The 72,089-nt window shown below is 36.8% G+C and overlaps 1 long non-coding RNA gene across 1 annotated transcript; it reads right to left on the bottom strand.

Moving 5' to 3' along the window:
- Positions 1-31,269: 31,269 nt before the first annotated feature.
- Positions 31,270-67,690, bottom strand: LOC143631495 (uncharacterized). The gene is made up of 3 exons (XR_013153367.1): positions 67,589-67,690; positions 32,422-32,480; positions 31,270-31,476 (listed from the first exon to the last, which is right to left on the bottom strand). It is a non-coding gene; the product is annotated as an uncharacterized LOC143631495 (long non-coding RNA).
- Between the last annotated feature and the right edge of the window lie 4,399 nt (positions 67,691-72,089).

Here is a 72,089-nt window from a genome sequence, read left to right as displayed (position 1 = left end):
TCGGAATTTAATGATCAGGTATACTCTTATAAAAGTTAAATATTAACAGATTTAATTAATTTTATTCTCAAAGTTTTATAATATGACTTAATTATATAAAATACTTAAATAAATATTTATAATACTTTTGGATGGATTACATAAAGAGATTTGTTTTAAATAATTATTTCAAACTTAAAAATACTTTTAATACATATTTTTATTATTAATAAAGACTTATGTTAAATAAATGTTGTAAATAATAAATAATAATTAATAAATAGTATATAATAATATTTATATACAACATGATTTTTCTATAAAAACTTAAACTATATTTTTAATACGTGAATTAACAATAAGTTTTAATTATTTATATTAATTTAAGATTCTTTTAAAAATATTAAAACATTTAATAATCTATTACATATACATACGTATGTATATAGTTTTAACCAAAGTTCAAAAACGTGACTAGTTATAATGTCGGTTTTTAACAAAATACTACTTAATTATTATATTTGTAATATTAAGAATATAGTTTAAAAGGCTAATGGATTATTAAAATGTTTTAAATGATTAATAAAAATAAACAGCTAAAAATCTGGGCTGGTGGTGGCTCGAACCCGCCGCCCCAAGCCGCGTCAGAACTAACATGCACACCCCTAGCCAACTGGGCTAGGGGTTTATATGGTAACAACATGAGTTCGTTATAATAAGATCAGCCAGTTAGTGAACAAGAAAAAGAAGATAAACCCTAAACAACTCAATCGATGAATCCGTTAATTGTGGATTCGATCAATGTTAGGGTTATTGACGAGTGAGACCTGACGAACACAACCGTATATAAAATTACCTCAAACGAAGTTCAGACGTGGATGATATAGACCAGAACAGGGCCGACGCTAGATGTTTATGAACGAACCATTATACAATGATGAAAACTCAATTAAATAGGAGGTTAATGTCGGCTAGGTTTTGGTGAAGAGATCTGCTAATTAATTGCATTATTACGATGTGTTTCTTGTCCAACAAGTTTATTGGTGTGCCGATTTTGTTATTAAGGAAAAGAGATCAAGCATGATTAGATTGACATAATAGGGTTGTCGGTAAGGCCGATCTTGGCGTGCATAAACCATCCATTGATCCGATTTCCATTTTGAATGCGAGAATTGAGGTTTAGGACTTTCAAATTGAAATCGGGTATATTCTAAGGGTATGAATTGGAGCCGGATCTGGGTTTGGGTCACGGGTATACGTTTGATGAAATGGGTTAAAACAATATATGCAGAAAGCACCCTGGAGTTAGAGAATGGGTACAAAGGAGGATAAACTTTATGTTTTGGGTTAAACATGTAAAAATATAAAAGATATAATTATAAATAATTAAATATTAATAAAATAATCAATTTAATTCGATAAACGCAATATATATTTATAAAATAACCCGAACATCGAACCGAATCGGGTAAAAGTATAAGTTCGAAAACCCGAGTTGTTACATAAATAAAGAAAACTTGTATTTCTAATTAAAAAAAAGTTATAAAATGTGAATTATAAATTTCTTGACTACTCTTCTCTTTAATCTTCTGATACAACTATTAATCATCCAGAGTCATCTCGTGGGTAAGCTAAATGAGACCACGGCTTTAGGCAGTGGTAGATCTTGAACATATAATGGGTCGAAGAATTTTGAATAATAATTGAATGAGCCGGTCCTAATACATATAAACTTTTTTTAAAATTTTTTTTCAAAAATATTACAGTACTAAACTAAAAAACTGGCTGGGCTGGGCCACAGCCAACCTTGGCCCAAACTAAGATCCGCCTATGACTTTAGGCCTTCAGTTTTATAGGGTCTCAGTCTTAAATATGGGTTATATATAATGGGGTTTTGAAAGTAGTTTTTTTTATAGAATTAATAACTCATTGATAAGTCACAAGCAAAAGAGGACGGTCTCATATACATTATCACTGCATATGATATTCCAAAATTTTGGATACTCTCTAGTGCTATATGCATAAAGAAAAGAAAAATAAGTACTTATGAAAGTAAAGTTTTTTTTAGAATTAGCAAGTTAAGGAATATTGTCTCATACATGTTATCAATTCATATCATTCATATGCCATTATTTTTGTATATTCTATGGTACTATATGCATAAGGAAAAGAAAAAAGGCCTTTTGAAAGTAAAGTTTTTTTTTTAGAATTAGTAACTTATTGCTATATCTATATTTCATAATTTTTAGATACTCTGGTGCTATATGCATGAAGAAAAAAAAAAGAAAAAAAAAACCCTTAACATTTTAATTAGTTTTAGGTCTTTAAAAACGTTAAGTCGGCCTTGCAACCATTGCCAATATTTGTCATCATTTTTCACTTAGAATCACCATTTTTGTCCACTATATTTGACGAGTAATCATCACCTTTATCCGCCATCTTCAATCACCCTCGTCTTCCAACCATTCATAACCATCATCATCTTCTCGATTCTCGAACCCTCAATCCCTTACAAGGTGCATCCACCACAAATAGTCCACCACAAACACATCCATCACAAATATTGGTGGATATAGAACAAAAATTCAAAGAGAACCCAATTTTTTTCTATATCATGAAATATCTTGTTATATGAAATAACGGATCTTAAAGTTTTGATATATACGAAACATAACATTGCACTTCGTCAAGAAAGTTAAAAGGGTATTCAGGACACCTCCTGGCCTCCACATAGGCCAACCCAACGACCACAAATCAAAGTAGTACTCAACCCTTACCAACGCCATGTAGTCCACCATCCTACAATAGTCTACAGCAAACAATTGTTATCATGCATGCTTATTGTTCAAAGCACAAAATAAAACCACAAAACCTATATCCATCAAACCCACAAGGGCTAATAGTATAATTTCAAAAAACGACTAATCACATAATTTACACAAAACCACAAACAAACACTATAAAAATCTTTGAAAGTTTTTAGAAGTCTAATAAAACGATTAAAACATGAGTAGACCGACGTATAGAGTTGTATCGTATGTCGATTATTGATGTATCAATGATAATTAATGTATTGGACTGCTTAGAAACATGATATCAATTTCGTCAAGATCTTTGAATTCTTCAATAAAGTGCATTAAAAAAGCAATTCTAGCTATCAAAACTATGAGTGACATAATTTAGCTATTATATTGTTTGCCACTTAAATCCACTAAGACCTCCACGACATCTCCATATTTGATCACTGCTTAGTGTCTTATCATCACTTAGATTAATATTATATGAAGAAGCATGTTAAATTTTATATTGAAGATATGTTTATGCTAATTGGCACGACAAACTTTTTTTTTTCAAAACCAACCGTTGAATTAATTATTTTAAAAAAACAACCAAAAATAAAAAATAATATATACTAAATAGCTCCATCGATGAAACCATTATACTGTAGGCCCCACCCCTAAGCATGAGTGCATAATAACATATCATAAAAGATCATCATCATTTCGTGAAGATTGTATGTTATTTCTTTATTAATGTTTTGTGATATTTAAAGTATTATAAAATGATTATGAGATTTCAACGGTGGGCAAGTGTCGTCTATATTTATTGATCGTGTATATTTATCTTATTGCAATAATTAATATCATTATTGTTACTAATAAGAGCAAATAGTGTAACATTATTTAAGTTTTAAACCGGTAAATAACCCAACATGTTGCATCGAGATAGGTCGAATCTGTTTATATACACGTCACGTTATCTAAACCCTAAAAAATCAATCAATCAATCATACCCAGTAAAGTCCCACCGACAGCAAAGCTATAAGTGGGGTCTGGGGAGGGTGGGATGTAGGCACACCGTACTTCTATCCAAAGAAATAAAGAGGTGGCTTCCAGAGAGACCCTCGGCTCTAAGTACATGTGTATGAAGCAAAATAAAGGAAATCAAAGTTTAACAGTTATATAAAAACTACTACTAATAATAATAATATTAATAATAAGATCACAGTTTAACAACTATATAAAAACTAATAATAATTATAATAATAATAATATATGTAAGGGAAATACCATTATGGTATGTGACCTAAATAAGTTAAGTCTAAGCCCTAAGGTATTCAATTCTCCCTAAAAATCCTTAACTTTAATTCTACTTCTCCACGAATTCCTATCCTCAACCATGTCCTCGGAGAGGTTTAGGTCTATCAAATCATACCTAATCCTCTCATCCCAAGTCAATTTCGGTCGTCCTCTACCCCTCCTCCCCTCTATAGTAATGTTTTCTACGGATCTAACGGGATTCGTCGTCTGTCTTCTCTTCACATGTCCAAACCATCTCAATCTCCACTCTCTTATCTTGTCTGCTATGTTCGCCACCCCTAATCTCTCTCGAAACACAGCGTTTCTTATTCGGTCTAGCCTTGTGTGCCCACACATCCAACGTAGCATTCTCATTTCTGCTACCTCCATCTTCCGCACTTGTGCATTCTTGATGGCCCAACAATCGGTTCCATATAGCATTGCAGGTCTAACTGCCACCCTATAAAATTTTCCCTTTAGTTTAGTCGGGAAACTCTTGTCGCACAATATACCTGTGGCTGCTTTCCATCTACACCATCCTACCTGAACTCGATGAGTCACATCACTGTCTAATTCCCCATCGCTCTGTACAAATGATCCTAAATACTTGAACTTCGTTACCTGCGGGACCACCTGTCCTTCAATGGTGATCTGTGCGTCGTCATTGTCGTTTATCCCACCAAAATCACAGTGGAGGCACTCCGTCTTAGATCGGCTAATCTTTAAACCTTTTGTCTCTAAGGTTGTTCGCCACTTCTCAAGCCTCATGTTTAGATCTTGTTTTTCTCAGCAAGTAACACAATATTGTCTGCGAACATCATGCACCACGGGAGAGTCCCCTTAATCGACTTTGACAACTCATCCAAGACTACTGGAAAAAGAAACGGGCTCAACGCTGACCCCTGGTGAAGACCTACCTCTACAGGAAAGAAATCAGTATCCCCCACTGGCGCACGGACACTTGTTTCACTCCTGGTATACATATCCATAATTATCTCTATGTATTTCCTGGGTACTCTTCTACCCTCCAAGCACTCCCAGAGCACCTGTCATGGCACACTGTCGTAGGCCTTTTCTAGGTCAATAAACACCATATGTAGATCACGCTTCTTCTCCCTATACTTTTCCATTAATCTTCTTATAAGGTGTATTGCCTCTGTGGTGGAACGCCCCGGCATGAAGCCAAATTGGTTGACCGTAACCTGAGTTTCTCGTCTAAGTCTAACCTCAATCACTCTTTCCCATAGCTTCATAGTATGACTTAATAGTTTGATTCCTCGGTAGTTACCACAACATTGGGCGTCTCCTTTGTTCTTATAGATAGGAACTACAACGCTGCTCCTCCACTGGTCTGGCATCTTACCTGATTTGAGAATACTATTGAACAGAGTAGTTAACCACATGACTCCTTCCTCCCCCAGACACTTCCACACCTCGATGGGTATGTTGTCTGGGCCAACCGCCTTAGACCTTCCCATCCTCCTAAGTGCAGCCTTCACCTCTTCTCGTGTGATCCGTCGGCAGTAGCATTTATTCGGTTGTTGTCGTAGAAAGTTTGTGTTGTCATGTTCTTCTTGGTAAGCTCTCCCATTGTTAAAAAGATTGTGAAAGTGGGTTTGCCATCTTAGCTTGATGTCATGCTCCTTGACCAGTACATGCCCATCTGTATCCTTTATGAACTTCACAGGTCCTAGATCTTGCCTTCTACGCTCCTTGGCTTTGGAAATCTTAAACAAAGCATGTTCCCCCTCTTTTGTTTCTAGACGTTCATACATCCGTTTAAAAGCCGCATTCTTTGCTTCCGCCACTGCCTTCTTCGCCTCTATCTTGGCCGTTTTGTAGTTGTCCCTCAATTCCACTCGCTCCTCCTCATTCGTGCACCTTATTAGCTCCCTAAAACATCCTTGTTTGTCCCTTATATTGTCTTGCACTGCGTCATTCCACCACCAAGACTCCTTATGCCCACTTGTCTTTCCTGTTGTGACCCCGAGGGTCTCCTTTGCTACTTGAATGATCTTTGTCTCCATAGCTTCCCATATATGAGTTGAGTCCCCATTTAGTCGAGCCCGCGTATGCAGTATGAGATTATCCTTAAACAGTAGGAGATTTTCGTCCTTCAAATTTCCCCATCGAATTCTAGGTGTACCTTTCTTCTCTCGAACAGTCAGCTTATTTCTGATGGCTATCTCTGTCACTAGTAGTCGATGTTGAGTCACAACTGCCTCCCCAGGTATGACTTTGCAGTCCTTCCACCAACGTCGGTCTCCTTGCCTCATCAAAAGGTAGTCAATTTGCGTGTCGCGTCCGCCACTGCTAAAAGTGATTAAATGAGAATCTTGTTTCCTAAAATAAGAATTTATAATACCTAGGTCATGTGCCACCGCAAACTCTAGAAGATCTGTTCCGGTCTCATTCCTATCACCAAAACTGAAACCCCCATGTACGGCTTGAAAACCATCGTTAGCCTTATCAATGTGTCCATTAAAATCACCTCCTATGCAAATCCTCTCCCCTCTAGGTATGCCCCCTACCATTGCGTCTAGGCAATCCCAAAATTCTCTCTTTTCCTGATACCCTAGGCCTACATGAGGCGCGTAGGCGCAGACTACTGCCACTACTTCCTCTCCTAGTACTAATCTCAACACCATAATCCTGTCATTATGTCTTATCACCTCCACCACACTAGTGTGTAGTTCCTTAGCCAATAGAAACCCCACTCCATTCCTAGCTCCATCAGACCCCGAGTACCACAACTTATACCCATTACACTCAGCCCCTCTATGTCCTTTCCATTTAGTCTTCTGGAGGCATGCTATCTGAACCCTACGTCTTTTAAGCACATCTACCAATTCTAGCAACTTACCATTTAATGTTCCTACATTCCAAGAAGCCAAACGCAATATACGCTCCCTATCTTTACCCTTTCCTACACCCCTCATTTCAGGACATGGTCTCAAGTAATAGTCATGGTTCCTACGCTCTATGGTTGCAACTAATCACACAAACACAAGCAATAGAACACCAAATCAATAATAATAATAATAATAATAATAATAATAATAATAATAATAATAATAGTAACAAAAACTAATAATAATAATAGTGTGTAGCAATAACAATAATAGTCAAGAGATCTTAAAATGAAAATAAACTCCAAAGATCCGGGTCACGTATGTTCTAATGATAATACAGTAGTGATAACTATAATAATAATAATTATAATAGTGAGAAAGGAACGAGTATACAGTGAAGATGATGAAGCCAGATACAGCTCAACGGCAGCCAGGTTACAAGAAGCTCACTCTTTTGCTTTGGGACCCCCAACGGCAGCCAAGTGAAGAACAGATCTGTTGACAAACAAGTAGATCTGTTGCTGGGATCACGGGAGGCACGGAAATGGCGGACAGCAACAGAGGGTAAGCTTAAGCTGCTGGTTCGATTGTTTTTTTATTTATTTATTTATTTTTTTAACCAAGCATCAAAACAAATAAAATATTTAAAACGACGTTTATTTGGCTGGTAAAATCATAATGTTGGTAAAACCTGAGCGTTGTCGGTGTTGCGGAGGTGAGTTGTTAAAACCTGGACACTGGGAAACATGAGCATTGTCTGTACCAGGTGTTGTGGCGGTGACTCGAAGCGAATTATGTCTGTTATGGTTACATTTGTTACATCGCAGTATAAACAATGTTGGTAAAATCTAAGCATTAAAGCCCAAAAAATAAATTCATCAAATTAACATATAAAAAAATATTTAAAATGACGTTTATTCAGTCGGTAAAACTCAAGCGTTGTTGGTCACGGTTGTTACGGCAGTGAATCGACGTAGATTTTCGGTTTCCTTATGTTCTTTATGGTATCGAAACCTAAACAAAAATGTTGGTAAATTCGGTCGTGGTAAATTCCGAGCGTTGCGGTGATGAGTAGACACAAATAACCGTTTAATCATCAAACTTAAAATGAAAAAGAAAAAAACGGAAAGACAAAATGCATAAAGTGCCATTTTCGTCCTTGTGGTTTGGCAATTAATGCGAATTTAGTCCAAAGAGTTTATTTTTTGCATCTGGACCATCCACGTTTCCTAGTTATTATTGCCAATTACATCCAAATCACTAACCCCGTTAAATTTAATCGTTAAGTTAAGGGTAGACATGTCTTTTCACTCTTTCTTTATTGTAATATTTATTTAAGTGAACTGCGGGTTTTGTCCATATAATTTGTCCAAATATGCGGTTTTAGTCAAGTAGTTTCAAATTTTCAATTTTCTTTCATATGGTTTCATTTCACTTGCAATTAAGCACGAATTCACTAATCTCGTTAAGTCTGGTCGTTAAACCCATCAGTGTGCCCTTCACGTGAGAGACAGTTTTGTCCCTTCCTTTTTTCCCTTTTTCCCCAAATACAACCAACCCCTCACATGAGGGAACTTGCGAATTAGGACCGAGGTTTATTTGGGAAGAAAAACGATAAAAATAGTCGTCACGTGAGGGGCACACAGATGGGTTAACGATCAGACTTAATGGGGTTAATAAAGTTGGGTTTTATTGCAAGTGAAATAAAACTACAAGGACGGAAATTGCAAACTTGAAACTATTGGACTAAAACCGCATATTTGGACAAACCATAGGGACGAAAATCGCAGTTCACTGAACTTAAGTATTATAATAAAAAAGAGTGAAAAGACATGTTTATCTTTGACTTAACGATTAAATTTAACTGGGTAAGTGGTTTTGATGTAATTGGCAAGAATTGGGAAACGTGGATGGTTCATATGAAAAAAAATAATTTTTTTATACTAAATTCGCATTAGTTGCCAAACCATAAGGACAAAAATGACACTTTAATCGTAAAAGAAAAAAGATAGAAATATTTATAATACTTGGCCTAATCTGTAACATTCGTTACTTTTCAAACCCGAAAATCCGACCCATTTTAAATTTTCGGTTTTTTGTTTATATATATAAATATATTAATTAGTTTTCGTTTCGTTCTTCTCATGTGACATTCGTCGTTTTTATACGTTTGTATTCGTTAAATAGACATGTTTATTGGTTCAACGTATTATTGTCATTTGTTTACCATGAATATAACATTTCAGATGGTTTATGTTATTATCCGTTCATTACTAGTCTTTTTGTTCAAATAACGAATCTCCAATATTAAATTTCAATATTTAAACGAGTCGCAAACTAACCGGGTATAATATAAAAATAATCCATAACATTTTATTACATTTATATGATATCTAAAAGTATAAGGTTCAAATGGTAAATATAGTGTTATTATGTTTTAAATATAAAATGAAAGTTGAGGGGATATAAGTGAAAATATGAAATTAATTTATAATATAAAAAAATATATATATAACCCACCCAGCCCTCCCGTCGCCATCCCTCTCTCGCGTTTTTCCGGTACACCGGAACCGGCGACCCAACTACTCCGGCGAAGCACCAAATCACAACTAAAATCCGTTTTGACCCAAATTAATTTGTTTAACGTACTTCTCCACTAACTACGAACCTAAATCAAGACTAATAACTCATATTAACAACCCAATTATGTCCAATTAAACCCCGTAACCGCCGTAATATTTTAAAGCGCAATAACACTCATTAAGCATCCTACGCTCTAATTATTAGTAAAAATACGACATAAGACAATACCTAAACTCGTCCACAACACTAACCTATACTAATATACGCACCATGATCACGTCTTGTTCATCAAATTATTATTCCGGCAACTTCACCGTTCACAGTCATTTTTGCACCAATCGAGGTAAATAATATATATGGATTTGAAGCATTTCAAGCCAATTAATAAAACCCCTAACACAGCTCGGGCAAACATGGATTCAATTTGAAGAATTGGATCTAGGGTTTGTATGAGGAAGATGATGAACTTGGCTTATAATTTATAAAATTTCTGTTATGAAGGATAAACTAACAAATCATCTGGTCTTGTGGTTAGCTGTTGTTAATGTGGTTAGGACCACCCCGGTTCGAACCCGGGTGATGCCATTTTTGGTTTTTTTAATTTTCTTTTTAAACATTTCTAAATATATATTCAACCGAATTAAATCATTAAAAATTATTATAAATCAAATTATATTATTTTAAGTTAAATAAAATTAGTTATAAGTTATATTTATCACTTTACATCTAAAAACCCGACTTTCGTTCCATTAAGTTTTCGTTAGAAACCCAATTAATTTATATTAAAAACTATTTTTTCGTTAAACTTTATAACACGCTAACATAGTTATCTTCAAACTAAAATATACCGTTAAAATCAAAATTTCCATAAACGTTATAATATTCAATTTTGATATTACATTAGATTAATAATTTATTAATAATTCATTAATGTATAAAATAATATATTATAATATCCAACTCCTTAACAAATGTACATTCAACACTCCTAAATCCTGACAACGCGATTTATCTACTCTTTTATAAGTCGTTAGTTAATATTGTTTTTGTACTTTTAATTCTAGTTCGTGACGTTCAATTGCTTTGGTTTCATTACGCGCTTTCAGTTTTATTTCAAGTTTGTCTTCAACTTCAAGGTGAGTTTCCCACACCCATTTTTTACTTTTTTTACTATTTTGGGGGTAGCATATATATCCTATCAAAATTCAATTTCGTTTATTTATTATTTACAAACTACAATTCGCATCATGGACTTGTGTGTTTACTTGTTACTTGCTCAAATATTACGTGCATAGATTTCTTCGATAAATATGATCATACGCCCCCCTTTACACTCAGGACCATTGTTTCTAGTGGAAAAGGGACTCCGATCTGAGTACGTTGGTGCATAATCCCAACTGGAAAAGACCTTCATTTATTCTTTACACTCGTGGACCATTGTTTCTAGTGTAAAGAACCCTTATGTGTTTTTCACAAGTTTTCATGGAATGTATGGTTTTTATGTAGTATTTAAACTGTGTGAACTCACAAACTATTCAATTAGTTGACTTTATTTTATATATATGCTACAGGTACTTTCATTAGAGGATGAAATGAAGAGGATACTAGAAGTTAGGTTATCTAGATAATAAACAAGAAGTTTGTTTTGTTCCTTTTCCCTTGTGTTTGTTCATTTGAAATAACTTGTGTACTTGATGCTTTGGAATGAATTAATGATAATATTGTCACTTAATAGTGTCACATGTGTTTTGGGCAATCTGTACGTCACACTCAGGCGTTTCCGTTTTAGCCGGGGTGTTACACAATCACATGCCACCAAATGGACCAATCATGGTCTAGCGTCGCCAAACTCCTCTTTTACTATATATAGTGTTTTATCCGGCGCGTTGCATCGGGAGAAGTTGGTAAAACCTGGGTGGTGACAAACCAAACATTGTTGGTCCTGGACTTTGAGGAGGTAAGTCGAGGTGAATCGGTTGGTTTAGGTTACGTGCGTTATGATACCGAAACTAAAAACCAAAAATATAAAAATTGAGGTGGATCAATGAGGTAACGTCGGTTGGTAAAACTCGGGCTTAAGGAAGAATCCGTAACAACCAATAATATAAACAAATGAAAAGTGAAGAAAATAAAAGAAGTAACTTTCATCCCACATTAGTGGAGGAAAGAAAATGGAATGCTTCCACCTTGATATAAATAAGAGAGCGAGTTCTTGTCCCACATCGTTAGATTATAAAACTAGTAAGCTCTTTATAAGAAGCCTAGTTTATATGATAATGTTCTTATAAGACAAATCACACCCAACAGTCCTAGCGGAGGGTCCGAAGCACCCGACGCGCACGCGCATGGACTCGGGCGAAGTGAAATGGGCGCAATATGACGCTCTTTGCATGCTCGCACCGCCGCTTGAGAGCCGCTTTAGTGTTTTTGAAAACTTATTCCTTCGCGCTACACGAAGTCTTTTATCCAAAAACTCTTTTGTCTTTTGCACTACTGAAGCAATCCTTCGCGCTACGCGATGTGGTAGTCACTCAACAATGACACGTTGTCTGCCACGTGGCGTGCCACATGGCATTGCTAAGGCTGACTTGATAACCATTTAGTTGCTTCGCCCTACGCAAATCGGTTGATGGTGTTTGTTCGCGCAACGCGAACTGACCCAGTTTCAACTATAAATAGGTTGGGATCTTGGTTTCATTTGCTCGTGCCACATTTGCTCTCTTTCTAAGATTTTCTTATATTTAGAAGTTGGTATAATACCCCGAGTAGTCGTAACGATACCCTCTCGGATCGATAGAAACTTTTATACACGAATCCGAAAGCTCTACCTGTACAAGGTAAGATATTGTGCCGTGTAAAGTGTCTAATCTCGTTATTGTCTTTATAATTATTGGTTTTATACTAATTTAAATATGCTACATTGTGTTTAACCTAGGTGTTTAATACCAGGAAGCGCTCGTTTATTATAAACTTACAAGGTGAGACATTCGCGTATTTGTACAACTCACATTTACGTGAGACAATTGGTTTTCAAATATTGTGATGTTGATCTTTAAACCTATTAAACTTATGAAGGATAATATAAGTTTTTTCAAAGCATTTTCGAAATATTTTAATCTACATTATAGTGATTAAGTCTCTGTAGAGTTACGAGATGGTTAATACTGTTATTGTGGGGTTTTGTATACAAGGTTTGCATACTGGGCTATTACACGTTATTTATTGGACATGTGTTAGCCAATAAGTAATATGAACACAGTCATAGATACGGTCGAGTGACAAGTACCTTTCGGTAATTTGTAAGAATGCAGATATGAAAACGTCTTAATTCTGTAACCGTAAAATGTGTCATTTACATGTGAATTGATGTGCGTGATATATATATGTTTTTATTAAATACTTTTCACACTTTGTCGGGTTTTAAAAATGGGTATTCACTTAAACTTAATAAAACACACACAAATGGCAAGTGTACCAATCATGTAAGTAATATAGTCGCGGTAAGAACCGAGTATCAATCCGTGGACACGTAAACTTCAATATTAAATCCTTGCATTTTATAATAACCGTAAGAAATATCTTAAAAGTTTTAGTTTTTAAAAGTAATTTTTAAAGTGACTTATAACAATAATATAAAGCCAGCAAAAATATGATAATGGAAAGATTCAAGATTTAAAAGCTATCACCTTAACTTTAGAATCCACTTGACTTTTTATGATGGTAAACTCAAATATATGGCAAATTCACTATTTTAATTTGTTTATAGAAAAGAGTAGTTACTAGTTATAGATAACTATTCCTTTGATTTTTTGGAAAACTAGTATGAATTATACAAACTAATCACCTCAAATCATAATTGTAAGTGAACCTTTATGTTGAATTTAAGGAGATAGGTTATCATTCAATTACGAAACTCAAATCTAACAACCGTTCGGAAAGATTACATGAAAAGCACCTAATCCACCTATGGTTGATTAAAGTAGAAAAAGTTCAAGTATTCCTTTAATTTATGAATTTTCAACCCAAATGTAATATCAAAATAGTTGTGTTAACAAAATACTTATAATATTACTTAACAAGAATATCAATTCATAACAAATGTTCAATCTTTTCAAATCTAAACATGAGGATATGTGTTTAACCAATTTTCATGTTAATATGCAAGAATTATTTTAACTATTTCTAGATTAAAAGTTATAAAGTTGCAAGAACAACATTTATAAATAAATGATAAAATCAAGAGTCTTTCAACATAACAAAACATATCATTTATAATTCTTGTATATTAATTTCAATTGTTTAAACACAATATTTCATTAAAGGATAACCAAGAATTAATCATTATTTCAACATAAAATTACCATATATTATTTCAAACCATAAAAAATTATCAAGTTTCGTCATAAGTTAAGGTGATATGAAGAGTTTAGCTCATGATAATAATGAAATATACATCAAAATAAAAGAACAAAGCATTCATAATTAACTTTAAGATAATCTAACCCAAGAACCAAGCTAGATGATTATGTGAATGCTAGAACTCCTTCTTGATGTTGTATGGATCTTCAAGAGCTTCTTCTTGCCTTTAATCTTATGGAATTATGGTGATAAGGGAGTGTTTTTGTGTATGTAATTCGGTGTGTGAAGAAGAGAACACAAAAGTCCAATTTATAGGCAAACTGCTGCAGGAGGCACAAGGTATGCCAAATTCGGCACAGCCCATGCTGGTCCCCAAATCTCTGACAGAATATCCTTGTACTTGAAGCATGTGCACACATTTGACCATCGGGTGTGCCAATTCAAGCATGGGCTGTGTGAACCCTAGTTGGCAGACAATAGTACTTTTTGCTTCCATCATGTTAGGCATCGGGTTGTGCCAATGTGGGCACATGGCTATGCTTGACCTTGCTAGATGACAAATTGTACTTTTCTATTTGTTAAGGTAGACATCAGGTTGTGCCTGAATGTGCGCATGATTGTGCCTGACTATGCATTGGGCTGTGTCTTTCTGGGCATGGGGCATGCTTTGCACTGGAAGTTCATTTCATCACCATTTCTTCTAGAAAATTGCTCGTTTCTCTTTTATTAGCTCGTTTATCCCTGGAAATTCAAATTAAACAAGTTAAGTATCAAACATGTAATGTTGTATGTATATGAACACTCTTGTCAAAATGCAACTTGTGAAAAAATAAGTTTGTCAAGGGATCCATTCTCCACCCACTTATTGAAATGTTTGCATAAACAGGGAGGTAATATATTTTGGTGTTTTGTTTGGATAGAGTGTGGAAGGTTTGTTGGTTTAAGGTTCATGGGTTCAAAAGAAAAGTAATTATAAACAAATGTAACTTGATCGGAGCTGTGATAAATCTTTCATGCTTTTTGAGTTCACAATATTTGCTCCTTTCATCATCTTTTGTGTATGGTGATCTTTTTTTTTTTTGAATATGAAGATATATAAAAATAGTGACCACCAATTGAAACATATGTCTTGACTTCCGTTGGTCTTCTTGAAACTTGATCTTGAAGTAAAAATGATGTAAAATTGTTTGAAATTGAAGAGGTTGATGTGGTTAGATGATTTTGTGTTGGGTAAAAGGAAATGTTTCTTTGGAGTAGGGTTAATGTGGTTTGTGATGGTGTTTGAGGAAATTTTTGGGTAGGTCATATATTACCTCCATCTTTATACAAACATTTCGTTCGGATCTCGAAAGGTATGCCCAAACAAGTTCTAATTCACACGAAACAAATGACTCACTCAATCCGCCAACACGTAACCGATGATATATTGAAATAAGGCTTGAAGCTTTTCTCACGGAAACGGAGGGATTGGGTTTAAACGCCACATTTTTCATAAAGTTTTTCTCAAGAAAAACAAACCATATTTCGGTGTTCACATTAAGTTAAAGTTGATTCAGTGGTTGGTTTGTACGAGCACTTTTCGAAAAACAACTTTAACCCTTGGTTTTGTCAAAAATTTATTAAAGGCTTAATGGTCTTTTATTTATTATTATTATTATTATTATTATTATTATTATTATTAATATTCTTCTTATTTTTTTTATTTATTTTTTTGTCACAAAAATTAAAATTTGGAGAGATTTTTCGAAAATATTTTATTGGACAAAACAAAGTTCAAGTAAACCCCTCCCCACACTAGAATCTCACATTGCCCTCAATGTGAAAAGAAATATAAAACTGCAATACAAAATGTAGGGAAAGGATGAAAAGAGACTCCCCTAAATGCTGGAGTGGCGACGTAGGGCTGCATCCGAAATCCACACTTGTCTTCCAGGTAGATGTTTCAACGAAAGAGGCAATAACCATCCAAACAAACATAAAAAGTCATAAAAATAAGAATATATAACGTCTAGACTGGGCACGAAACAACTGGTACCCCAAATATGTTGAAAATTGTCTAGACATTTCCTGAAAAAGATTTTTTTTTAAGAAAAAACTATGTGCAAGTGCCAAGTTTTTGGTTAAGGGTCCTGGCTAGACCCGAGACTTTCTTTCAAAGGTACTTGGAATGGAGGAGCATTACCTCCGAGACGGTTCCGGTTTGTCCATCGACATAGATTTTTAAACGATCGATGACCATTTACTTTAAATGACTGACCATCTCCATTTTCTATTTCCACGGTCCTGTAATCAAAAACCTTTTTACCAAGTATGGGCCAGACCAATGAGATTTAAGTTTTCTAGAAAATAAACGCAACCTAGAGTTGTAAAGCAAAACACGATCACCCGTTTTGAAATCTTTGTGTTCTTTCAAACGCTTATCGTGTAACAACTTAGTGCGTTCCTTGTAGATTGTGGAATTCACATAAGCTTGATTTCTTAATTCTTCCAACTCATGAATTTGGATGAACCGAGTCTCGCTCGCATCGACCTAGTCAAGATTAACGGCCTTTAACGCCCAATAAGCTCGGTGTTTCAATTCAACAGGAAGATGACAAGCTTTTCCATAAATCAACCTGAACTGTGTGGTACCGATAGGAGTTTTATGAGCGGTTCGTAAAGCCCATAATGCATCATCTAGCTTTTCAGACCAATTCTTACGATTTTGCCCGACTGTTTTCTCAAGAATACGCTTAATGCCCCAGTTAGTGACTTCAACTTGCCCAATGGTTTGTGGGTGGTACGATGTTGAAAATCTATGGTTGACACCATAGCGAGACAAGGCTTTTTCCATTTGGGCATTGCAAAAGTGGGTCCCTCGATCACTGATTAAAGATTTTGGGGTACCGAATCGTGAAAACAACTTCTTAAGGAATTTGACAACAACCCTAGCATCATTAGTGGGGAGGGCTTGTGCCTTAACCCACTTAGAAACGTAGTCAATTGCTACTAGGATGTATCGGTTTCCAAAGGAACTTGGAAATGGTTCCATGAAGTCAATTCCCCAAACATCAAAGATTTCACAAACTTGAATGCTCTTTTGAGGCATTTCGTTTCTAGATGAAATATTCCCAGTTCTTTGACAAGCATCGCAAGCTTGGATCAAGGAATGAGCATCTTTGAACACCGTGGGCCAAAAGAATCCTGAATCAAAGACCTTTTTCACTGTGAGGGCTACACTATGGTGTCCTCCAGTGGGTACTTCATGGCAATGTTTAAGAATTTTCATGGCTTCATTTCCGAAAATACACATGCGTATAATCTGATCTTCCCCAACTTTGAACAAGTATGGATCTTCCCAAAAATAATACTTGAGATTAGAAAAGAATTTTTTATGCTGCTGGTGTGTTAAACCTTTTCGCATGATACCACATGCTAAATAGTTTGCATAATCGGCAAACCAAGGGCACTCATCTTCTTCTTCTTTCAAAATCGTTTGAATGTGCATAAGAACCTCATGGGGGAAATTGTCATTTATGTGAGACCCCAGTGGTTCGTGTGAAGCTGAGCACCCCAAACGCGAAAGATGATCGGCAGTGACATTTTCTGCACCCCTTTTATCTTGAATTTCGATATCAAATTCTTGGAGTAGCAAGATCCAACGAATTAGTCGGGGCTTTGCATATTGCTTGTTGAAAAGATAGCGAATGGCTGCATGGTCGGTGTAAACGATGGTTTTTGAAAGAACAAGATAAGATCTGAATTTGTCGAATGCAAATACTACGACCAACAACTCCTTTTCGGTGGTTGTGTAATTTTCTTGTGCATCGGTGAGAGTCTTGCTAGCGTTGTAGATTGGGTGAAAATGCTTATCTTTTCTTTGTCCTAGAACCGCTCCTACAGCAAAATCGCTTGCATCACACATGATTTTGAAAGGTAATGTCCAATCTGGAGCAACCATAATCGGAGCATTGACAAGTTTATCTTTCAAAAAGTTGAAAGCTTTCAAACATTCACCAGAGAAAATAAATGGTGCATCTTTTTCAAGGAGTTGGGTCATTGGTCGAGCGATTTTAGAAAAATCTTTTATGAAGCGGCGGTAAAAACCCGCATGACCAAGAAAACTCCTGATTGCTTTGACAGATGTTGTAGGTGGGAGTTTGAAAATTGTTTCAATTTTTGCTCTGTCAACTTCAAGTCCAGCTTGAGAGATCTTGTGATCGAGAACGATGCCTTCACGAACCATGAAATGACATTTTTCCCAATTAAGAACTAGATTTACTTCTTCACATCTTGTCAACATTTTATCCAAATTCTTAAGACAATGATCAAAAAAGTCTCCAAAAACAGAAAAATCGTCCATAAAGACTTTCATTGAGTGCTCGATCATCTCGTAGAAAATGGCTACCATACAACCGTTGAAAGGTAGCAGGTACATTGCACAGCCCGAAGGGCATTTTCCGGTAGGCAAATGTACCATAAGGGCATGTGAATGCAGTCTTTTCTTGATCTTCAGGAGCAATGGGAATTTGAAATAACCAGAAAAACCGTCAAGGAAGCAATAGAACCTTTTCCCAGACAAACGTTCAAACATTTGATCAATGAAAGGAAGTGGAAAATGATCCTTCCTGGTGGAGTCATTAAGCTTACGGTAGTCAATGCATACTCTCCATCCCGTGAAAGTTCTCATTGGTATAAGTTCATCTTTCTCGTTCATTACCACAGTCATTCCTCCCTTCTTGGGTACAACTTGAACCGGGCTTACCCAAGGTGAATCAGAGATTGGGTAGATTAACCCTGCATCAAGGAGTTTGATTACTTCTTTCTTCACAACATCTTGCATGTTAGGATTCAGACGTATTTGATGTTGAACTATAGGTTTGTAGTCTTCCTCCATGAGGATTTTGTGGGTGCAGGAAGAAGGACTAATGCCTTTGATATCCATAATTTTCCATGCGATGGCTTTCTTATGAAGTTTGAGAACCTCGAGCAACTTTTTCTTCTCGTCAATTGACAAGCTGGCCGAGATGATTACAGGGAGTTGAGATTCACTTTCCAAGAAACCGTACTCCAGGTGAGCTGGTAATTTTTTTAACTCCAAGGTTGGTGGTTCCTTAGTGGATGGTTTAGCTTTGGTTTCTAGTTTGAGATTGACAACTTCGAAAACTTCTTGTGGTGAAGACGTTTCTTGGTACTCCAGTTTGATGACTTCTTCGATGATGTGATCCTCTCGAGTGGGTTCAAAGATAGGTTTTTCGAGAATTTGTGTATCAAGAGCATTCGAGATGGAAGAATCCCTCACATGGCAACTCACTATAGAATCAATAACATCGATGCAATAAAGTGAATCATCATGGTGTTGTGGGTGCTGCGTGGATCTACCTATGTCGAATGTGACCTGCTCATCATTTACTCTAAGAGTTAGTTTGCCCGTGCAAACATCAATGAGTGCTCTAGCCGTGGCTAGGAAGGGTCTCCCTAATATGAGGGGTACATTCTTGTCCTCATCCATGTCGAGGATCACAAAATCTACTGGGAACACGAACTTGACAATTTTGACTAGCATGTTCTCAACAATACCCCGAGGGTATTTTATGGAACGATCAGATAATTGGATGCTCATGCGGGTGGGTTTTGGTTCACCTATCCCTAATTTTGCAAAAACCGCATAAGGCATCAAATTGATACTAGCTCCTAGGTCGGCTAGGGCATTGCTAACAGACAAACTTCCTATTAGGCAAGGAATAGTAAAACTCCCTGGATCAGTCATTTTCTTTGGAAGCTTGTTTTGCAGAATGGCTGAACATTCTTCGTTCAACGTGACATGAGACAGCTCCTCCAACTTCCTGTTGTTGGTAAGAACATCTTTCAAAAAATTGGCATATTTTGGCATTTGTGAAAGTGCTTCAATGAATGGGATGTTGATGTAGAGTTGCTTGAAAAGCTCGAGGAATTTTCCGTATTGAGCTTCCAACCTTTCTTTTTTTAAACGCGCTGGATAAGGAATTGGAGGAACATAGGTTCTGAGTGGTTCCTTTGTTCGTGCGGTACTTTCTGGGACTAGCCTCTCTTGCACCTATTCAGGACTCCCAATCTCCTTTTCTTTGGCCAATGGTTCTGAGGTTGGTTCGGCAACCATAGTGGTTCTACCACTCCTCAAGGTGACTGCATTTACAGCTGCGTTCGGGTTGTTTACAGTGTTGCTTGGAAGGCCACTTGGTTGTCTCTCAGATAGTTGTCGAGCAATCTGCCCCAACTGGTTTTCAAGCGTTTGTAGAGATGCATTCTAACTTTTGATATTAGCATCATGCTTTATTAGAACTTCATTGACCTCAAGTGCCCTCAAATCGGCACGCTTTTGTGCTTCGAATTACCGGCGATGATTTGTGCAAGCATGCTCTCAATCTTGGAGTCGTTTCCTTGAAGTTGGCCACTATTAGAACTCTGACCTTGAAATTGAGGTTTTGGTTGATAGGGTTGATTTATGGGTCTTTTCTCAAATCCTGGTGGAGCTTGATTGTTGCTACCATCCTGCCAATTGAAGTTAGGATGATTTCTCCAGCCAGGGTTGTATATATTCCCGTAGGTGTTGTTTTGTCGTCTTACGAAATTGACTTCTTTGACCATCATGCTCTGCTGGAAATATTTGGTTTTGTGCTCTCCCCCACAAGTGTCACACTTTGTCTTGGCTTTCACCAACTCTGTTTGTAGTTGCTCAAATTTCTTTGAGAGTGCTTCGAGTTGTGCAGTTGATGACCGTCATTTGAGTCAATCAAAAACCTAATTATTCTAAACAGATAGAGCAAGTAGGGTATCATATCACAAGGAGTATGTGGTCAATTCAATTCGTGTAACAGACTTATAATTATGAAGTAACTGGTTTTAGTGCGGATCACACAAGCAATAGTTTGAATTAAAAGAACTAAGCAACGAACGAACAAGCTTGTTGTAAACAATTAACAAAGCAAATCACACCCGGGAATTCAAGTGAGCAACCAAACAGTATTTCATGCAACCTAACAGAGTGATTATCAACGATTAACTGAAAACTGATCAACCAGACAAAACCTTAGACGCCAACAATTACTTTACACACGACACTGGTTATCAAACAGTCCTTGCCAGTGTGACTCAGTTAAGGGTAATTGCACGTTTTATCGTATTCAATCTAACCAAACAGTTATATGACTAATTATCTAGCAACTGGTAACAGATCGTTCAGACCAACGTAAACCTAAACCGACCAAACACACAGAAATACTAAACATCAATAATCATATATCAATCTTCAATAATCAAAACATAAGTATTCTTAATCACATGAGAAAAACTGTAAAGAGTTACAAACTATACATCCCGGGTGCGACTCTAGGAGATTAGCCGGGCCTAGACATCATTGAATCTTCGATACGGATGATAGGAATCATATATAGGATCTTGACACGAGCTAGGATAGTGGAAATCGCCTATAGGAACTGCTGGAATCGCCTCTTGGTCGTCAAAAACGAAGTTAGGGTTCTAGAGAATGAAAAATAACATATAAACCTAAAATTCCCGTCTGCACTCCCGTCGCGGTACGCGATGGCCATATGACCATCCCATCGCGTACCGCGACCTAAAAAACCTCATTTTCAGATTCCTCTCGTCGAGAAACCCAAAATTCATATATTATGGCTCTCGTAACTCATTTTCTAGCTCAGGATATGCTCATTTTACTCAAGGTCGCATTTCATCAACCCATCTTGTTCAGTTTTAGCATCGGCTTATGATCACTCATCTATACTCTTCCCGAATCCTTGAAACACTTCCCAAGACATCAAATAATGCTTCGGTCTTCCTGAGATATCATTCCATGCTCGTACAGGTCTCCCATTTAGCATCTTTAATGATCAATTACCTGAAATACAAAAGCACGTATGGAGTACCAAAGTTCTAACAATATACTCAATAAAACTACATAATTAATACACTAAAATACATACAAAATACCTGACCATCAGCAGTGACAAGAGTGTTGGAGTCAACTTGGTGCATACCCTTGTGTGATGGGGGTGGATCGTGGTGGGTTGTAAGCGAAGCTTTTCTTGGCAGCTTTCTCCAGAATTTCGAATGCTTCGTTTGGAGATTTGGTTCCGAGATCCCCACCAGCAATTTGGTCGATTGTCTGCTTGTTTTGGCTTGATTGGGCGTCGAAGAATGTTTGGACTTGGAGCCATTTGTTCAGCCCATGGTGTGGACATATTCTTAGCAAGCTCTTGTACCCCTCCCAGGCTGCGTGCAACAACTCGTCTTCATCGGTTCTGAATCCGGTGATGCTGGCTCGGTACTTTGCGGTTTTGTCTGGTGGAAAGTATTTCAAGAAGAACTGCTCTACCATCTGGTCCCAATTGGTAACTGTGCCAGATGGCAGTGACTCTAGCCAATCCAAGTCATGGCTTCGAAGGGAGAAGGGAAAAAGCTTGAGCTTAATTTGGTCCTCAGAGCAGTTTTCAATTTTGAAAGTACCGCATATTCGTAAGAATCGACAGATATGAGATAATGGGTCTTCATCGAGAAACCCATGGAATTGAACAGAGTTTTCCACCATATGAATGGTGCTGGATTTGATTTCGAAGTGTTCAGTGATTTCTGGTGGTGCCATGCCACTTCCATAACCTTCGAGGGGGGCTTGCCGTATTGATTCATGTTAGGTTCGTTTTCTGGGTTATTGGGTGCCGCCATGTTTTCTTCGGTATTTACGTCCGCAAACGCCTCGTTTTCGATTGTCTCTGCTACTACACGTGAACGGTTGCGTAAATTTTGGTGAAGGTGAGGTTCGGGTTCCGAAAGTGGTGAAACAAGCTCAGGTGCAGGCGTGGTGGACATTCACTACTTAAGAAAACATATAAAGAAAACTAAACAACTAAAAGTGAACTACAAGTAAAGCGGAAATAAATAAACTCTTTTTTTTTCTCTTTTTTTTTGAGTAAACTAAGATTAGACTAAAACTAAATAAACTATTATGAACAGAATTTTATTTTTTTAACAATTATAAACAACGGTTAAATTAAAAAAAATTAGATTAGTATTAAAATTTTACCGTGTCCCCGGCAACGGCGCCAAAACTTGATGTGCGTGATATATATATGTTTTTATTAAATATTTTTCACACTTTGTCGGGTTTTAAAAATGGGTATTCACTTAAACTTAATAAAACACACACAAATGGCAAGTGTACCAATCGTGTAAGTAATATAGTCGCGGTAAGAACCGAGTATCAATCCGTGGACACGTAAATTTAAATATTAAATCCTTGCATTTTATAATAACCATAAGAAATATCTTAAAAGTTTTAGTATTTAAAAGTAATTTTAAAGTGACTTATAACAATAATATAAAACAAGCAAAAATATGATAATGGAAAGATTTAAGATTTAAAAGCTATCACCTTAACTTTAGAATCCACTTGACTTCTTATGATGGTAAACTCAAATATATGGCAAATTCACTATTTTAATTTGTTTATGGAAAAAAGTAGTCACTAGTTATAGATAACTATTCCATGGATTTTTTTGGAAAACTAGTATGAATTATACAAACTAATCACCTCAAATCATAATTGTAAGTGAACCTTTATGTTGAAATTTAAGGATATAGATTATCATTCAATTACGAAACTCAAATCTACAACCGTTCGGAAAGATTACATGAAAAACACCTAATCCACCTATGGTTGATTAAAGTAGAAAAATTTCAAGTATTCCTTTAATTTATGATTTTCAACCCAAGTGTAATATCAAAATAGTTGTGTTAACAAAATACTTATAATATTACTTAACAAGAATATCAATTCATTACAAATGTTCAATCTTTTCAAATCTAAACATGAGGATATGTGTTTAACCAATTTTCATGTTAATATGCAAGAATTATTTTAACTATTTCTATATTAAAAGTAATAAAGTTGCAAGAACAACATTTATAAATAAATGAAAAAATCAAGAGTCTTTCAACATAACAAGACATATCATTTATAATTCTTGTATATTAATTCAATTGTTTAAACACAATATTTCATCAAAGGATATCCAAGAATTAATCATTATTTCAACATAAAATTACCATATATTATTTCAAACCATCAAAAGTTATCAAGTTTCATCATAAGTTAAGGTGATATGAAGAGTTTAGCTCATGATAATAATGAAATATACATCAAAATAAAAGGACAAAGCATTCATAATTAACTTTAAGATAATCTAACCCAAGAACCAAGCTAGATGATTATGTGAATGCTAGAACTCCTTCTTGATGTTGTATGGATCTTCAAGAGCTTCTTCATGCCTTCAATCTTCTGAAATTATGGTGATAAGGGAGTGTTTTTGTGTATGTAATTCGGTGTGTGAAGAAGAGAACACAAAAGTCCAATTTATAGGCAAACTGCTGCAGGAGGCACAAGGTATGCCAAATTCGGCACAACCCATGCTGGTCCCCAAATCTCTGACAGAATATCTTTGTACTTGAAGCATGTGCACACATTTGACCATCAGGTATGCCAATTCAAGCATGGGCTGTGTGAACCCTAGTTGGCAGATAATAGTACTTAATGCTTCCATCATGTTAGGCATCGGGTTGTGCCAATGTGGGCACATGGCTGTGCTTGACCTTGCTAGATGACAAATTGTACTTTTCTATTTGTTAAGGTAGACATCAGGTTGTGCCTGAATGTGCGCATGGTTGTGCCTGACTATGCATTGGGCTGTGTCTTTCTGGGCATGGGGCATGCTTTGCGCTGGAAGTTCATTTCATCGCCATTTCTTCTAGAAAATTGCTCGTTTCTCTTTTATTAGCTCGTTTATCCCTGGAAATTCAAATTAAACAAGTTAAGTATCAATTCTAACTAAAATTCCCAAGAAATACCACGGATTGGAGTGTATTTGATGTATAAAAGATGTATAATTTTGTGTACATCATGAATGCTCTCCCCAGTATTTTTTGCTGATCAAATATTTTTAAACATGTTTTAGGTGACTTGTTAGAGACAAATGAATGATGCTTTCGGACTTCTAACTTAAATAAGTGGCTTGTCACAAGATAAATAAACGTGTTATGTAAATTAGGGCTTATCCATAGAAAATTTATGTTTGTATAAAAATGGTTTTTATTCTCAATTTATAAAATAAAATCATGGTGTTTTTATAACTCAAATTATTTTTCCTAACTACGGTCTTGATTAATTATTCCGTTGCAAATTTATTTTAATAAACACCGATACCATCACTCAATGTTCACGACTCCCCTCCCGGGGTAGGATCGGGGGCTGTGACACTCCGAGCGTTGTTGATCCCCGACATTTAGACGGCACGTCTACTCAAATAGTCTCGCTTTCCATCACATTCATTACTGTACCTGAAGTATAACAAAAACAAAATTGGCATGCGGTCAGTTTTCGTTACATTCATTACGTTATCGAAACTAAAACAAAACGTGTTGTGTCTACACGAATTCGCTCGGTTTTCGTCACATTCGTTACGATACCGGAACTAAAGAAATTGATATTCGGACGGTTGTCGTTACAGTACCGGAAGTAGAACAAAAAAATATTGTGGACCAATATGGTGTCGCCAAATGACCCAATAGAAGCTTGATGACATCAAAGTTCTCAATTGTTATAGATAATAATAATTACTAAATATATACATATATTAACTTCTTATTTATTACTGCTGTATTATTACTACATGAAAGACTAACGTGGTTGGCCACATATCTCCATTGAGGTGAAGAAGTTTTTAGCGAAGGAGTTCAACGGCTAATAATTTTGTTTAGTATTATGTTAAAAACCGCTAGGATATCAGATTAGTTGAGGAGTAGTGTCTTTGTTAGAATAAAGGAGATGTTTAATGTTGTGAAAAGCACATAGGGACGAAGATGAAAATGCGGGAAAGGGTAACCAATGCACAAATTAGACGAGAACTCATGTTACAATAAATCAATCATGTTTTATGCCAGTGTGGTGTACAACGGAGGCAATATACATTTTAGGGAGAATGATGGAAAATTATGGAGAAGAAGCAAGATTTGTATAGGGTGTTCATTGACTTGAAAAAGGCGCATGATAGTTGCCTTATCGAGTGATTTTGAGAAGGTCTTGAGAGAAGAGAGATTCCTTGTTGGAATATCAATATAATTATAGATATGGTAGTGCTAACATAATAGTGACAAACCCAAAATGACATGAGATGAGCAAGTCAAGCATTATTTGTTAGATTTGCATATAACTAAGTCTGTTAAGACTTGAATGTTCATGATTTATTCGGTTAGGAGTTCATTTATATTTGTTTATTTAGTAAACGAACATACTTAAACAAAACCTTTTCTTCATTTAATTAAACAAATGAAAACAAACATACGCTAACTTCCATATATTTTTTATAATGTTAATGAAATACATCAACAATAATAGTGATTTTTTAATATGGCTTTATTTATAAATAAGATTTTAGCATTTTTTTTTAAAAACATTGTTGATCTACTACTACTATTAATATCATTGTATCATTTTGTTTAGTAATATTCTTTAGACAAACATACATGACTAATTTACTAGTATCCTTTATGAAAACATACATGATGAGAAAAAGCCGCCTCTATTCTATGTTAGAGCACCTAAGAAAATGTTTTCTATCTAAAAGAAAAAGTATCATTTAATATACTGTATGCCTTTGCTAATACTCAAGGTCGGCCAAACCCTTTAAGAGGCCTAAAAAATGAGAATTCGTGGTCATTTTCATATTTATTGTAACAAAACTAAACAACTAATTACAAACATGTTTGTCTTTTCAAATAAATTAAGTGTTAAAATTTATCGTTAAGTATGTTTTTTTGTCTAATTCTAATCATTAGAGACGTTATTCAGATGAAGGCTTAAGGGGGGGCGGGGTGGTCCGTGATGGCCACCCCATCACGAGTGATAGCCTTTGGAACACCGCCGTCACCCCTTTCATCACAAGTGATTGGGGGGGGGGGGGGGTTGCGTGATGGCCATCACGTGTTTAGTAGGTTTGAGTGATGAAACACGCGCTCTTTCTCTCTCTCTCTTTCTATATATATATAGACACACACACCCCAAATACACTCCTTTTACTCACACAAAAACCTATATATATATGTATGTATGTATGTATGTATACCAAAACCCATCACACCACCCCCACCCCGACCCCCACTAAATTCCATCACTAGTGATGGAATGCGGTGGGATGAAGTGGCACACCCTCATTGGGTGTTGCAAGTGATGAAAAAACAACCACCCCACCCCCATAAGGGGGGACAGGGCGGTGCGTGATAAGCCACCCATCACGCGTGATGGGTAATTGAACACCGCCGCAGGTCCTTTCTTCAAGCGTGATGGGTATGGTTGCGTGATGGCCATCACGCAAGTGATGGGTTTGAGTGATGGAACTCTCCCTCTCTATATACATATATATACACCCCAAATACACTCCTCTCACTCACACAAAAACCTATATGTATATATACCAAAACCTATCACACCACACCACCCCTACCAAATTCCATCAAAATGTGATCGATTTGGGGTTGGTGACATGGCATAATTTGATTGGTGGTGGTGTGTGATGAGAAATGAACCACCCCTCCCCCCCTAATACGTTAGCTTTTGTTTTACCTTTGACAGGTTGTCATGCTAATACTTGTACTTTGTATTATTTACAAAAGCCTCATTTTTACCAATTGTACTTCAGAGGGCATTGTGCGGACATACATAGAGGGAAGGGACAACCTCCGCTACCCTTAACTTTTTAACGGTAGTGTATAAAATTTTTTTTTGGCTGGTTTTCGTGCTTCGTTACCCCTGGAAAAAAAAATAACGTTACCCCTATGGTTTTAAGCCCAACCATTTTAAGTTTTAAACCCATCAAAAGCCCAAGCCCAAACCAAAAAACCTAATAACCCAACTCAAACCAAACCAAAATCGGTTCAATAATCCATTTACAACAGCAGCAGCCGCTTCACAGTTTGAGTTCATTGCTTCAAACCACACCATAACGACGACCTCCACACCACACCACGGCGCCAGCCGTCACCTCGCCGGTCACTCCACACACAGTGCCGACCTCCGGACTACGTCTACATAGCCGGACGACACCCACTAGTCACCACAGTCCACAGCCACCGTTCACCTCTCCATCTTTCCGGTAAGATTTTTCATTTTCTTGTTTAAATTAGAATTAATTTGGGATTTAGGGTTTATGTTTAAATTGGAATTGGTTAGGTATTTAGGTTTTATGTTTATATTGGAATTGATTAGCTTTTAGCTTATGTGTAAATTTCCAAATTGGAATTGATTGTTGATATTAAGTTTTTGTTTCAAATTTTGTTTAGGAAACTTTGATATTTGGTTTTCGGTTCAAATTTTGTTTAGAGAGCTTTCAAGATGAGTAAACAACCTCTTATTAGCAACATTTTTAAACGTCAAAGAAAAGAAAACAGTGACATCAGTTCATCACCAAGTGTATATATTCCAACTTCAAGTTTAAAATGATGAAAAGGCTACTACGTAATTAAAACCTAAAAGCCCAACTTAAATAACCGGGTGAGGCACATGTTAAATGCGTTACCAAGCGCCGATACGAATGAAACGGGCAACCAAGTGCCCGTACGCGTCAAATGGGTAATCAGGAACGGTACATACGAAAGGGGTAATCCGGCCTAGAATGTTTGTAACACGAAACCAGGCCCGAAACACAAAACACGAAACCATGCGCTTGTATGAGCAAAACACATTACCGAGCACTGGTGCACATCAAACGGAGATCCCAGGCCAGCACATGCATTATGCGAAATGGGGCATGGGACTCGCAAAATACATAACTAGTCGTCGGTACCCGCGAAATACGTTACCAGGTGCCTGCACTCGCGAAACTAGTAATTTTTTTCTTCTAATGTATGGTTAAAATATTTTTTACGCTATCACTGAAATTGTGTTCTAGATCTTCCACTGTCAGATGACCCTTCTAAATTAGGTAAAAATGCACCAATATTACCAGCTTGCATTTATGATAGGATCAGTTAGGCCATGCGTACTGAACGACAATAATGGGTGACTAGGGGTGATTTTCGAAGGGACCACCGTCCCACAGGCAATAAATGGGGCGACAAGGGGGGGGGGGTTCTTTTTGTCGCATGCTTGTTTGTTCGGTTTATTATTATTTTAATGGAATGTGTGATATATATATAAGGGATGGTTCAGGAGAGAAGTGAGATTATTGTGAGAAATGCAATAAATCATTCTAAACCATTGATAATGTGTAATCCAAGGTTGAAATAAAAAAATGACAAGTTTGTAATTACCATGACATTAAAAAAAGTTTTTTTTTAATAAAAAAGGTAGACATGTCATCTGATTATTGACACATTTAAATTGAAATTAATGCTCATCATCAACTTCCCTAAATAATTAATGCTCATCGTCATATCTATATTCTATATTATATATAAAGGAAGAGTTATTGGCACAAATGTCTTTTCATAATTGCATGATGAGGACAAAACCGACATTTCATAATATGACAGAAAAAGTAATTTGTCATTACCTCATTTCATTCTTCAAGCGTATCGTACAAGTTCATGGAGCCTCATATTTAACGTAATTACTCTTCTATCCTTTGTGGATGAAAACGTTTATCTTTAATTGCCCATTTAATTGCAATTAATTACCTCATAATAATTATAGGAAGGATCGATGGAATAAAGCTTCACATTTTTATGTAATTACTCTTTAATCATTTTGAATGCAAAAGGTTCAAAATTTAACAACAATCACACTCAGTAATTGAAAAGCCGATATATTTATTACTCATTTACCACCGGCGGCACATTCTTCCTTCCTTCAATTGTGCGGTTATCTGGCGACTCCCCGACACCTTCCTATAAATGCGTCACTTTAAGTCAGCCTATAATTAGTTTTTTGGCACCCTTCAATTGCAATGAATGTGTGTAATCAATTCTAGAGTCCGCTCATAGCCCCTTGTCCCCTATACTTTTAAATCTAGGTCAATTTAAAAGAAAATGTTAAAAGGAGAACATGTCAAACGGGTCAAATTTATTGTCTTTAGTATACTGATAAAAAATATCATATTTAGTAAACAGATCAAAATTATTGGTATTAGTGAACGGGGCAAAAGTAACATTTTTAGTAAACAGGAAAAAATGCCATTTTTAGTGAACATGTCAAAATTTCCATTTTCTTTAAATGGTTATAAACTTGCTACTTAAATTGAACGGGCCAAAATTAGAAAATGCACCAACCTTGTCATACATTAGTTTTTTTGGTTTCATGATAGTTTTGTTGAATTCTAATTGGAACAAGGTTTTGCACCCGCGCGTTGCGGGGGTGCTAGCGGGTCTTTGCTGCAACGCTAAGGACATGTTTGTGTTTAAAGTTCGTGAACGTACAAAATGTGCTATTGATATAAAAAGGGAAAATGTTATAAAAAACCAATGTACTTATCAATTTAGCTCATAAAAGTCCTTTAACCCTTTTTTGCACATTAAAATCCCTCAACATGTTATTTTTAAACAAAATTACGAATTTTTTTAAAAAATAATTAAATAGATGGTTCTTGTAATTTTACAAAATTACAACTTTAGTCCCCAAATTCAAATATTAATATTTTAGACTCGTTTTTTTCCATGTGCCTAACATCCTTGGTCCTCAAAGTAGATGAGATTAACTTCTTCCTTCTTTTTTTTCATGTGTATGTTTATCTTCTCCAGCCATTATTACCAAACACTTTTCATGAACATCACACAACTCCACCTGATTATTATTATTATTATTATTATTATTATTATTATTATTATCTTCAACTGGTGACATACCATCACCGTTAACGTTACCGGACTCAACATCTCCATTATTATTATTAATATTATCATCATCCAAGTAGCCTGAGAGATCCCAGTAAGAGAATGCAAGAATCAATAGAACAAAACCTATGAGACCCATCATGGCAGCAAGATCATCGAAGACGTACGGTATCGACGTATGAAATGGTGACGGTTTAAGAGCCACCACCGGTGACGGAGCTGTTGAAGAAACGACTTCCATCAACCTTTTGTTACTGTGGCTATAGGTTTAAGACTTGGTTAATCTCATCTGTTTTGGGGACAAGGATGTTATACACATCAAAAAACAAAAGAAGAAAAAAAAACAGGTCTAAAATTATTAATATTTGAACTTGGGGACTAAAGTTGTAATTTGATAAAACTACAAGAACCATTGATTTAATTAACTTTTTAAAAAGTTCATAATTTTGTTCAAAAATAACATGTTGAGGGATTTTAATGTGCAAAAAAGTGTTGAGGGATTTTTATAAGCTAAATTGAAAAGCACATTGGTTTTTTTATGGCATTTTCCCATATAAAAAAGGCCAAAAGGAAGATAAAATGGATGATATGTTCAAATAACACCTTCATACATGTTGCTTGGTTATGTAAACCTTCAAATCATTCTTCAATTTTTTAGACATTCTAACATCAGCCAAACACTTAATCCTAGTGCTTCCCAAGAATAAAGAACTGAACTTGGATCAGTGTAAAAAAGATGTCAGACCGCTAAGCGAGCACGTTGAAAGAAGAATCTGCAACCAAGCAAATTTAATTTTTACTGAATGTAGTGAGTGTAATATTCTAAAACCACTATGGCGAAAGTTCAAATGGTTTAGTTGTTATCTTCTAGGTATAGCGCTTTAAGAAAAGGAACGATTCAACCAAAATTAGTAAGAAAATAATTATAGACAAAACCCTTTTATGCAACTTTATTAGAAATTTATAATGCAATAAATATGAAAGCTGGATTAAAAAAAAACTACATTTTCTCGTTGCCCATTGCAATAGTAGGCCGATGTTAAGATATCATAGCAGCTCCTGATATATCGCATATACTTCCAAATTAATCAAATGGGGCAACTGACTTTACACTTACACCAAAAATTTGTAACCGTTACTATATCACAATCAAAGTCCAAGTCCACATACCAAAACTGGTTACAAACAAACCAAAAAGAATCTTGAAACCAAACTGGTTACAAACAACCCAAAAAGAATTTTGAAACCCAATTCAATTTGAAAGACACAAATTAATTGAGTTGAAAAATGTGTAACACTTATTCTTCCAAGTTCCATTGCAGTAAATTATAAACAAAATTTGATTTCCATGTTATGTTGTAATAATGATTATTAATTTCCCTTTCAAATTGTGTATGGTGTCGTTTTTCATATCTGCGTAACCCGCCTACAAACCCAAACAGCCAATGTATAAAAGGGTCGTTTTTATTTTAAAAATGGTAAGAATTCAGCCCGGTTGCGGGTTTGTTCTTACTGTGTGGGGACGGATGAGAACCAATGCGCCCCTAATTGTGGGCAGACCCACAACAATTTAATTCTTTAGCCATAAAATACTAAACGGGCCAAATAAAATACATTAACTGTTTAGTAAATGTAAAACTGAAGTGTTGTGGGCTGAACTGGGCCACAACGTTTTATTTCCTTATAAAACGTACAGTTGTGGGCATACCACATCATACCTTCACAAACCTGCTATTCAGTAATTTGCTTATTTGGGCTCATGAATCCACTGTCGGCACTACACAAATATGCTATTCTTCAGTAAAAGTGAAATATAAATGGGAGTTTCGAAAGTGTGGTTTAAACTAATTATTCTAAATAATCAATGTTTAGTATCTTTAAAAACATGATCCAAACACCCACAAAGGAAAAAATGAAGAGACCTACCTGATAATAGATTGGTTTCCACCATATGTAGACACTTCACACAATACTACACATATGAAAACACAAAATAGAGCTTTGAAATAGACAAATAATGGGCAAGCGGCTGAGTATAGATGTAAAGACTACCTTTTGATGAACGGAAAAGTTTAAAAAATAGAAAAATACAACAACAATTGAACAACCACAGAGAAGTGATTTGAACTTACCATACCGCCACCGGAATGACGATGAACAAAAATTAGATGCAGGCAACATCATCATCTTCTATGCAATGAACCTCTCTAGTCCATGTAATAACAAATCATTCATCAATTACAACAAAGTTATCAGAATTAAGGTGTTGTGACTGACAAAGAGGAAACCTACAATAAAATGCCATCTGGTGCCACGATGACGATGTCGTTGTCGTCTACATCCAGCGAGAAGGTTGGGAGTGATAGATTGAATGAAATTGCTACAGCCGTTTCAGGCGACCGACTTGTCTTTCGATTCAAGTGGGAACTGGGAAGAAGGAGAAGATGAGAAAGGGGGCAAATTTTCAGACTGTGCTGTTGAGAGTGAGCTGAGTTGAATCGGAAAGAAAGAAATGTGTGGCTGATACCGAGTGATTTCATGAATAGTGATTTAGTGAGTGTATGGAAATGTTAGTTTTTAATATATATATATATATATAATATTGTTTGGCTAACATGGCAGAGTATCTCAAACTGGAATTCATGATGGTAACGATAATACAAAATGTGACATCAAAATCATAATTAGTAATATAATGCTTAATTCTGAAAATTGTTTGTTCGATTGCAGGAAACTGAATTTCCTAATATAAGAATATTTGATGGAGTAGGTTCATATCTTTTAACTCTGCGGCATGCTTTCTAAGTTTTTACTTGCATGTCTCGCAGCCAAGGTGTGATAAGAGTTTAGGTTATTGTATAATGATATTTGTTTTGTATTTTTGTTTTAGTGGCCGTAAATGACCAATTCAATTGACTCATTATGTGCCGTTATTTTTGTTTCTTGATCATTATTTTGAATTTGATGCTGTTTGAATGTCAGATGGATAAAGCAAATTGTCAAGGAAAACTAAAATTATAATCAATTTTAGGAAAAATAGAATCTGTATATGGAGATGTGACTTAACATTATACTTAAGTTTTTTCTTTCATCCCCCTCCCTCACCCTTTTGTAACTGTCAAGAGTTTCTAATATTGCGGCACTTGAACATATGGACTTTACATGATCCTAGACAAAATTATTCAAAAACCCTATTGTTTCTGTCTAACTCGTTAATCCTATTCTGCGATTGTTTTGTTTGTCTTAAACTCTTAATCCAATCTGAACATTAAATCCATTAATTTTTTTTTCTTAATATTCTTTTAAAAATCAGTTTGTGTATTAGATTCTCACGTCCCCCGTCACAACGCAAGGGTTTACCATGTCGTTTTGGTCATACCATCTATGTATCGAGCTATACCTACTGTGTTACCTGCAACGTGTGCGGACAAACATTTAACAAACTATACATAAAAACATATACGTAATGTAAAAATTAACGCTAATGTGTGGGAAAATATGTAAAAAAAAAACTAAAAGAAGTTAAAAAGATAATAGATAAAAGCTAAAAATTTGCATGCAACATCGGGACGCTTGTAGTGGTGGTAAGGTTATGAAACATAGATAAGCACAAAAGATTAGTGCAGGTCCAATCATTTAGGAGGCTAAAGCTAAATAAAAATTTGGAGGCCTTTTGCATTGTCTTTATTCAATTCACGATTTTGAAATTATTTAATTATTTGGCCCATTAATAATACTTGATCCATTAACTCTAAAAGAAAATCCAAACATATATTTTTTTTACCCAACCACAGCTAGAGGTGCAAAAAAAACCCGAACCTGAAACCGGGCTTGAAAAAAAAAGCCAGAACCGATTTTTTTTATTCACGGGTTTTTAATACCCGAACCCGTACTCGACCCTCCCCGTAGGGTACATAATGGGTATGCATTTCAATACCAAAACCCTCACCCGAACCGGACCCGATTTGTACCCGGTAGTACCCGAAATCTAGAAATGGTTCCATACCTGGAACCGGGTTTTTCCAATTCCCGAAAACGGGGTTTTAAAGTACCCGATCTACACCCAAAATTACCTAAAAAAATACCTGAAATTCACCCAAAAATATCCCTAAAAGTGCAACCTCTTAAAAAAATCTAATCTATACCCTAAAAATACCCGGAAAAACCCGAAAAACCCAAAAATAGGGTTTTTTTAATACCCGGGAATAGGTTATTTAAATACCCGGTTCTATACCCGACTTGAACCCGATACATAGGGTATGGTTTTTAGAGGCAATACCCAGACCCGAACCAGAACCTGACCCAGATATTTCCAATACACGATTTTCCAATGTCCGGTAATACCAGAACCCGATTCCATAACCGAAACCGGGTATTTGAAAAACCCATTTGTGCACCTCTAACTACAACATATGAGTAAATTACGGATAAAAAGTTAGTGTAAGTTTCAACTATCGATGTATTTATTTTAGATTTATTTTTGTTTTGAGTGACTGAAAAGTTAGCAGATTGGCCAACGACTGATGAACAAGACGTCAGAATATTCATGGTATAAACAAGAATTAGAAGAAAGCCCGTCACATAGTACAAAAGTACATCAGTTTTGGAAGGTTTAAGGATGCCACATTCATAAATGGACAATTTCATATATACCTCTCAAAATCACTGGACATCGTATTTGACCAATCAAAACAATAATATCAAATATACCTATTAAAAATAATTAGAATTACATACTTACCCATTTCAACAAATATAGTTTATTATATGACCGTTATGACCTTGCCTTTTTTTGTCTTTTACGGTATAAACTCTCTTGTCCTATAGTAATCTTTGGGTATTTTTGATACAATTATTTTTTAATTGGTAATTATGATAGTGTATCAAGTCTTTACTAGGATGTATGTAATTGTCCCTAAGTAAAGCAACTAAGTTATATAAATGTTTACTTCAAGTACTTAAGCTTTATTGATGCAAGTTATAATAACCATTATACCCCTCTTAATGTTAATTTGATTGCTAGAGTTATGAAATAATTATTTGTTATTAAAATTTAATTCCAGTTTGATGTGATGATTATTTTGTATTAACAACTACAACCAGCTATAAGGTGCTTAAAACATGTCTAATTTTGACATATTGCATTCTTCTCTCCAATCACAGCATCCACTCTGATCGCATAATCCATTCCTCCTGAATGGCATGGCCCCCACAATTTTGTTGTTATAAACGCACGTTTGAATTCAGTTCGTAGTTGCTACATCTTTCATCTTGCTTCAACTTACAATATGTTCTTCACTACAGAATAACTTCGTTTTTATCTCGTTTTATATGATTGCTATGGGTAATATTATAACCAAAGTTCCATGCATAAAAAATAATTAGCCAACATTCCTTTTCAAAATCATTCTCCGGATGAACTCAATATTATACTTAAAAATGACCTATATTTTGTGCAGATAGTTAATTTGCTAACTTTGACGGGAGCTTGTGCGGTTTCTCTTAGGCCCTCAATTGCACATATATGAGGATTAATTTACAAATAAGAGGTTTGGTATTAAAATGCTACATGTAATGGTATGTATGATGGTATTTTTTAAACCCTCAAGTTCAATTTAAAAATCACTTATATATCGTTGTACAGTCTTAAAATTGATACATGCAATGGCAAATATGATGGTATTTGAGACTTCAATTTTGATATATACCTCTACTTTTCGTTTGTATTTGTTCACATTCATTTAACTTCCATTCAGCTCATTTATGTGCCTGGACCACTTTTTTAGGCTACAAAGATGACTTACAACACTTTAGATACCCGATGTATGCAAACAAAAGTCCCGTCACAATGCACAACTAATGTAAACCTCAAACCAGCCGAAGCCCCTCCCCCCCCCCCCCCATTTGCTTTAATTTGGGTGGTTCAGTCAATTTTTTTATAAACACTTCTACTAAAATAATTGTCTTATATTTCTGAATTTGTAAACGATTAATGTTGTTAATTAGGATCACTTTAATCGCCGATCACTAACAGCACCGGCGTGAAACGTGGGCTCCTTTGTTAGAAGAACCAAAACGTTGCGGCGAGGATGCAATGTGGTCGTTAGCTTGGTTCATTATCGGATCGGTTCCTAATCGTATCCAAATTGTGAATTCGGTTTAGTTCGGTTAATGGTTTGACAAACCTTTGTGCCAATTTAATCAAATAACTGGTCATAAATTAATAATACAGTGGCCTTTCAAATGACTACACAGTTTTGCATATTAAATGTGTCGCATAATTCATTACATGACACATTTATTCAAGACAAACAACAACATGGACACAAATACCCTTCAACACAAAAACAGAATACGTAAGAACGACTTCCATGTGGTCCGACGGAACTCTATGTCAATTGTACTTCGTAGTTTCGGAGCCATGGTCAATGTTTACGAACGTTGTTATTAAATTTAACACGATAACGGAACATGTTAAAGAGATAACCTCCTTGTTGTTCCATCAAAATCAATTCTTAGGGCCCATTTGGGAAATATTGACAACTCCCTGCACATGCTCCTAACTCATGGTAGCCGCAACATATCATACAACTTATGGTCCCTGCTCCGAGATAAATGGATCCGCATGTTCACAACCCCCGCATTCCTATCAATATCCTTGCACTCGTGGATCCTTATTATCCATTACGCTACAATTTGAAAACTGTTTGCTATGGCTGGCACAACAAAACTATATGAGATTGCGGGCGTCACCAAACCGTTTGGACGTTCCTATCACATGAATTATTTACCAACAGAAGGGATTTAAAAGTTCCCGTTTAGTGTTTAAGATTACTTGTTTATTTACAAAAACCACCATTCATTTAACATTTAAGTTTAACAAAAAGATCCGAGCCATCGGATATCTTGAGCACTTCGTCATCCCAAGTCCTAATCTTGATTACCTGCAAAATGTTTACAAAGCAACACATGCTGGTGAATATGCTGACGCTAAAATATTTTCTTTTACTTGATTACCCCTCGTGGCATAATTATGTCCGGCCCAATGTGGTTTAGGAATAACCAAGCTTTAAACCAAATACATATATAAACTCAAGTCTCTACACTAAATACCCCAGCAAACACCGCAGCGTTCGACTTAGTTAAGTACATGTTCGTATACACATGGTCATGCTCCCCGCAGGAAAGCGTAATATGACCAGGTGTGGTGCGATGTGCCCACCGCGTTTACCACATATGTAAGGATCCAGACAAACGTACATGACAGCCTGAGGGCTAGCACTTTTACTTTTGTTTATAAATGTTTTAGAGAAACGTAGTCTCATGTAAACCTTTTCATTTAACATATTTGACTTGGTTTAAACAAGTTTGTAAAGTTTGGGGCGTATTAAACCTTTTCGATTTGGATCAGCTTCAAACAGTGTCCGATGCTCTTTCCCATTGCTACCTCGCACCAATAGTACGAGTATAACATTTTTCTTAGTCGGATATACAATCCGTCTTAAGACCTTTAGTATTTTTATAATCTTTACCTAGACTTTAAAACCTTAGTTAAAAAGTATTCTTTCTTTCTTTTATAAATTAAAAGTCTTTCTTTTAACTTATGTTTATAAGACAAACCTTTAGTTAAATCTTATTTTCTTTAAACCCTACGTTTCTTAATCTCTAAGAAACGTATTCTTTTCTTTTCTTTACTATATAAGAATAATCATATTAAACTTGAATATACTTATAACAAAGAATAATAACCACATTGTATCATATTCATATTTCTTTTCTTTTATTTGTTATTTTTCTTTTTATTTATCGAGGTATCGAGTATTTCCTCGACTTAGGGTTTTAAGCCTTTTCAATATTTTATTATTATTTTATTCGGCATTATGCCTACATTCGTTGGCATATAATAACTCTAGACAATCAAGAAGTACTTCGACGTCTTTTACCCTTTTCAATGCTTTCTTGATCAACACTCCACCTTGGCACGCAAAACGAGGCACACCAATACTTCTCCACACGTCGGCATGCTTTAAGAGTCGGGTCATCGGAACGTCAGGATGGCAACACCTTCTTTGTTGGAACGTCGTCGGTATGTGGCACGAGTATCGAGGAAACGGGCACGAAGGAACATGGGCACGCTTTACTAGGTGATCTAGGGCAAGCTTCCCAAGGGTTTTAGAGAGATGTTAGAGTGTGAAAGGTATGCAAATTTGGTGTGAGAAATGGTTGAACCCGTAGCTTACTATTTATAGGCAAAACAGGGTGGGCGTCGCGATACGCGATGGCCCTTTGGCCCTGGCGTCGCGTATCGCGACGTAGCTGTGCACAGTCATCACTAGACCTGCCACGTGGCGGACACGGTGCTATGTGGTGACATGTGGCGTGACCATGTGCCATCAGCTAACACGTGGAAACACGTGTCTTGGCTGTCAGACCACGTCATCGTGATACGCGATGACGTTGGTTTATCAGTGATCGCGTGTCGTTATGGACCATTTTTCTTGGGTTCATAACCATCCCCTTCGCGATACGCGATGGGCTTGTCCTTTGTCCCGTCGCGTATCGCTATGGGACAAGAAGACATATTTTCATTTTCGGCTCTTTAACTTTGGAAACATTGGTATTTTAAACCCGAAACTTTCACGATGTTACAAAATATTCACCGGTTAACACACATTCAATCATGTATGTTGATTAAGAATCACAAAACCCATAAACCTACTTTATTAACAAATATTTCACAAAACATTGTGACCATTTTTTGACTTTTTGTTGACCTACAATTGACCACGGGGCGTGTTTTTCAAAAACACAACCCGTGTTTTTAATCCTATTTTTGCAAATGTTGATATTCGAACTTGCAATTCAACCCGGTTCTTAAGAAATATCATCTGGGTTTGATTTTTATGGTATGGTTCGTCCAAGACCCGAACCTGAGTGATTTTTCTTTACAAACTCCTTCAAACCTATGTTCTAATCAGGTCAAATCTATTTAACAAATCAAAACCCTAGATTTTAATAATTACTAATCCTATCATCCGGGTTTTGACCCAATTTAACAACAAATTGGTATGAAATTCGGATTTTGGGGGTCCGATTTAGACCTAGAATGATGAATTAGAACTATATAATCATCAAATTAACATACCTTTTGTTTGAAATTGAAGGTTTGAAGCAAAGATTGGAATAATTGGTGTTGGTTCGCAGGTTTTCGGATGAGGCGGAATGTGCTTTAGGGTTCAGTTATGAGGAAGTTGGTGTTTTTATTTAAAATCCCGTAACTGCACTGTAGGTTGGGGCATGACCCCGTGCTTGGTGAAGCACGGCCCCATGCTGCAAGTGACAGTCAGGTTCTTATGTTTAGTTGTTTATTTAATGAGATGGCTTGTTTTTAATTGATTTTTTTTCTTTGAAGATTAAGGTTAAAAACATTAAATCCTAAGAAATTTCATTAACTTCCATACATTACACCGAAAATAAAACAACATGAACCGAGAAACATAAACTAGCTTAAACGCGAATACGTCCTAAGAAAACAAGACAAGGCTTATCCTAATCGAAACTATTAACAACCACCACTCCTGAACAAGTCTTGAATATGTGGTGGGGATCTTTTAGCTTCCAAGAGCTCGGAAAGCTCTTTGTCGTGCTTTCCGATTTCTCGGTTAAGGAAGTTAAGCTTGTAATCCACATATTTGTTGTGACTTTCAACAATGTGGAAATTGTCGAACCTCAGTAGTTCGACCTTCTTTGTCAACTCGATCAAGAGAGCCTCCGCTTGAATGTTGCTATCGACTTGGTCTATCACTATGCCTAAAAGCCTTATGATCTCTTCTTCAAGGTGCGAAGAAGATTCACCATTTTTGAATTTCCTCATTGGTTTCCATTCCATTCTTTTGTTATCCATTTCAGGAATTTTTAGTTTGGTATGAATGGAATAGTGAAGATGACATGTAATATATAGAGAGACTAGTACGTCGAGCACGACCCGTGTAACTAGTTACACGGCCCCGTGTTTTTAGAGAATAAATGTTTCTGATTCAGAGAATTTTACGGAGTTAGCGCGTATCATGCTGAATATTCTAGGGTGACAACGACCCCGCGTAAATTGAGCACGACCCGTGCTTTTGTCACTGGGATGTTATCTTTGATTTTTCAGCAAAACGCGAGAGCAAGAATTTTCTAAACGATGTTTAAGATGTTAATTAAGCATTTTTAACGCCCTAAAATTACTTTGCATTAATAATAAAGTCTTAAACATAGACTCGGGGTAATCCTGAATATCCTAAAACATGAAATTAAGTCGGGTTAAGCCTGAAAGTCCTAAACTTTGTGCCTAATGCACATGAAAAGATAAAGAAAAAAAATGTCTCTAAATTCCACTGATTGGATCTTCTCCATCTAACGGTCCGGGTGGAGGAATGTAGGTGAAACGAAGGACTTGAAACTAAAGTTGTTCATTGATGTCCCGAAGTTTCATTTTCATGCTTTCCATCGACTCGGTGAGTTGAATGAGGCGCATTTCTTCTAGGAGATTTATTTCGGTGAGTTCGTTCACGAGCTCTTGAAGTTTAATGAGTTGCTCGATTTTGAAAATGTGTCGGGTTTCGTTTCTCGATTGGCGAGGAACGAGAATTTCATTGCTCATTTCAGCTGACATTTTGATTTTTCAGGGGTGAGAGTTTGTGTTTGGTTTGGTGGAAGAAATGCATTGGCAAGAAGTGCAATTTATAGCCATAAAGTAGTCAAGAACGGCCCCATGCTTCTTGGAACAAGGCTCTGTGCTTTGGGTTTGATAATTCTGTTACGAACCAGAGTGACTGAGATTTTTGCAGCGAAGATTCCGGCCCGCACTTTGTGGCACGGGGCCGTGCATACTGAGGCACACCCCCTTGTTTTGAGGCACTAAATTTTTATTTTTATTTTAGTTGTAAAACAAAGGAAAATATATTCAAGGCCTTGTTTAATGAGGGTCTTGGCCAGAACCTATTTCCCATATGTTCATTGGTTTTGGTCGAGGGTTACGACCTCCGAGACAACTTCGAATGGTCCATCGATGTATGGTTTTAATCAATGCCCATTAACTTTGAACTTGTGTCCGTTAGAATTTGAAATCTCAACTGTCCCATAGTAAAAAACTGATTCAACTATGTATAGACCTGCTCAACGAGATTTCAGCTTCCCTGGAAAAAGACGTAAACGCGTGTTATGTAACAATACACAATCGCCTACTTGAAATTTCTTGTTTCCTTTTAAATGGGCGTCGTGTAAACGTTTAGTCTTTTCTTTGTAAAACAAGGAATTTTCGTTTGTCAATGTTCTTAGTTCATCGAGCTCGTGAATTTGATCTTCCCAATTTTTACCGGCAGACATTAGATCAAAATTTACTGCTCTAAGAGCCCAATAAGCTTTGTGTTTCAGCTCTACGGGTAGGTTACATGCCTTTTCGTAAACAAATTTTAAGGGTGTTGTTCCTATGGGGGTTTTATAGGCTGTCCTAAGGGCCCACAAAGCGTCATCTAACTTTTCTGCCCAATTTTTGCGATTCATCCCTATAGTTCTTTCGAGGATCCTATTTATCCCTCGATTCGAGACCTCTACTTGCCCACTGGTCTGAGGGTGATATGGTGTTTCCGAACAGTGGTGAACTCCATATCTTGCTTAGACTTTATCCATTAATGCATTGCAGAAGTGAGTACCTCTGTCGCTGATTAAGGCTTTTGGAGTACCGAATCGTATAACTACCCGAGCATCGTTAGTTGGAAGAGCTTGAGCTTCTACCCATTTAGATATGTAGTCAACTGCTACAAGGATGTACTTATTTCCGAATGAGTTAGGAAATTGACCCATGAAATCTATTCCCCATACATCAAAGGCTTCACATATTTGAATGCCTTTTTGAGCAATCTCATTCTTGGATGAGATGTTTCCGGCTCTTTGACAAGCATCGCATTCTTGGATCAAAGCATGTGTGTCTGTATATATGGTAGGCAAGAATAATCCTGCATCAAACACTTTCCTGACCATGGTGGCGGTACCGTGGTGTCCACCAGTTGGTCCTTCATGGCAGTGTTTGAGAATATCTAAGGCTTCCTTTCTTGATACACACCTACGAACAACCTGATCGACACCTATCCTAAACAAGTAAGGGTCTTCCCAGAAGTAGAACTTAAGGTCGGAGAAGAATTTCTTCCGTTGTTCATGAGTTAGCCTTTTTCTTAGGATTCCACAAGCTAGATAGTTTGTGTAATCGGCAAACCAAGGACTTTCATCCTCTTCCTTCATAAATGCTTGGATATTCATCAGAATTTCATGTGCAAAATTATCATCAATAATTTCCTCGTGAAGTTATTCTGAAGCTGGGCATTCTAAGCGTGAAAGATGGTATGCAGCTACGCTTTCTGCTCCCTTTTTTGTCTTTGACTTCTATGTCGAATTCTTGAATCAATAGAATCCATCGGATAAGTCTTGGTTTTGCATCTTGCTTGTTAAAGAGGTATCTTATGGCGGCATGGTCGGTGTAAACTACGGTTTTGCAGAGAACTAGGTATGATCTAAATTTTTCAAAGGCAAAGACTACAACTAATAACTATTTTTCTGTTGTGGTGTAATTTTCTTGTAAATTGGGTGAAAACGTTTTTCTCTACGTTGTCTGAGTACGGTTACAACTGCAAAGCGCGTATTTGCGCTGGAAGTTCATTTCATCGCCATTTCTTCTAGAAAATTGCTCGTTTCTCTTTTATTAGCTCGTTTATCCCTGGAAATTCAAATTAAACAAGTTAAGTATCAAACATGTAATGTTGTATGTATATGAACACTCTTGTCAAAATGCAACTTGTGAAAAAATAAGCTTGTCAAGGGATCCATTCTCCACCCACTTATTGAAATGTTTGCATAAACAGGGAGGTAATATATTTTGGTGTTTTGTTTGGATAGAGTGTGGAAGGTTTGTTGGTTTAAGGTTCATGGGTTCAAAAGAAAAGTAATTATAAACAAATGTAACTTGATCGGAGCTGTGATAAATCTTTCATGCTTTTTGAGTTCACAATATTTGCTCCTTTCATCATCTTTTGTGTATGGTGATCTTTTTTTTTTTTTTTTTTTTTTGAATATGAAGATATATAAAAATAGTGACCACCAATTGAAACATATGTCTTGACTTCTGTTGGTCTTCTTGAAACTTGATCTTGAAGTAAAAATGATGTAAAATTGTTTGAAATTGAAGAGGTTGATGTGGTTAGATGATTTTGTGTTGGGTAAAAGGAAATGTTTCTTTGGAGTAGGGTTAATGTGGTTTGTGATGGTGTTTGAGGAAATTTTTGGGTAGGTCATATATTACCTCCATCTTTATACAAACATTTCGTTCGGATCTCGAAAGGTATGCCCAAACAAGTTCTAATTCACACGAAACAAATGACTCACTCAATCCGCCAACACGTAACCGATGATATATTGAAATAAGGCTTGAAGCTTTTCTCACGGAAACGGAGGGATTGGGTTTAAACGCCACATTTTTCATAAAGTTTTTCTCAAGAAAAACAAACCATATTTTCGGTGTTCACATTAAGTTAAAGTTGATTCAGTGGTTGGTTTGTACGAGCACTTTTCGAAAAACAACCTTAACCCTTGGTTTTGTCAAAAATTTATTAAAGGCTTAATGGTCTTTTATTTATTTATTATTATTATTATTATTATTATTATTATTATTATTCTTATTTTTTTTATTTATTTTTTTGACACAAAAATTAAAATTTGGAGAGATTTTTAGAAAATATTTTATTGGACAAAACAAAGTTCAAGTAAACCCCTCCCCACACTAGAATCTCACATTGCCCTCAATGTGAAAAGAAATATAAAACTGCAATACAAAATGTAGGGAAAGGATGAAAAGAGACTCCCCTAAATGCTGGAGTGGCGACGTAGGGCTGCATCCGAAATCCACACTTGTCTTCCAGGTAGATGTTTCAACGAAAGAGGCAATAACCATCCAAACAAACATAAAAAGTCATAAAAATAAGAATATATAACGTCTAGACTGGGCACGGAACAACTGGTACCCCAAATATGTTGAAAATTGTCTAGACATTTCCTGAAAAAGATTTTTTTTTAAGAAAAAAGTATGTGCAAGTGCCAAGTTTTTGGTTAAGGGTCCTGGCTAGACCCGAGACTTTCTTTCAAGGGTACTTGGAATGGAGGAGCATTACCTCCGAGACGGTTCCGGTTTGTCCATCGACATAGATTTTTAAACGAAGGATGACCATTTACTTTAAATGACTGACCATCTCCATTTTCTATTTCCACGGTCCTGTAATCAAAAACCTTCTTACCAAGTATGGGCCAGACCAATGAGATTTAAGTTTTCCAGGAAATAAACGCAACCTAGAGTTGTAAAGCAAAACACGATCACCCGTTTTGAAATCTTTGTGTTCTTTCAAACGCTTATCGTGTAACAACTTAGTGCGTTCCTTGTAGATTGTGGAATTCACATAAGCTTGATTTCTTAATTCTTCCAACTCATGAATTTGCATGAACCGAGTCTCGCTCGCATCGACCTAGTCAAGATTAACGGCCTTTAACGCCCAATAAGCTCGGTGTTCCAATTCAACAGGAAGATGACAAGCTTTTCCATAAATCAACCTGAACTGTGTGGTACCGATAGGAGTTTTATGAGCGGTTCGTAAAGCCCATAATGCATCATCTAGCTTTTCAGACCAATTCTTACGATTTTGCCCGACTGTTTTCTCAAGAATACGCTTAATGCGCCGGTTAGTGACTTCAACTTGCCCAATGGTTTGTGGGTGGTATGATGTTGAAAATCTATGGTTGACACCATAGTGAGACAAGGCTTTTTCCATTTGGGCATTGCAAAAGTGGGTCCCTCGATCACTGATTAAAGAATTTGGGGTACCGAATCGTGAAAACAACTTCTTAAGGAATTTGACAACAACCCTAGCATCATTAGTGGGGAGGGCTTGTGCCTTAACCCACTTAGAAACGTAGTCAATTGCTACTAGGATGTATCGGTTTCCAAAGGAACTTGGAAATGGTTCCATGAAGTCAATTCCCCAAACATCAAAGATTTCACAAACTTGAATGCTCTTTTGAGGCATTTCGTTTCTAGATGAAATATTCCCAGTTCTTTGACAAGCATCGCAAGCTTGGATCAAGGAATGAGCATCTTTGAACACCGTGGGCCAAAAGAATCCTGAATCAAAGACCTTTTTCACAGTGAGGGCTACACTATGGTGTCCTCCAGTGGGTCCTTCATGGCAATGTTTAAGAATTTTCATGGCTTCATTTCCGAAAATACCCATGCGTATAATCTGATCTGCCCCAACTTTGAACAAGTATGGATCTTCCCAAAAATAATACTTGAGATTAGAAAAGAATTTTTTATGCTGCTGGTGTGTTAAACCTTTTCGCATGATACCACATGCTAAATAGTTTGCATAATCGGCAAACCAAGGGCACTCATCTTCTTCTTCTTTCAAAATCGTTTGAATGTGCATAAGAACCTCATGGGGGAAATGGTCATTTATGTGAGACCCCAGTGGTTCGTGTGAAGCTGAGCACCCCAAACGCGAAAGATGATCGGCAGTGACATTTTCTGCACCCCTTTTATCTTGAATTTCGATATCAAATTCTTGGAGTAGCAAGATCCAACGAATTAGTCAGGGCTTTGCATATTGCTTGTTGAAAAGATAGCGAATGGCTGCATGGTCGGTGTAAACGATGGTTTTTGAAAGAACAAGATAAGATCTGAATTTGTCGAATGCAAATACTACGACCAACAACTCCTTTTCGGTGGTTGTGTAATTTTCTTGTGCATCGGTGAGAGTCTTGTTAGCGTTGTAGATTGGGTGAAAATGCTTATCTTTTCTTTGTCCTAGAACCGCTCCTACAGCAAAATCGCTTGCATCACACATGATTTTGAAAGGTAATGTCCAATCTGGAGCAACCATAATCGGAGCATTGACAAGTTTATCTTTCAAAAAGTTGAAAGCTTTCAAACATTCACCAGAGAAAATAAATGGTGCATCTTTTTCAAGGAGTTGGGTCATTGGTCGAGCGATTTTAGAAAAATCTTTTATGAAGCGGCGGAAAAAACCCGCATGACCAAGAAAACTCCTGATTGCTTTGACAGATGTTGGAGGTGGGAGTTTGGAAATTGTTTCAATTTTTGCTCTGTCAACTTCAAGTCCAGCTTGAGAGATCTTGTGATCGAGAACGATGCCTTCACGAACCATGAAATGACATTTTTCCCAATTAAGAACTAGATTTACTTCTTCACATCTTGTCAACATTTTATCCAAATTCTTAAGACAATGATCAAAAGAGTCTCCAAAAACAGAAAAATCGTCCATAAAGACTTTCATTGAGTGCTCGATCATCTCGTGGAAAATGGCTACCATACAACCGTTGAAAGGTAGCAGGTACATTGCACAGCCCGAAGGGCATTTTCCTGTAGGCAAATGTACCATAAGGGCATGTGAATGCAGTCTTTTCCTGATCTTCAGGAGCAATGGGAATTTGAAATAACCAGAAAAACCGTCAAGGAAGCAATAGAACCTTTTCCCAGACAAACGTTCAAACATTTGATCAATGAAAGGAAGTGGAAAATGATCCTTCCTGGTGGAGTCATTAAGCTTACGGTAGTCAATGCATACTCTCCATCCCGTGACAGTTCTCATTGGTATAAGTTCATCTTTCTCGTTCATTACCACAGTCATTCCTCCCTTATTGGGTACAACTTGAACCGGGCTTACCCAAGGTGAATCAGAGATTGGGTAGATTAACCCTGCCACAAGGAGTTTGATTACTTCTTTCTTCACAACATCTTGCATGTTAGGATTCAGACGTATTTGATGTTGAACTATAGGTTTGTAGTCTTCCTCCATGAGGATTTTGTGGGTGCAGGAAGAAGGACTAATGCCTTTGATATCCATAATTTTCCATGCGATGGCTTTCTTATGAAGTTTGAGAACCTCGAGCAACTTTTTCTTCTCGTCAATTGACAAGCTGGCCGAGATGATTACAGGGAGTTGAGATTCACTTTCCAAGAAACCGTACTCCAGGTGAGCTGGTAATTCTTTTAACTCCAAGGTTGGTGGTTCCTTAGTGGATGGTTTAGCTTTGGTTTCTAGTTTGAGATTGACAACTTTGAAAACTTCTTATGGTGAAGACATTTCTTGGTACTCCAGTTTGATGACTTCTTCGATGATGTGATCCTCTCGAGTGGGTTCAAAGATAGGTTTTTCGAGAATTTGTGTATCAAGAGCATTCGAGATGGAAGAATCCCTCACATGGCAACTCACTATAGAATCAATAACATCGATGCAATAAAGTGAATCATCATGGTGTTGTGGGTGCCGCATGGATCTACCTATGTCGAATGTGACCTGCTCATCATTTACTCTAAGAGTTAGTTTGCCCGTGCAAACATCAATGAGGGCTCTAGCCGTGGCTAGGAAGGGTCTCCCTAATATGAGGGGTACATTCTTGTCCTCATCCATGTCGAGGATCACAAAATCTACTGGGAACACGAACTTGTCAATTTTGACTAGCATGTTCTCAACAATACCCCGAGGGTATTTTATGGAACGATCAGATAACTGGATGCTCATGCGGGTGGGTTTTGGTTCACCTATCCCTAATTTTGCAAAAACCGCATAAGGCATCAAATTGATACTAGCTCCTAGGTTGGCTAGGGCATTGCTAACAGACAAACTTCCTATTAGGCAAGGAATAGTAAAACTCCCTGGATCAGTCATTTTCTTTGGAAGCTTGTTTTGCAGAATGGCTGAACATTCTTCGTTCAACGTGACATGAGACAGCTCCTCCAACTTCCTGTTGTTGGTAAGAACATCTATCAAAAAATTGGCATATTTTGGCATTTGTGAAAGTGCTTCAATGAATGGGATGTTGATGTAGAGTTGCTTGAAAAGCTCGAGGAATTTTCCGTATTGAGCTTCCAACCTTTCTTTTTTTAAACGCGCTGGATAAGGAATTGGAGGAACATAGGTTCTGAGTGGTTCTTTTGGTCGTGCGGTACTTTTTGGGACTAGCCTCTCTTGCACCTATTCAGGACTCCCAATCTCCTTTTCTTTGGCCAATGGTTCTGAGGTTGGTTCGGCAACCATAGTGGTTCTACCACTCCTCAAGGTGACTGCATTTACAGCTGCGTTCGGGTTGTTTACAGTGTTGCTTGGAAGGCCACTTGGTTGTCTCTCAGATAGTTGTCGAGCAATCTGCCTCAACTGGTTTTCAAGCGTTTGTAGAGATGCATTCTAACTTTTGATATTAGCATCATGCTTTATTAGAACTTCATTGACCTCAAGTGCCCTCAAATCGGCACGCTTTTGTGCTTCGAATTACCGGCGATGATTTGTGCAAGCATGCTCTCAATCTTGGAGTTGTTTCCTTGAAGTTGGCCACTATTAGAACTTTGACCTTGAAATTGAGGTTTTGGTTGATAGGGTTGATTTATGGGTCTTTTTCTCAAATCCTGGTGGAGCTTGATTGTTGCTACCATCCTGCCAATTGAAGTTAGGATGATTTCTCCAGCCAGGGTTGTATATATTCCCGTAGGTGTTGTTTTGTCGTCTTACGAAATTGAGTTCTTTGACCATCATGCTCTGCTGGCAATATTTGGTTTTGTGCTCTCCCCCACAAGTGTCACACTTTGTCTTGGCTTTCACCAACTCTGTTTGTAGTTGCTCAAATTTCTTTGAGAGTGCTTCGAGTTGTGCAGTTGATGACCGTCGTTTGAGTCAATCAAAAACCTAATTATTCTAAATAGATAGAGCAAGTAGGGTATCATATCACAAGGAGTATGTGGTCAATTCAATTCGTGTAACAGACTTATAATTATGAAGTAACTGGTTTTAGTGCTGATCACACAAGCAATAGTTTGAATTAAAAGAACTAAGCAATGAACGAACAAGCGAGTTGTAAACAATTAACAAAGCAAATCACACCCGGGAATTCAAGTGAGCAACCAAACAGTATTTCATGCAACCTAACAGAGTGATTATCAACGATTAACTGACAACTGATCAACCAGACAAAACCTTAGACGCCAACAATTACTTTACACACGATACTGGTTATCAAACAGTCCTTGCCAGTGTGACTCAGTTAAGGGTAATTGCACTTTTTATCGTATTCAATCTAACCAAACAGTTATATGACTAATTATCTAGCAACTGGTAACAGATCGTTCAGACCAACGTAAACCTAAACCGACCAAACACACAGAAATACTAAACATCAATAATCATATATCAATCTTCAATAATCAAAACATAAGTATTCTTAATCACATGAGAAAAACTGTAAAGAGTTACAAACTATACATCCCGGGTGCGACTCTAGGAGATTAGCCGGGCCTAGACATCATTGAATCTTCGATACGAATGATAGGAATCATATATAGGATCTTGACACGAGCTAGGATAGTGGAAATCGCCTATAGGAACTGCTGGAATCGCCTCTTGGTCGTCAAAAACAAAGTTAGGGTTCTTGAGAATGAAAAATAACATATAAACCTAAAATTCCCGTCTGCACTCCCGTCGCGGTACGCGATGGCCATATGACCATCCCATCGCGTACCGCGACCTAAGAAAACCTCATTTTCAGATTCCTCTCATCGAGAAACCCAAAATTCATATATTATGGCTCTCGTAACTCATTTTCTAGCTCAGGATATGCTCATTTTACTTCAAGGTCGCATTTCGTCAACCCATCTTGTTCAGTTTTAGCATCGGCTTATGATCACTCATCTATACTCTTCCCGAATCCTTGAAACACTTCCCAAGACATCAAATAATGCTTCGGTCTTCCCGAGATATCATTCCATGCTCGTACAGGTCTCCCATTTAGCATCTTTAACGATCAATTACCTGAAATACAAAAGCACGTATGGAGTACCAAAGTTCTAACAATATACTCAATAAAACTACATAATTAATACACTAAAATACATACAAAATAACCGACCATCAGCAGTGACAAGAGTGTTGGAGTCAACTTGGTGCATACCCTTGTGTGATGGGGGTGGATCGTGGTGGGTTGTAAGCGAAGCTTTTCTTGGCAGCTTTCTCCAGAATTTCGAATGCTTCGTTTGGAGATTTGGTTCCGAGATCCCCACCAGCAATTTGGTCGATTGTCTGTGTAGGTTCCCTGGATGGATCGCACGAGATATCTCGATCTACTCAGGTGTGGAATCCCTGCGTAGATCGTTACGAGTATAGAACACGAATCACACGAACACACGAAACGAACACACGTTATATAATAACTCAAACACGTGATACGATATCACTATTACAGACACATGTTACAGCTCTCGTAACAACTCGAACAAACTAACACGAACAACTGATTCTTCCAAACAGCCGTAACCTAGGACTATTTATACACGACAACTTCGCCTGGCATGTTCAGGCGAAGTTGTCCATAACTTCGCTTGACTAACAAGTTCGCCTAAGCGAACTTGTTAACAACTTCGCTTAAGACATATATAAAACATAATTAACATTACAGACTCGATTACAGACACTAGACAATGAACTACTGACATTATGCACCAACACTTTCCCATTGCTACCTCGCACCAATAGTACGAGTATAACATTTTTCATAGTCTTGATCATCCCATTCAGCTCAATAAGGTTTTGAAATCTTGTTTTGTCAAACGCTTTAGTATATAAATCAGCGAAATTATCAAGCGTATCAACCTTTTCAAGCACAATCAGTTTCTTCTCAGCACAATCCCGTATAAAATGATGACGTATGTCAATATGTTTAGTTTTACTGTGCTTCACGGGATTGTTAGTTACTGAGATAGCAGCTGTGTTATCAATGCAAATAGGAGTAAGTAAGAAATTCAGACCATAGTCGCGCAACTGTTGTTGAATCCAAAGAACCTGGGAGCAGCAGTTGGATGCTGCCATGTATTCTGCTTCACAGGTTGAAATTGCGACTGAAGTCTGCTTCTTGCATTGCCACGACACCAATCTGCCACCAAGAAACTGACATCCACCAGTTGTTGACTTCCGACTCTGATTGCACCCTCCATAATCAGAATCTGTGTAAGCGACCAACTCCAAGTCTCCTCTTTTTGCGTACCACAACCCCAGCTTCGGTTTGCCTTTGAGATACCGCAAGATCCTCTTCACACCCTTCATGTGAGATTCCTTTGGGTTTGCCTGAAAACGAGCACAAAGACAAACTGCAAACATAATATCAGGCCTAGAAGCAGTTAAGTACATTAAAGAACCTATAATAGCCCGATACTGAGTTGGGTCCACATCTGCGTCATTGTCAGAATCAGCACCCAATTTATGGTTGACGCAGATTGGAGTGTCGAATGGAGTGCTGTCCTCCATCTTGAAGCGTTTGAGCACATCATGGACATACTTGGTCTGATGAATGAACATCCCTTCCTTCTTCTGATCAACCTGCAATCCTAAAAAGAAAGTTAGTTCACCCATAGCACTCATTTCAAACCTTTTCTTCATGACGGCCTCAAAATCTTGACACATGGAGACTTTTGATGCAGCAAAAATAATGTCATCCACGTAGACTTGCACTAGCAGGAAGTCGCTTCCTTGTCTCTTCACAAACAGTGTGCTATCAATCTGACCTCTTTCAAACCCATTTTCAAGCAAGTAATCTGATAAAGTTGAGTACCAGGCACGAGGTGCCTGATGTAGTCCATACAACGCCTTGCTTAATTTGTACACATGGTCTGGAAAGTCTGGGTCAGGAAAACCCGGAGGTTGCTCAACATACACAACCTCATCAACTTTCCCATTTAGGAATGCACTCTTTACGTCCAACTGAAAAACCTTCATCTTTTTATAAGCAGCAAATGCCAAAAACAATCTAATGGCTTCCAATCTTGCCACAGGAGTGAACACTTCATTATAATCAATCCCCTCTTGTTGATTAAAACCTTTACCGACTAGCCTCGCCTTGTTTCTTATAATAATCCCTTTCTCATCTCTCTTGCACTTAAACACCCATTTTGTGCCTATCGCATGCACATTCTTTGGTTTTTCAACCAAAGTCCAAACTTCCATTTTCTTGAACTGAGCCAACTCTTCTTGCATGGCTTCGACCCACGAGCTGTCCTTGAGAGCCATTTGATAATTCTTCGGTTCAATCTGGCTGATAAAGCAGGTGTACAAGCATTCGTTGATTATGCCTGTCTCCTTAATGCTTGTGTAAACACAGGTGTGCTCATTCAAGCTACGTCTTGTTTGTACACCGGAGGACACATCACCAATCACATTCTCCAAAGGGTGATCTTTATGAATTCTCGTGGTCGGAACAGAACCGACATGCAGATTGTCTTCAAAGTTAGAAGAGAGCTCGTCAATGATTGTTTCTTGCTGAGAGTGAAACGGATTGAAAAATTCTTCTTCAGTCGAGGCAGCAGGGGTATCGATAGCATTTGATGAGGAAGGTTGACATTTATCGATCAGCTGTCTTTGCAATAGATTTTCTTCCTCATCAAGGATCATCTTCGTAGCAACTCTCTCTTCTTCTTCAGCAATATCCAAATACGGTATGTTAAAAGACTTAAAAAGTTTAACATAGTCGAAAAACTCAGCAGGTCCGTTGCTTGGTTTTGGCGGTTGGTAACTTGTGATATCGGTGTTACACACCACCTCAACCTTGCTGGTCGATGTATTAAAGACACGTCTGTTGGGTGTCCCAACAACATAACCGACTAAGATTCCTTCATCGGCTACTTCACAAAATTTAGAATTTGTCTTTAAAATCGAACAAGGGGACCCGAATGGTTCAAGACCACTCAAGTTGGGCTTCCTCCCATGCATAAGCTCATAACACGTTTTATTAAGTCGTTTAACCGTCAAGACTCTATTGAGGATATAGCAGGCTGTAGCAACAGCTTCAGCCCAGAACACCACAGGAAGCTTTGAATCAGCCAGCATAGTTCTGGCTCCTTCAATTAATGTTCTATTCTTCCTTTCAGCCACTCCATTCTGTTGCGGTGTATACGGAGCGCTGTATTGGTGTTCGATCCCTTTCTGAAGGCAGAAGATCTCCATCTCAAAATTCTTGAACTCCGTTCCATTGTCACTCCTGATGAACTTAACCCTTTTATCCATAACGTTCTCAACTTTGGTAATCAAATTCTTCACCATCTGAGCCGTTTCATCTTTTGATTTCAGGAAATATACCCACGAATATCGTGAGTAATCATCAGTGATCACCAAGCAATAAGAAGTACCTCCCAGACTTTTTGCATTCACGGGACCGAAGAGATCCATGTGAAGCAATTCTAGGGTACTGACAATTGAATTGACTTTCTTGGTGAGATGGGATTTCTTGTGCTGCTTTCCCTTCTTGCACGGTAGACATTTGGTGAAGTAGCCGATGATTTCCAGAGGAGATGGTGAATACAACTGGAACTTGCATTCTGAAGAAACTTTCGAACAGGCCAATTTGGCGAAGGTTGAAACTGAAGGAAATGAGAAGGTTACCGGAGAAGAAAAAGCTTTTTTGGCAGATGTTAAAGACCAGCTCTCCGAGGTATGTTCTAAACCTACTTGTTCTAAATGCGAAAACTTGTATGAGCAATTAGCTACTATAACTGATCAGTATGTTAGTTTGGATGCTGAGTTTAAAACTTTAAAAGAAGATCATCACTATACTAAAACAAGAGAAAATAGTTATAAAGTAAAGATAAAAGCTTGTGAAAAAGATATTAAAAGTTTAAAAGCAAAACTTGCTGAAAAAATTGAAGTGATTGATCTAAGCTATGAAGTTTTGGAAGAAAAAACCAAACAAATCGCTGATAGAAAAAAACAGATTGCTGATCACCAGGTGAAAGTGATGGAATTGAATAGAAAACTTGAGCAGTTCAGAAATTCCTCTGCTATTCACAATTGAAACTTTTCAAGGGAACGCCCAACACAAGTCCATTCTTGACAATGTGGTTCATCTTCCGAAGATGAATGTGCCCCATTCTCCTATGCCACAATTCGGACTCCGATTCGCTCGCTTTTGTCATAAGGCATGATTCTTCCGTGGCCATTTCAGTCGACCTCATATCCATAATGTACGTATTCCTCTCACGTGGAGCCTTCATCACAATCCACTCCTCTGGTATCTGAAAACCAGGATGTAACACAATTGCTTCATTCTTTGTGAAGTGTACGGTGTACTCCTTATCACAAATCTGCGACACACTCAGCAGATTGTGCTTCAATTCTTCGACAAAGTTTACTTTTTCTAATGTCATCTTTCCGTTAGACACCGTTCCCATTCCTGTAATCTTTCCTCCACTTTCACCTGCAAAGCTCACTCTCCCTCCTTGAATAGGTTTCAAATCGTGTAACAAGTTTTTGTTACCCGTCATGTGCCGGGAACAGCCGCTATCCACAACCCAAAGATTATTGGCAGCCCTGTTCAACTGTTCCTGCACGATAAAGCAAAAGATTAGAATATAGGGACCCAAGACCAATTGGTCTTGGATCTATACATCCCAAACTTTGGCTTTCCAAAGTTAGTATCTGGATAATTCCTGTAAGTCCTATTAGGATACCTCCTTGTAGATTGATTGTGAGGCCTTCCAAACCTTTGTGAATTGAAAGAATTATAGCTTGTGGTTTGGTTATTAGCAGTGTAAAACTGAGATTTTTTTCTATGAAAACCTGAATTAGTCTCATTTTTGAATTTTGAATGGTTTTCATTTTTAGCAGTATGATAATTACTATTAGGCTTATTCTCAGTTTTAGTAGGCCTCACACCTCTGAATCGCTGCTTCAGAGGGCAATCTGCAACAAGATGTCCTAATTGATTACACCTAAAACAACACCTATGCTCAACTTTTTATCAACCGGTGTTTTAGATGTCGAGGCTTTATTACCGCCCGTTCGTCTCACATATGGTGGGACGTATGGGTTTAGTGGAGTACTCTTTTTATTCGTCTTATCTTTCTCTCCACCATTGGGTAATACCACCTCCTCTTTTGCCTTACCAGACTCGGATGACTTATCCGAATCCGATGAGACTGGACTTGGATCAGAAATTTGAACACTTGAAACAGGCGAACTTGTTTCGCCTCCACTAACATTTGGTTCTTTACAAGTTACTTTAACTGGTACTGTCTGAGCAACCTCAAAGTCAACAGATTTCTGAACACTAGAGTTAAAAGTGTAATTGTGATTATAAGGTGGTGGAACCTCATGATAACCGATTCCTCCTCTCTTAGCAGAGGAACCTTGATCACTAACAAGGGGATCAAGAATAGCAGAGGAATTTCTGAACTGCTCAAGTTTTCTATTCAATTCCACCACTTTCACCTGGTGATCAGCAATCTGTTTTTCTCTATCAGCGATTAGTTTGGTTTTTTCTTCCAAAACTTCATAGCTTAGATCAATCACTTCAATTTTTTCAGCAAGTTTTGCTTTTAGACTTTTAATATCTTTTTCACAAGCTTTTATCTTTACTTTATAACTATTTTCTCTTGTTTTAGTATAGTGATGATCTTCTTTTAAAGTTTTAAACTCAGCATCCAAACTAACATACTGATCAGTTATAGTAGCTAATTGCTCAGACAAGTTTTCGCATTTAGAACAAGTAGGTTTAGAACATACCTCGGAGAGCTGGTCTTTAACATCTGCCATAAAAGCTTTTTCTTCTCCGGTAACCTTCTCATTTCCTTCAGTTTCAACCTTCGCCAAATTGGCCTGTTCGAAAGTTTCTTCAGAATGCAAGTTCCAGTTGTATTCACCATCTCCTCTGGAAATCATTGCACTATAATCTTTAGAACCCCCACTTTGCTGTGTAGACCTGCCCTGACTTCGTTCCACACGCTCATTCCTGCATTCCTTTGCAAAGTGACCGTTTTGCTGACAATTGTAGCATCTTACCTTCGTCTTGTCAAACCCTGGCCTTCCACCGACAAACTTCCTTCCGGTCTTTCTCATAAACCGCTTCACTCTTCTCACGATCATGGCCATCTGCCATTGTAGATCCATTTCTTCCAGATCATCAGCATCAATCTGGTCATAATCTTCATCCAACATAGCTGGATCAACAATCTTCCCCTGAATGTAGTTCTCATAGGAAGCAATAAAAGAAGCATAAAGACCAAACTGCTCTTCAGCAGACTTGACACTCATAGGCATCTTGGAGTAGTTGTTGCTGGGAATACTTGGAGAGCAACTACTCTTGCTTACCTGGGGTTGAGAACCACTCGATCCACCTGCTACATAGCAAACATCACCATTTGTGTTGACTGACACATGCCCCTCATGTGATGAATTTGCGCCCGACTCTCCCTTCGAGTAGTAGGCAGCAGATTCAGTCTTCGATCCTGAGCTAGTGTTGACTTTAGCTCCATACATACCTGGATCTTGAACCTGATCCATAGGTGTCTCTTTTCTGACCATGTTAAGCTCAAAGGTTCTGAGCTTGTTGACTGCCATTTCTAGATCATATGTGGGAAAGTCTTTGTCTTCCCTCATCAGCACAGTGTACATCTCCCATTTTGGTGGGAGAGCATCTAGAAGCTTCTCAACTATTTCTTCTTCTCGGTAGGAAATTGAATAGTTGCTCAATTCAGTCATCAGATGGTAATATCGAGTGATAATATCATCTAAAGATTCATTCTTCAAATACTTGAAGACTGAGAACAGGGTTTTGAGCAATTTTATCTTTGAAGCACGGATTCCTACATTCCCTTCAAATCTGTTCTCAAGAGCTTCCCAAAGCTCTCTTGCTGACGTATACTTTCTAAACGTATGAAGGATCTCTTGTGGAAGAGCCATAGTAATAGCAGCATGAGCCTTGCTCTCGGCCTCATACATCTTTTTCTCTTCTTCTTCCATTTTGCTATACTTTTTGATTTGATCACGACCTTCATACTCCATAACTGGTGGAATATAACCATCCTGGATGCATACCCACATCTTCGCATCCTGGTATTTGACATATTGTATGAACCGATCCTTCCATGCAACGAAATCGGTTCCCTTCAGCAACCTTGGGGCCTTAGTAGCTGACCCTGCTTCTACTTCCATCTTTACTAACTCAGAGATGTTAATTGACGACATCTTTCTCGAAAACAAAGAAACCCGAAAAAAATCAAAAAATCAAAAAAAATTTCTGAAAAGTACTGTAGGCGAAGTTACGGATAACTTCGCTTAAGCCTTAACTTCGCCGCAGATTAACTTCGCTGAAGAACTTCGCAGATGATTAACTTTGCTTAAGGTAAGCGAACTTAGGAGGTAGGCGGAGTTGTAGAGAACTTCGCTGAGTTAGGCGAACTTGAGAAGGTAGGCGAAGTTGTGGATAACTTCGCTTAACCTTATATCTTCGCCGAAACCCTACGTTCCTGACGGCAACTTCGCCTAATGAACACGGACGTTTTTGCAGATCTGAAATCTGGATTTTACGAGGTTTTTGACGGTGCAAAGGCTTGAATACGATGGTAGGAGGTAAGATTGACTCAAAAACACAGAAAACACGTCCCGCGAATAGTCGAAACGGGACGATTTCTACACCCTCGTGAATATCCCGAACCACACAATCGAGCAAAAGCTCTGATACCAATTGTAGGTTCCCTGGATGGATCGCACGAGATATCTCGATCTACTCAGGTGCGGAATCCCTGCGTAGATCGTTACGAGTATAGAACACGAATCACACGAACACACGAAACGAACACACGTTATATAATAACTCAAACACGTGATACGATATCACTATTACAGACACACGTTACAGCTCTCGTAACAACTCGAACAAACTAACACGAACAACTGATTCTTCCAAACAGCCGTAACCTAGGACTATTTATACACGACAACTTCGCCTGGCATGTTCAGGCGAAGTTGTCCATAACTTCGCTTGACTAACAAGTTCGCCTAAGCGAACTTGTTAATAACTTTGCTTAAGACATATATAAAACATAATTAACATTACAGACTCGATTACAGACACTAGACAATGAACTACTGACATTATGCACCAACAGTCTGCTTGTTTTGGCTTGATTGGGCGTCGAAGAATGTTTGGACTTGGAGCCATTTGTTCAGCCCATGGTGTGGACATATTCTTAGCAAGCTCTTGTACCCCTCCCAGGCTGCGTGCAACGACTCCTCTTCATCGGTTCTGAATCCGGTGATGCTGGCTCGGTACTTTGCGGTTTTGTTTGGTGGAAAGTATTTCAAGAGGAACTGCTCTACCATCTGGTCCCAATTGGTAACTGTGCCAGATGGCAGTGACTCTAGCCAATCCAAGTCATGGCTTCGAAGGGAGAAGGGAAAAAGCTTGAGCTAAATTTGGTCCTCAGAGCAGTTTTCGATTTTGAAAGTACCGCATATTCGTAAGAATCGACAGATATGAGATAATGGGTCTTCATCGAGAAGCCCATGGAATTGAACAGAGTTTTCCACCATATGAATGGTGCTGGATTTGATTTCGAAGTGTTCAGTGATTTCTGGTGGTGCCACGCCACTTCCATAACCTTCGAGGGGGGCTTGCCGTATTGATTCATGTTAGGTTCGTTTTCTGGGTTATTGGGTGCCGCCATGTTTTCTTCGGTAGTTACGTCCGCAAACGCCTCGTTTTCGATTGTCTCTGCTACTACACGTGAATGGTTGCGTAAATTTTGGTGAAGGTGACGTTCGGGTTCCGAAAGTGGTTAAACAAGCTCAGGTGCAGGCGTGGTGGACATTCACTACTTAAGAAAACATATAAAGAAAACTAAACAACTAAAAGTGAACTACAAGTAAAGCGGAAATAAATAAATTTTTTTTTTCTCTTTTTTTTTGAGTAAACTAAGATTAGACTAAAACTAAATAAACTATTATGAACAGAATTTTATTTTTTTTAACAATTATAAACAACGGTTAAATTAAAAAGAATTAGATTAGTATTAAAATTTTACCTTGTCCTCGGCAACGGCGCCAAAACTTGATGTGCGTGATATATATATGTTTTTATTAAATATTTTTCACACTTTGTCGGGTTTTAAAAATGGGTATTCACTTAAACTTAATAAAACACACACAAATGGCAAGTGTACCAATCGTGTAAGTAATATAGTCGCGGTAAGAACCGAGTATCAATCCGTGGACACGTAAATTTCAATATTAAATCCTTGCATTTTATAATAACCATAAGAAATATCTTAAAAGTTTTAGTATTTAAAAGTAATTTTAAAGTGACTTATAACAATAATATAAAGCAAGCAAAAATATGATAATGGAAAGATTTAAGATTTAAAAGCTATCACCTTAACTTTAGAATCCACTTGACTTCTTATGATGGTAAACTCAAATATATGGCAAATTTACTATTTTAATTTGTTTATGGAAAAAAGTAGTCACTAGTTATAGATAACTATTCCTTGGATTTTTTTGGAAAACTAGTATGAATTATACAAACTAATCACCTCAAATCATAATTGTAAGTGAACCTTTATGTTGAAATTTAAGGATGTAGATTATCATTCAATTATGAAACTCAAATCTAACAACCGTTCGGAAAGATTACATGAAAAACACCTAATCCACCTATGGTTGATTAAAGTAGAAAAATTTCAAGTATTCCTTTAATTTATGATTTTCAACCCAAGTGTAATATCAAAATAGTTGTGTTAACAAAATACTTATAATATTACTTAACAAGAATAACAATTCATTACAAATGTTCAATCTTTTCAAATCTAAACATGGGGATATGTGTTTAACCAATTTTCATGTTAATATGCAAGAATTATTTTAACTATTTCTAGATTAAAAGTTATAAAGTTGCAAGAACAACATTTATAAATAAATGATAAAATCAAGAGTCTTTCAACATAACAAGACATATCATTTATAATTCTTGTATATTAATTCAATTGTTTAAACACAATATTTCATCAAAGGATAACCAAGAATTAATCATTATTTCAACATAAAATTACCATATATTATTTCAAACCATCAAAAGTTATCAAGTTTCATCATAAGTTAAGGTGATATGAAGAGTTTAGCTCATGATAATAATGAAATATACATCAAAATAAAAGGACAAAGCATTCATAATTAACTTTAAGATAATCTAACCCAAGAACCAAGCTAGATGATTATGTGAATGCTAGAACTCCTTCTTGATGTTGTATGGATCTTCAAGAGCTTCTTCTTGCCTTCAATCTTCTGGAATTATGGTGATAAGGGAGTGTTTTTGTGTATGTAATTCGGTGTGTGAAGAAGAGAACACAAAAGGCCAATTTATAGGCAAACTGCTGCAGGAGGCACAAGGTATGCCAAATTCGGCACAACCCATGCTGGTCCCCAAATCTCTGACAGAATATCTTTGTACTTGAAGCATGTGCACACATTTGACCATCAGGTGTGCCAATTCAAGCATGGGCTGTGTGAACCCTAGTTGGCAGATAATAGTACTTAATGCTTCCATCATGTTAGGCATCGGGTTGTGCCAATGTGGGCACATGGCTGTGCTTGACCTTGCTAGATGACAAATTGTACTTTTCTATTTGTTAAGGTAGACATCAGGTTGTGCCTGAATGTGCGCATGGTTGTGCCTGACTATGCATTGGGCTGTGTCTTTCTGGGCATGGGGCATGCTTTGCGCTGGAAGTTCATTTCATCACCATTTCTTCTAGAAAATTGCTCGTTTCTCTTTTATTAGCTCGTTTATCCCTGGAAATTCAAATTAAACAAGTTAAGTATCAATTCTAACTAAAATTCCCAAGAAATACCACGGATTGGAGTGTATTTGATGCATAAAATATGTATAATTTTGTGTACATCATGAATGCTCTCCCCAGTATTTTTTGCTGATCAAATATTTTTAAACATGTTTTAGGTGACTTGTTAGAGACAAATGAATGATGCTTGCGGACTTCTAACTTAAATAAGTGGCTTGTCACAAGATAAATAAACGTGTTATGTAAATTAGGGCTTATCCATAGAAAATTTATGTTTGTATAAAAATGGGTTTTATTCTCAATTTATAAAATAAAATCATGGTGTTTTTATAACTCAAATTATTTTTCCTAACTACGGTCTTGGTTAATTATTCCGTTGCAAATTTATTTTAATAAACACCGATACCATCACTCAATGTTCACGACTCCCCTCCCGGGGTAGGATCGGGGGCTGTGACACTTCGAGCGTTGTTGATCCCCGACATTTAGACGGCACGTCTACGCAAATACTCTCGCTTTCCATCACATTCATTACTGTACCTGAAGTATAACAAAAACAAAATTGGCATGCGGTCAGTTTTCGTTACATTCATTACGTTATCGGAACTAAAACAAAACGTGTTGTGTCTACACGAATTCGCTCGGTTTTCGTCACATTCGTTACGATACCGGAACTAAAGAAATTGATATTCGGACGGTTGTCGTTACAGTACCGGAAGTAGAACAAAAAAATATTGTGGACCAATATGGTGTCGCCAAATGACCCAATAGAAGCTTGATGACATCAAAGTTCTCAATTGTTATAGATAATAATAATTACTAAATATATACATATATTAACTTCTTATTTATTACTGCTGTATTATTACTACATGAAAGACTAACGTGGTTGGCCACATATCTCCATTGAGGTGAAGAAGTTTTTAGCGAAGGAGTTCAACGGCTAATAATTTTGTTTAGTATTATGTTAAAAACCGCTAGGATATCAGATTAGTTGAGGAGTAGTGTCTTTGTTAGAATAAAGGAGATGTTTAATGTTGTGAAAAGCACATAGGGACGAAGATGAAAATGCGGGAAAGGGTAACCAATGCACAAATTAGACGAGAACTCATGTTACAATAAATCAATCATGTTTTATGCCAGTGTGGTGTACCACGGAGGCAATATACATTTTAGGGAGAATGATGGAAAATTATGGAGAAGAAACAAGATTTGTATAGGGTGTTCATTAACTTGAAAAAGACGCATGATAGTTGCCTTATGAGTGATTTTGAGAAGGTCTTGAGAGAAGAGAGATTCCTTGTTGGAATATCAATATAATTATAGATATGGTAGTGCTAACATAATAGTGACAAACCCAAAATGACATGAGATGAGCAAGTCAAGCATTATTTGTTAGATTTGCATATAACTAAGTCTGTTAAGACTTGAATGTTCATGATTTATTCGGTTAGGAGTTCATTTATATTTGTTTATTTAGTAAACGAACATACTTAAACAAAACCTTTTCTTCATTTAATTAAACAAATGAAAACAAACATACGCTAACTTCAATATATTTTTTATAATGTTAATGAAATACATCAACAATAATAGTGATTTTTTAATATGGCTTTATTTATAAATAAGATTTTAGCATTTTTTTTTAAAAACATTGTTGATCTACTACTACTATTAATATCATTGTATCATTTTGTTTAGTAATATTCTTTAGACAAACATACATGACTAATTTGCTAGTATCCTTTATGAAAACATACATGATGAGAAAAAGCCGCCTCTATTCTATGTTAGAGCACCTAAGAAAATGTTTTCTATCTAAAAGAAAAAGTATCATTTAATATACTGTATGCCGTTGCTAATACTCAAGGTCGGCCAAACCCTTTAAGAGGCCTAAAAAATGAGAATTCGTGGTCATTTTCATATTTATTGTAACAAAACTAAACAACTAATTACAAACATGTTTGTCTTTTCAAATAAATTAAGTGTTAAAATTTATCGTTAAGTATGTTTTTTTTGTCTAATTCTAATCATTAGAGACGTTATTCAGATGAAGGCTTAAGGGGGGGCGGGGTGGTCCGCGATGGCCACCCCATCACGAGCGATAGCCTTTAGAACACCGCCGTCACCCCTTTCATCACAAGTGATTGGGGGGGGGGGGGGTTGCGTGATGGCCATCACGTGTTTAGTAGGTTTGAGTGATGGAACACGCGTTCTTTCTCTCTCTCTCTCTCTTTCTATATATATATAGACACACACACCCCAAATACACTCCTTTCACTCACACAAAAACCTATATATATATATGTATGTATGTATGTATACCAAAGCCCATCACACCACCCCCACCCTCACTGAATTCCATCACTAGTGATGGAATGTGGTGGGATGAAGTGGCACACCCTCATTGGGTGTTGCAAGTGATGAAAAAACAACCACCCCACCCCCATAAGGGGGGACAGGGCGGTGCGTGATAAGCCACCCATCACGCGTGATGGGTAATTGAACACCACCGCAGGTCCTTTCTTCAAGCGTGATGGGTATGGTTGCGTGATGGCCATCACGCAAGTGATGGGTTTGAGTGATGGAACTCTCCCTCTCTATATACATATATATACACCCCAAATACACTCCTCTCACTCACACAAAAACCTATATGTATATATACCAAAACCTATCACACCACACCACCCCTACCAAATTCCATCAAAATGTGATGGATTTGGGGTTGGTGACATGGCATAATTTGATTGGTGGTGGTGTGTGATGAGAAATGAACCACCCCTCCCCCCTAATACGTTAGCTTTTGTTTTACCTTTGACAGGTTGTCATGCTAATACTTGTACTTTGTATTATTTACAAAAGCCTCATTTTTACCAATTGTACTTCAGAGAGCATTGTGCGGACATACATAGAGGGAAGGGGCAACCTCCGCTACCCTTAACTTTTGAACTGTTGTGTATAAAATTTTTTTTTGGCTGGTTTTCGTGCTTCGTTACCCCTGGAAAAAAAAATAACGTTACCCCTATGGTTTTAAGCCCAACCATTTTATGTTTTAAACCCATCAAAAGCCCAAGCCCAAACCAAAAAACCTAATAACCCAACTCAAACCAAACCAAAATCGGTTCAATAATCCATTTACAACAGCAGCAGCCGCTTCACAGTTTGAGTTCATTGCTTCAAACCACACCATAACGACGGCCTCCACACCACACCACGGCGCCAGCCGTCGCCTCGCCGGTCACTCCACACACAGTGCCGACCTCCGGACTATGTCTACATCGCCGGACGACACCCACTAGTCACCACAGTCCACAGCCACCGTTCACCTCTCCATCTTTCCGGTAAGATTTTTCATTTTCTTGTTTAAATTAGAATTAATTTGGGATTTAGGGTTTATGTTTAAATTGGAATTGGTTAGGTATTTAGGTTTTATGTTTATATTGGAATTGATTAGCTTTTAGCTTATGTGTAAATTTCCAAATTGGAATTGATTGTTGATATTAAGTTTTTGTTTCAAATTTTGTTTAGGAAACTTTGATATTTGGTTTTCGGTTCAAATTTTGTTTAGAGAGCTTTCAAGATGAGTAAACAACCTCTTATTAGCAACATTTTTAAACGTCAAAGAAAAGAAAACAGTGACATCAGTTCATCACCAAGTGTATATATTCCAACTTCAAATTTAAAATGATGAAAAGGCTACTACGTAATTAAAACCTAAAAGCCCAACTTAAATAACCGGGTGAGGCACATGTTAAATGCGTTACCAAGCGCCGATACGAATGAAACGGGCAACCAAGTGCCCGTATGCGTCAAATGGGTAATCGGGAACGGTACATACGAAAGGGGTAATCCGGCCTAGAATGTTTGTAACACGAAACCAGGCCCGAAACACAAAACACGAAACCATGCGCTTGTATGAGCAAAACACATTACCGAGCACTGGTGCACATCAAACGGAGATCCCAGGCCAGCACATGCATTATGCGAAATAGGGCATGGGACTCGCAAAATACATAACTAGTCGTCGGTACCCGCGAAATACGTTACCAGGTGCCTGCACTCGCGAAACTAGTAATTTTTTTATTCTAATGTATGGTTAAAATTTTTTTTTGCTATCGCTGAAATTGTGTTCTAGATCTGCCACTGTCAGAGTGCCCTTCTAGATTAGGTAAAAATGCACCAACATTACCAGCTTGCATTTATGATAGGATCAGTTAGGCCATGCGTACTGAACGACAATAATGGGTGACTAGGGGTGATTTTCGAAGGGACCACCGTCCCACAGGCAATAAATGGGGCGACAAGGGGGGGGGGGTTCTTTTTATCGCATGCTTGTTTGTTCGGTTTATTATTATTTTAATGGAATGTGTGATATATATATATATATATATATATATATATATATATATATATATATATATGGGATGGTTCAGGAGAGAAGTGAGTTTATTGTGAGAAATGCAATAAATCATTCTGAACCATTGATAATGTATAATCCAAGGTTGAAATAAAAAAATGACAAGTTTGTAATTACCATGACATTAAAAAAAGTTTTTTTTTTAATAAAAAAGATAAACATGTCATCTGATTATTGACACATTTAAATTGAAATTAATGCTTATCATCAACTTCCCTAAATAATTAATGCTCATCGTCATATCTATATTCTATATTATATATAAAGGAAGAGTTATTGGCACAAATGTCTTTTCATAATTGCATGATGAGGACAAAACCGACATTTCATAATATGACAGAAAAAGTAATTTGTCATTACCTCATTTCATTCTTCAAGCGTATCGTACAAGTTCATGGAGCCTCATATTTAATGTAATTACTCTTCTATCCTTTGTGGATGAAAACGTTTATCTTTAATTGCCCATTTAATTGCAATTAATTACCTCATAATAATGATAGGAAGGATCGATGGAATAAAGCTTCACATTTTTATGTAATTACTCTTTAATCATTTTGAATGCAAAAGGTTCAAAATTTAACAATCACACTCAGTAATTGAAAAGCCGATATATTTATTACTCATTTACCACCGGCGGCACATTCTTCCTTCCTTCAATTGTGCGGTTATCTGGCGACTCCCCGACACCTTCCTATAAATGCGTCACTTTAAGTCAGCCTATAATTAGTTTTTTGGCACCCTTCAATTGCAATGATCAATTCTAGAGTCCGCTCATAGCCCCTTGTCCCCTATACTTTTAAATCTAGGTCAATTTAAAAGAAAATGTTAAAAGGAGAACATGTCAAACGGGTCAAATTTATTGTCTTTAGTATACTGATAAAAAATATCATATTTAGTAAACAGATCAAAATTATTGGTATTAGTGAACGGGGCAAAAGTAACATTTTTAGTAAACAGGAAAAAATGCCATTTTTAGTGAACATGTCAAAATTTCCATTTTCTTTAAATGGTTATAAACTTGCTACTTAAATTGAACGGGCCAAAATTAGAAAATGCACCAACCTTGTCATGCATTAGTTTTTTTGGTTTCATGATAGTTTTGTTGAATTCTAATTGGAACAAGGTTTTGCACCCGCGCGTTGCGGCGGTGCTAGCGGGTCTTTGCTGCAACGCTCAGGACATGTTTGTGTTTAAAGTTCGTGAACGTACAAAATGTGTTATTGATATAAAAAGGGAAAATGTTATAAAAAACCAATGTACTTTTCAATTTAGCTCATAAAAGTCCTTTAACACTTTTTTGCACATTAAAATCCCTCAACATGTTATTTTTAAACAAAATTACGAATTTTTTAAAAAATTAATTAAATAGATGGTTCTTGTAATTTTACAAAATTACAACTTTAGTCCCCAAGTTCAAATATTAATATTTTAGACTCGTTTTTTTTCCATGTGCCTAACATCCTTGGTCCTCAAAGTAGATGAGATTAACTTCTTCCTTCTTTTTTTTCATGTGTATGTTTATCTTCTCCAGCCATTATTACCAAACACTTTTCATGAACATCACACAACTCCACCTGATTATTATTATTATTATTATTATTATTATTATTATTATTATTATTATTATTATTATTATTATTATCTTCAACTGGTGACATACCATCACCGTTAACGTTACCGGACTCAACATCTCCATTATTATTATTAAAATTATCATCATCCAAGTAGCCTGAGAGATCCCAGTAAGAGAATGCAAGAGACCTACCTGATAATAATAGATTGGTTTCCACCATATGTAGACACTTCACACAATACTACACATATGAAAACACAAAATAGAGCTTTGAAATAGACAAATAATGGGCAAGCGGCGCAACTATATAGAGTATAGATGTAAAGACTACCTTTTGATGAACGGAAAAGTTTAAAAAATAGAAAAATACAACAACAATTGAACAATCACAGAGAAGTGATTTGAACTTACCATACCGCCACCGGAATGACGATGAACAAAAATTAGATGCAGGCAACATCATCATCTTCTATGCAATGAACCTCTCTAGTCCATGTAATAACAAATCATTCATCAATTACAACAAAGTTATCAGAATTAAGGTGTTGTGACTGACAAAGAGGAAACCTACAATAAAATGCCATCTGGTGCCACGATGACGATGTCGTTGTCGTCTACATCCAGCGAGAAGGTTGGGAGTGATAGATTGAATGAAATTGCTACAGCCGTTTCAGGCGACCGACTTGTCTTTCGATTCAAGTGGGAACTGGGAAGAAGGAGAAGATGAGAAAGGGGGCAAATTTTCAGACTGTGCGGTTGAGAGTGAGCTGAGTTGAATCGGAAAGAAAGAAATGTGTGGCTGATACTGAGTGATTTCATGAATAGTAATTTAGTGAGTGTATGGAAATGTTAGTTTTTAATATATATATATATATATAATATTGTTTGGCTAACATGGCAGAGTATCTCAAACTGGAATTCATGATGGTAACGATAATACAAAATGTGACATCAAAATCATAATTAGTAATATAATGCTTAATTCTGAAAATTGTTTGTTCGATTGCAGGAAACTGAATTTCCTAATATAAGAATATTTGATGGAGTAGGTTCATATCTTTTAACTCTGCGGCATGCTTTCTAAGTTTTTACTTGCATGTCTCGCAGCCAAGGTGTGATAAGAGTTTAGGTTATTGTATAATGATATTTGTTTTGTATTTTTGTTTTAGTGGCCGTAAATGACCAATTCAATTGACTCATTATGTGCCGTTATTTTTGTTTCTTGATCATTATTTTGAATTTGATGTTGTTTGAATGTCAGATGGATAAAGCAAATTGTCAAGGAAAACTAAAATTATAATCAATTTTAGGAAAAATAGAATCTGTATATGGAGATGTGACTTAACATTATACTTAAGTTTTTTCTTTCATCCCCCTCCCTCACCCTTTTGTAACTGTCAAGAGTTTCTAATATTGCGGCACTTGAACATATGGACTTTACATGATCCTAGACAAAATTATTCAAAAACCCTATTGTTTCTGTCTAACTCGTTAATCCTATTCTGCGATTGTTTTGTTTGTCTTAAACTCTTAATCCAATCTGAACATTAAATCCATTAATTTTTTTTTCTTAATATTCTTTTAAAAATCAGTTTGTGTATTAGATTCTCACGTCCCCCGTCACAACGCAAGGGTTTACCATGTCGTTTTGGTCATACCATCTATGTATCGAGCTATACCTACTGTGTTACCTGCAATGTGTGCGGACAAACATTTAACAAACTATACATAAAAACATATACGTAATGTAAAAATTAACGCTAATGTGTGGGAAAATATGTAAAAAAAAAACTAAAAGAAGTTAAAAAGATATTAGATAAAAGCTAAAAATTTGCATGCAACATCGGGACGCTTGTAGTGGTGGTAAGGTTATGAAACATAGATAAGCACAAAAGATTAGTGCAGGTCCAATCATTTAGGAGGCTAAAGCTAAATAAAAATTTGGAGGCCTTTTGCATTGTCTTTATTCAATTCACGATTTTGAAATTATTTAATTATTTGGCCCATTAATAATACTTGATCCATTAACTCTAAAAGAAAATCCAAACAAATATTTTTTTTACCCAACCACAGCTAGAGGTGCAAAAAAAACCCGAACCCGAAACCGGGCTTGAAAAAAAAGCCAGAACCGATTTTTTTTATTCACGGGTTTTTAATACCCGAACCCGTACTCGACCCTCCCCGTAGGGTACATAATGGGTATGCATTTCAATACCAAAACCCTCACCCGAACCGGACCCGATTTGTACCCGGTAGTACCCGAAATCTAGAAATGGTTCCATACCTGGAACCGGGTTTTTCTAATTCCCGAAAACGGGGTTTTAAAGTACCCGATCTACACCCAAAATTACCTAAAAAAAATACCTGAAATTCACCCAAAAATACCCCTAAAAGTGCAACCTCTTAAAAAAATCTAATCTATACCCTAAAAATACCCGGAAAAACCCGAAAAACCCAAAAATAGGGTTTTTTTAATACCCGGGAATAGGTTATTTAAATACCCGGTTCTATACCCGACTTGAACCCGATACATAGGGTATGGTTTTTAGAGGCAATACCCAGACCCGAACCCGAACCTGACCCAGATATTTCCAATACACGATTTTCCAATGTCCGGTAATACCAGAACCCGATTCCATAACCGAAACCGGGTATTTGAAAAACCCATTTGTGCACCTCTAACTACAACATATGAGTAAATTACGGATAAAAAGTTAGTGTAAGTTTCAACTATCGATGTATTTATTTTAGATTTATTTTTGTTTTGAGTGACTGAAAAGTTAGCAGATTGGCCAACGACTGATGAACAAGACGTCAGAATATTCATGGTATAAACAAGAATTAGAAGAAAGCCCGTCACATAGTACAAAAGTACATCAGTTTTGGAAGGTTTAAGGATGCCACATTCATAAATGGACAATTTCATATATACCTCTCAAAATCACTGGACATCGTATTTGACCAATCAAAACAATAATATCAAATATACCTATTAAAAATAATTAGAATTACATACTTACCCATTTCAACAAATATAGTTTATCATATGACCGTTATGACCTTGCCTTTTTTTGTCTTTTACGGTATAAACTCTCTTGTCCTATAGTAATCTTTGGGTATTTTTGATACAATTATTTTTTAATTGGTAGTTATGATAGTGTATCAAGTCTTTACTAGGATGTATGTAATTGTCCCTAAGAAAAGCAACTAAGTTATATAAATGTTTACTTCAAGTACTTAAGCTTTATAAATGCAAGTTATAATAACCATTATACCCCTCTTAATGTTAATTTGATTGCTAGAGTTATGAAATAATTATTTGTTATTAAAATTTAATTCTAGTTTGATGTGATGATTATTTAGTATTAACAACTACAACCAGCTATAAGGTGCTTAAAACATGTCTAATTTTGACATATTGCATTCTTCTCTTCAATCAGAGCACCCACTCTGATCGCATAATCCATTCCTCCTGAATGGCATGGCCCCCATAATTTTGTTGTTATAAATGCCCGTTTGAATTCAGTTCGTAGTTGCTACATCTTTCATCTTGCTTCAACTTACAATATGTTCTTCACTACAGAATAACTTCGTTTTTATCTCGTTTTATATGATTGCTATGGGTAATATTATAACCAAAGTTCCATGCATAAAAAATAATTAGCCAACATTCCTTTTCAAAATCATTCTCCGGATGAACTCAATATTATACTTAAAAATGACCTATATTTTGTGCAGATAGTTAATTTGCTAACTTTGACGGGAGCTTGTGCGGTTGCTCTTGGGCCCTCAATTGCACATATATGAGGATTAATTTACAAATAAGAGGTTTGGTATTAAAATGCTACATGTAATGGTATGTATGATGGTATTTTTTAAACCCTCAAGTTCAATTTAAAAATCACTTATATATCGTTGTACAGTCTTAAAATTGATACATGCAATGGCAAATATGATGGTATTTGAGACTTCAATTTTGATATATACCTCTACTTTTCGTTTGTATTTGTTCACATTCATTTAACTTCCATTCAACTCATTTATGTGCCTGGACCACTTTTTTAGGCTACAAAGATGACTTACAACACTTTAGATATCCGATGTATGCAAACAAAAGTCCCGTCACAATGCACAACTAATGTAAACCTCAAACCGGCCGAAGCCCTCCCCCCATTTGCTTTAATTTGGGTGGTTCAGTCAATTTTTTTACAAACACTTCTACTAAAATAATTGTCTTATATTTCTGAATTTGTAAACGATTAATGTTGTTAATTAGGATCACTTTAATCGCCGATCACTAACAGCACCGGCGTGAAACGTGGGCTCCTTTGTTAGAAGAACCAAAACGTTGCGGCGAGGATGCAATGTGGTCGTTAGCTTGGTTCATTATCGGATCGGTTCCTAATCGTATCCAAATTGTGAATTCGGTTTAGTTCAGTTAATGGTTTGACAAACCTTTGTGCCAATTTAATCAAATAACTGGTCATAAATTAATAATACAGTGGCCTTTCAAATGACTACACAGTTTTGCATATTAAATGTGTCGCATGATTCATTACATGACACATTTATTCAAGACAAACAACAATATGGACACAAATACCCTTCAACACAAAAACAGAATACGTAAGAACGACTTCCATGTGGTTCGACGGAACTCTATGTCAATTGTACTTCGTAGTTTCGGAGCCAT

The sequence above is a fragment of the Bidens hawaiensis genome, unplaced genomic scaffold, assembly GCF_021521415.1.
Source record: "Bidens hawaiensis isolate Kalapana, Puna unplaced genomic scaffold, B.hawaiensis_p1.1 tig00006085_1, whole genome shotgun sequence".
Taxonomy (NCBI): Eukaryota; Viridiplantae; Streptophyta; class Magnoliopsida; order Asterales; family Asteraceae; genus Bidens; species Bidens hawaiensis.
This window is presented reverse-complemented; position numbering and strand designations above follow the sequence as displayed.